The sequence below is a fragment of the Salvelinus namaycush genome, chromosome 13 (genome assembly GCF_016432855.1).
Source record: "Salvelinus namaycush isolate Seneca chromosome 13, SaNama_1.0, whole genome shotgun sequence".
NCBI lineage: Eukaryota > Metazoa > Chordata > Actinopteri > Salmoniformes > Salmonidae > Salvelinus > Salvelinus namaycush.
Window position 1 is genome coordinate 7,340,845 of NC_052319.1, and position 72,089 is coordinate 7,412,933.

A 72,089-nucleotide genomic window follows, 5' to 3' on the forward strand; every position below is an offset into this window, starting at 1 on the left:
AATCATGTCCAATCAATTGAATTTACCACAGATGGACTCCAATCAAGTTGTAGAAATATTTCAAGGATGATCAATGAGAACAGGATGCACCTGAGCTCAATTTCGAAGTCTCATAGCAAAGCGTCAGAACGCTTACGTAAATAAGGTATTTCTGATTTTTATTTGTAATACATTTGCAAACCTCTTCACTTTGTCATTATGCGGTATTGTGTGTAGATTGCTGAAGGCACTGTATATGCACACATCTAAACTCTCTGGATGTTGGTGGGTAAAGGAACAGAAAAGTCTGGGGCCATTACTTTTCAAAATGGATTACGTGAACTTGTCCGACCCTCTCAGCCCTCATCTTGTGGAGGTTATTTTATCAGCGAGCTGCGATTCTGACCTGCAACACCTGCTGTTCGTGAGGCTCTGTTTCCACCTGGAAGCACTCTCCTTGTCAGAAACCAGCTGCAGGCCTCTGTGCCTTACACAGTTGAGCTCGCCCCGCTGGGCCATACAGTGCACTCCACAGATCTGCTTACACACAGATCAATTACAATTTACAGCTGTGCTTTGAGTATTATGCAGTTGTGAATGTGATATTGCCAGTTGCCTGCTTTGTTTGAATAACTCGTATGGCGAGCTTGAACGGAACCTCCTATAGTAGATGTGAGAATGTAAATATGACTTGAGTCATACTTATAATGAAGCTCTCCGTTCTGGTCTGCAGGGCATCTGACCTGTTTGTGATGCCCACGCTGAGGGTAATGGGAAAAGACAGTGTCTGGAAGGAGATCATGAGCCTTGCTCTTCTCGACGGAGACCTGCTGCAGCAATGGCACAGGCTACCAACAGCCTCCTACTGCTGTACATGGCCTACACCCCGCAGCTCTGAAAGTATCATACTACTGATACATAGCATGTACAGTGCCTTCAAAGTATTCATACCCCTAGACTTATTTGTATTTATTATGGATTCCCATTAGTTCCTGCCAAAGCAGCAGCTACTCTTCCTGGGGTCCAGCAAAATTAAGGCATTTTGTATGATTTTTAAAACATTACAATACATTCACAGATTTCACAACAGACATTTTCAAGTCTTGCCACAGATTTTCAAGTCGCTTTTAAGTCAAAACTGTAACTAGGCCACTCAGGAACATTCAACGTCATCTTGTTAAGCAACTCCAGTATAGATTTGACCTTGTGTTTTAGGTTATTGTCCTGCTGAAAGGTGCATTTGTCTCCCAGTGTCTGTTGGAAAGCAGACTATACCAGGTTTTCTTCTAGGATTTTGCCTGTACTTAGCTTTATTCCGTTTTTCTTTTCATCCCCCAAAAACTCCCTAGTCCTTGCCGACGACAAGCATACCATAACATGATGCAGCCACCACCGTGCTTGACAATATGAAGTGGTACTCTGTTTTATTTGCCCCAAACATAACGCTTTGTATTCAGGATCATTTTTTTTGTCATTTTAATTTGCAATCCGGATGCATGTTTTCAAATATTTTTTTATTCTGTGCAGACTTCCTTCTTTTCACTGTAATTCAGGTTAGTAACTAAACTGTTGATCCATCCTCAGTTTCCTCCTATCATAGCCATGTAACTGTCTTTTAAAGTCACCATTTGCCTGATGGTGAAATCCCTGAGCACTTCCCATCCTCTCCAGCAAATAAATGGGGAGGAACGCCTATCTATTTTTTTGTGACTAGGTGATTGATACACCATCCAAAGTGTAATAACTTCACCATGTTCAAAGGGATATTCAATGTCTGCTTTTTTCCCCTCCATTTACCAATACGTACCCTTATTTGTGAGGCATTGGAAAACCTCCCTGGTCTTTGGTTGAATCTTGTGTTTGAAATTCACTGCGGGACCTTACAATTATCTGTGTGTGTGGGGTAGAGATTAGGTAGTTATTCAAAAATCATGTTAAACACTTATCATGTGACTTAGCACATTTTTACTTCTGAAATGATTTAGGCTTGACATAACAAAGGTGTTGAATGACTCAAGATAATTTAATTACATTTGTTAACATTTCTAGAAACATTATTCCACTTTGAGATTGTGTGTGTGTAGGCCAGTGAGACAATCTCAATTTAATACATTTTAAATTCCAGCTGTAACACAACGTGGCGAAAGTCAAGGGGTGTGAATACTTCCTGAAGGCGCACTGTGTGTCACATTGTTGTGGTGCATTAAATGCATCATCATACCTTTACGTGGGATTAATGCTACAGGCAAACAGAACATTACAATACAGTATTATGCATTACAGTAATACTTACATTTTGAACACACTAGCAGATTATCCTATCTAAAGCAGCTTACTGTTTGTAGTACAGCTATACAACTCCATTACTAAATGTTTTTATTTTGCTTTAGTCTCCCTGCTTTGCTTTCCGTGTAACCACAGAGTTAATATCTAATTAGCTAGCTGTGGCTTTTGGCTTTCAATTCGGTGCATTACAAAGATTTTATTTAGAAGTGATTTTGTGTTTCCCCCCCCCCCATAAACGTAATAGCAATGAAAAACCATATACATTAAAAAGTGGAACGATGCAAATTGAAGAGAGGCAAATTCCACTGTTGTTTTTGCTCCCAGTGCAAAACCTAATTAATTCCGCTTTTGTTTCCTCTCCACTGTAGTGATGTTGTGGACTGCCAGGTCACTGCTGGGCTGTGTTTTTGTTTTATTTCTCTATTTCTGTCAGTGATGGAGTGACACATTTCACCCATGGTTCAGTACTGAGATGTAGGAGATGGTGGGTCGTAATCTGGCCTGTGGCAAACTCGTGTGATAGTTTCGTGTGTGTAGGTATATTTGGGGGGGTATCTGTGTGTTTTGTGTATGCACATGGTCCCAATTATTCCTCTTGGGGTTGAGTTCCACGACTGAGAACCCTGAGCTCTCCAGAGAGCCTCTCTCTGACGATTGTCAGATCAATTCAAGTCACTTTGAGAAGGGGGGGAAACTCAAGCAGACATCAAACTAATCTCATGTGTCTTGGCAGATCTGAAACTGAATTTGTTTAGCAACACTAGGGGAAAGGGTCCAAATGCAAGAAGGGTACAATGCTTGTGATTTCCCCCTCCCTTTCTACCCCCCCATCACTGCTGAGGTCCAACAAACTGACTACCAGCCAGAAAAGCCTCTGGATGCTTTTATGTTGTGTTCAAACAAAAAAAATATCCCATGTTTTGGGGCGGGTTTTGTGTCCCCTCACAGATATTTGGCTGCTTAGAATAGAATCCCCAGATGCACCAAACTCCCCAAATCACTCCTGACTATCTACGCCCAAATGCTTGGCAGTGCCATTCAGACTTGGCTTCTTTTGTGGTTCACTTCACCTGGTCTGACATTTTGATGCAAAGGGGTTTCGCTTTGAATCACAATTCCCAGAATCATTAAAGTGATGTCAGATCACGCTTTTAGGGGCTTCTCGCGGACTGGAGATGGCGTACCGGAATTAAGATGACTTCTCTTTTTCCATCGCAAACATTTGTCACCTATTTGTCCTTTGCTTCATTTTCTAACCCTATTGGCTGAGAAGTCGGAGAAAGAAGGCTTCGCACAGAGGGTGACTCCTGAGACACAGTGGTGATGTCCTTTCAACGAGCCAATGCCCCTCTCAAACTGGCTCTCCAGGTGGGCCTAGTCATCCTGCTCCCACTTTGTCATCTCCCAACTTCACTGTGCCACAGCTTTTGAAAGTTCAGAATGATAACTTCACACAATTACAGTAGTCAAGATTTGTTGCTTAAATCGAGGCAATTTTAAATAAAGCATATTTGAGTCTCATTCTTTGTTGCATAATGTAGTCATCACGGTAAAGTAGCTCTAAGTTTTGTCCAATCAGTAGACAAATGCAGAAACCTCCTATTTGTAAGTCAAACATTTGAAAATCTACAGTTGAGGTCTGAAGTTTACATACACCTTAGCCAAATACATTTAAACTCAGTTTTTCACAATTCCTGACATTTAATCCTAGTAAAAAGTCCCTGTTTTAGGTCAGTTAGGATCACCACTTTATTTTAAGAATGTGAAATGTTAGAATAATAGTAGAGTGATTTATTTAATATTTTATTTCTTTCATCACATTCCCAGTGGGTCAGAAGTTTACATACACTCAATTAGTATGTGGTAGCATTGCCTTAAACAATTTAAATGTGGGTCAAACCTTTCGTTTAACCTTCCACAAGCTTCCCACAATAAGTTGGGTGAATTTTGGCCCAATCCTTCTGACAAAGCTGGTGTAACAGAGTCAGGTTTGTAGGCCTCCTTGCTCGCACACGCTTTTTCAGTTCTGCCCACACATTTTCTATAGGATTGAGGTCAGGGCTTTGCGATGGCCATTCCCAATACCTTGACTTTGTTGTCCTTAAGCCATTTTGCCACAACTTTGGAAGTATGCTTGGGGTCATTGTTCATTTGGAAGACCCATTTGCGACCAAGCTTTAACTTCCTGACTGATGTCTTGAGATGTTGCTTGAATATATCCACATAATTTTCCATCCTCATCATGCCATCTATTTTGTGAAGCAGCAGTCCCTCCTGCTGCATAGCACCCCCACAACATGATGCTGCCACCTCCTTTCCTCGCAGTAGCAGACCCCGTGTAATAACACCTGCACAGGATTGGCACATCTGAACATCATACCTGCTGGACAGGTACAGGATGGCAACAACAACTGCCCGAGTTACACCAGGTACGCACAATCCCTCCATCAGTGCTCAGACTGTCCGCAATAGGCTGAGAGAGGCTGGACTGAGGGCTTGTAGTCCTGTTGTTGTCTGGTGAGGACCTGCCTTACAAGGTCGCACAAACCCACCTTTGCTGGACCAGACAGGACTGGCAAAAAGTGCTCTTCACTGACGAGTTGTGGTTTTGTCTCACCAGGGGTGATGGTCGGATTCGCGTTTATCGTCGAAGCAACGGGCGTTACACCGTGTCCTGTACTCTGGAGTGGGATCGATTTTGTAGGTGGAGGGTCCGTCATGGCTGGGGCGGTGTCACAGCATCATTGGACTGAGCTTGTTGTCATTGCAGGCAATCTCAACACTGTGCGTTACATGGAAGACATCCTCCTCCCTCGTGGTACCCTTCCTGCAGGCTCATCCTGACATGACAAAGCCACCACGCACGGTAAGGCAGTATGGCTGATTTCCTGCAAGACAGGAATGTCAGTGTTCTGCCATGGCCAGCGAAGAGTCCAGATCTCAATCCCATTGAGTACGTTTGAGACCAGTTGGATCGGAGGGTGAGGGCTAGGGCCATTCCCCCCAGAAATGTCCAGGAACTTGCAGGTGCCTTGGTGGAAGAGTGGGGTAACATCTCACATCTCACAGCAAGAACTGGCAAATCTGTTGCAGTCCATGAGGAGGAGATGCACTGCAGTACTTAATGCAGCTGGTGGCCACACCAGATACTGTTACTTTTGATTTTGACCCCCCTCCCCTTTGTTCAGGGACACATTATCCCATTTCTGTTAGTCACATGTCTGTGGAACTTGTATAGTTTGTCTGTTGTTGAATCTTGTTATGGTCATACAAATATTTATACATGTTAAGTTTGCTGAAAATAAACGCAGTTGACAGTGAGAGAACGTTTCTTTTTTTTGCTGAGTTTAGATACTTTTGTACCTGTTTCCTCCAGCATCTTCACAAGGTTTTTTGCTGCTGTTCTGGGATTGATGTGCACTTTTGCACCAAAGTACGTTCATCTCTAGGAGACAGAATACGTCTCCTTCCTGAGTGGTATGACGGCTGCGTGGTTCCATGGTGTTTATACTTGCGTACTATTGTTTGTACAGATGAACGTGGTACCTTCAGGCGTTTGAAATTTCTCCCAAGGATGAACCAGACTTGTTGAGGTCTACAATTTTTATTTTGAGGTCTTGGCTGATTTCTTTAGATTTTCCAATGATTTCAAGCAAAGAGGCACTGAGTTTGAAGGCAGGCCTTGAAATGCATCCACAGGTACTCCTCCAATTGACTCAAATGAGGTCAATTAGCCTATCAGAAGCTTCTAAAGCCATGACATTTTCTGGAATTTTCCAAGCTGTTTAAAGGCACAGTCAACTTAGTGTATGTAAACTTCTGACCAACTGGAATTGTGATACAGTGAACTATAAGTGAAGTAATGTCTGTAAACAATATTTGGAAAAATTACTTGTGTCATGCACAAAGTAGATGTCCTAACCGACTTGCCAGAACCATAGTTTGTTAACAAGAAATTTGTGGAGTGGTTGAAACACTTAGTTTTAATGACTCCAACCTAGTTTGTAAACTTCCGACTTCAACTGTATATTTGATAAAGTCGTGATCACTTTTGTTTTGAAGCCAGGTACTTTCCTGTCACTTTCATGTTGTTAGTGGATGGCAAAGTCAAACAAAGACCATGAAAGCACACAGTACAGTTCTGCTAACGTTCCATGACTTTGTGGCAGAGAGGAAGTGACTCTGAGGCTAGTTAGCTACCCAATAAGCTGAGACTCATGGTTTATCTGTGTGATGACGACGATGACGCTGTCACACAAACTAATACGGCCTTTGATTGTTGGTGCCGTAGCAATTACTTGTCTGCCGCCGCCAAACCATCTAATTGTGTCATGTTGGCTGCCTCCTTCAGGTCTCTGCACGTTTGCTAATTGATATCTGTATGTAGCACTTGCTCTCTCGCTCAATATCTAGCTCTCGCTCTATCAATATGTGCGAGAAGGAGTCCTGATTTTCTGTCGACCATTAATGAGTTGATCAGTCACGCGATAACAAATCTGCTTAAGCCATAGCTAATCACTCTAATCTCCCTACAAGATTTGGTTGCTAGTAAACCTCACTCACTCACTCACACTGTATGTATGTGATGTACACACTATCACATATTAGTTTATTAAAGCCAGGGTTTGAGTATTTACGCTGTTTGAACTATATTGTTTACGTGGGGACTAATATATATATATATATATATATACTGCTCAAAAAAATAAAGGGAACACTTAAACAACACAATGTAACTCCAAGTCAATCACACTTCTGTGAAATCAAACTGTCCACTTAGGAAGCAACACTGATTGACAATACATTTCACATGCTGTTGTGCAAATGGAATAGACAACAGGTGGAAATTATAGGCAATTAGCAAGACACCCCCAATAAAGGAGTGGTTCTGCAGGTGGTGACCACAGACCACTTCTCAGTTCCTATGCTTCCTGGCTGATGTTTTGGTCACTTTTGAATGCTGGCGGTGCTTTCACTCTAGTGGTAGCATGAGACGGAGTCTACAACCCACACAAGTGGCTCAGGTAGTGCAGCTCATCCAGGATGGCACATCAATGCGAGCTGTGGCAAGAAGGTTTGCTGTGTCTGTCAGCGTAGTGTCCAGAGCATGGAGGCGCTACCAGGAGACAGGCCAGTACATCAGGAGACGTGGAGGAGGCCGTAGGAGGGCAACAACCCAGCAGCAGGACCGCTACCTCCGCCTTTGTGCAAGGAGGAGCAGGAGGAGCACTGCCAGAGCCCTGCAAAATGACCTCCAGCAGGCCACAAATGTGCATGTGTCTGCTCAAACGGTCAGAAACAGACTCCATGAGGGTGGTATGAGGGCCCGACGTCCACAGGTGGGGGTTGTGCTTACAGCCCAACACCGTGCAGGACGTTTGGCATTTGCCAGAGAACACCAAGATTGGCAAATTCGCCACTGGCGCCCTGTGCTCTTCACAGATGAAAGCAGGTTCACACTGAGCACATGTGACAGACGTGACAGAGTCTGGAGACGCCGTGGAGAACGTTCTGCTGCCTGCAACATCCTCCAGCATGACCGGTTTGGCGGTGGGTCAGTCATGGTGTGGGGTGGCATTTCTTTGGGGGCCGCACAACCCTCCATTTGCTCGCCAGAGGTAGCCTGACTGCCATTAGGTACCGAGATGAGATCCTCAGACCCCTTGTGAGACCATATGCTGGTGCGGTTGGCCCTGGGTTCCTCCTAATGCAAGACAATGCTAGACCTCATGTGGCTGGAGTGTGTCAGCAGTTCCTGCAAGAGGAAGGCATTGATGCTATGGACTGGCCCGCCCGTTCCCCAGACCTGAATCCAATTGAGCACATCTGGGACATCATGTCTCTCTCCATCCATCAACGCCATGTTGCACCACAGACTGTCCAGGAGTTGGCGGATGCTTTAGTCCAGGTCTGGGAGGAGATCCCTCAGGAGACCGCCACCTCATCAGGAGCATGCCCAGGCGTTGTAGGGAGGTCATACAGGCACGTGGAGGCCACGCACACTACTGAGCCTCATTTTGACTTGTTTTAAGGACATTACATCAAAGTTGGATCAGCCTGTAGTGTGGTTTTCCACTTTAATTTTGAGTGTGACTCCAAATCCAGACCTCCATGGGTTGCTAAATTTGATTTCCATTGATAATTTTTGTGTGATTTTGTTGTCAGCACATTCAACTATGTAAAGAAAAAAGTATTTAATAAGAATATTTCATTCATTCAGATCTAGGATGTGTTATTTTAGTGTTCCCTTTATTTTTTGAGCAGTATATATATATATAACCACATATTGCAAAGAAATATGGCAGATTAGGTCTTCACCCACTACATTAACATTTTGTTTTGTTAGCCCAAAAGGATTTATTGCAAATGAAGTTGAATAATTAACTTGGGCCAAAACGTTTGTTGAATAAACATAGCAAGTGTGTCTCAAACTTCTGTTTTCCCATCTTAAATATTCTTTATTGCCCAATATATCGCCTCACTTGTTTTTTTTATTGCAACAGGGTGGTTTCATACATTTTCACTGTCTTTGTTTGTGTTATTACACATTCACTTTCTCATACAATCACTTGACTTGTTAGGTGTGGATAGTTCATAGAATAGGAACGTAAATAGACACTCAACCCGCGTTAATCACTTGATCACTGACCGTTGGAATTAGTTCATTAAAACGGAATCAACTCAATTCACGTCAAGACCCCCCATGCTCAAATAGAATTACAATTTGTCTCCTGAATGGCTTGGAGTGGGGCTGGACCATTAACACATTTCTGCCTTGTTATTGTACAGCACAATGGTCCCTTATATTCTGAAGTCAACCCCGCATAGATATCAACTAGTGAAGAAGACATACACTGAACTGTAATAGGTTCTGATAGCTGTAGAGACCAATGAAAAGGGGATTTCTTTGTCCTCAGACTGAATGAATGAATGGATGTGGATGAATGGCGAAGTGTGTCCTCTCGGCCGCCTTCCTCCTCCAATGCATGGGGAGGAGGTAGACAGCCAGGGGAAGATTTAAGATGGAGGCACATCCAATGGAGAAGAAAGAGGGGGGTGACACCTCAGGAATGGCCGGCCCACCGCATTACACTCGCTTTGAGACTTATCCCGGGAATAATGTCCCTGTGTCTACATGTCTAATTGCGAATACGTGCATACACGCACGCAGATACATCTGTCCTCGGGTATTCCAGTACCATCTTCTCACGATCTCCTCTCTTGGTCACTCATGCTTGCTCGTTTTCTGCCTTGTGCCTTTTTTCTCTCCTCCGACCCTTCTCGTCCTCGTCCCCCATCCACCTCCTTTCATCTAATTGGAGTTAGGTTATGGGAAGGCCGTGCTGCACCACGTTGCCTGGAGATGTTTGAAGGAGGTCTGTTTTTTTAAGGACATTGGGCGTTGGTTATGGGTTTTGGTTTACAAGCAATGCCAGGGTGGGGCCACATGGTACATAAAAAAAAGTAGCGAGTTTTTAAAGCACCAGGCTCCTCTACATACCCTTCACCACATTGGAGTTTCCCTTCTCTTTGCCTGGTCACTGTATGTTCTGAAAGGAAAGGTTCACCCTTTTTGAATGTTGCATTGTTTTTATGCACCTCTGAGTGATGTTCTATCGATTTTTTTCCTGAGTCATTTCATGATTTCATGTGTATCTGAGTTATTGGCGTTCAAGCAGGTAGAACACCTGGGCTGTGTGTGTGTGCAATGGGAGTTGGGGACGTTACATCTGTGAGGGTCATCTTTCCCTGGCTGACACTCTCCCTTGCGGTCTCGCTCGCTTAATCTCTTTCGCTAGTCCTCTCTCCAGCTCCCTCTCTGTTTTTCTCCTCTCTCTTTGGGTCATAGCCGCTTGTGCTGTCGAAGACTCTCTCTCTCTCTCTCTCCCCCGGCCACTTCCACTGCAGCAGCGGCCTCCAATCCCAGCAGGAAGGTGGGACAATTTGAATGCATTACACAAGCACTGTTTTCCTCCGCAGTGGCCTGCTGCGTTCCGACTCCTCTCCCTCTAGCTTTCCCATATCTCCCCCCTCCCTTCTTTTCTAAACCACCCTGTCATAGTTATTCTCCTCTATGATCATTTCTCTTTTGTTCTATGTAATTGTGTTACTATCGTTTGACTGGAATCTAAAGAAACGCGTTTGTGTCGCGAGACCACACGGAGCCTAATCTCTCTGTAATATAGATAATACCACTCTCTGCATCTCTCCCTCGCTCTTTCCCTGTGTATTTCATATCTCTCTCGTTTGTAATTTGAGGGTATATCTCACCTGCTGTCTGTCACAGGTCACGGTGAAGCTGTTATTTTTTCCGTCAGTGTTAATCTGGTTTGAGGGAATCTAAGTCACGACTCCCTCCCTCTCTTGCACCAGAGACGGATGCACCTGCCCGTGCTTGTTAGCCTTGTGATTCACCGCCAAGAAGATGACATGAAACACAACTCTCCAGGAAGAGGGCTTTTCATTGTTGATTTATGGTGATTTGTGGTGCTCTCCTCCCTTCAAGTGTGTGTGTTTGCAGAATGAGATGGCTCAACAACATTATGGTAGAAGACTGACAATTGCGTGTGGATTTTCATAACCGAGTTTGAGCTTCTGAACGTTGTTACCACGGGCCAAATGTCATCATCTTACACAGCCTGTTGCATCAGAATCATGGTTGTCCTCGGTGTCATGAATCAAAGTGAATGATAACGATTCAAGGTTTACATGACAGTATCATCTTATCCTTTCAATGTTATCATCACTTAGATTTTGTGTAATCAGTATCGGTGTCTTTTGATTTGACTCTCGCGCTTATCGTCGTCGTTATGTAAACAGTGACAACTACGTTTGATCATAATCTTATAATTACTGTTATAATTTGCAATCATCATCCTCCTCACCATCCCATGGTTATCTCACTGTAGCCTGACCCTTCCCTTTACGAGAGTGTACTGCTCCCTCTGCCAAGAGGCCTGACCTTTTTATGGCACAGGTGGTAGTGCACGTGCCCCGTAACCACAAGGTGTCTGGTTCAAACCCTGCACTGACTGTTCCCCCTCAGTCGCTACATTAGCCCTGTTGGAACAAATAGATTGGTCCCAGGTTTTAGACCGTAGCTTTGTTTACACCTGGGAGGCCAGGGCAGGAAGACTGAGACGGGGAGAGCGAGAACAACCCTGAGGCCTGAGAGGATGTGGGATAACTGAATCAACCTGTAGTCAGAGGGCATACAGTTTTGGTCATTTTTTTTTGTTTGTTGGTGTGGTTGTGTGTGCGCGCACTCTACCGGTCAAAAGTTTTAGGACACCCCCATTTTCCCAGTTTTTATTGACATTTAAGCAGTTCAAATGGTCAATGGTACAAAGGTAAGCGGTAAACTGCCAGAGGTTAAAAAGTTTTAAGTTACCATATTGTGCAGCCCTAGCGACGCCCGTTCTCTCACCCTTCTTTGCCCTTTTCCTCCTTGGCCTTTTTGACCGTTTCCCAGCACTCATTGAATGAGAAAGAGCCCTGACCTGTGTTGCCCCTGGCTCGTCATTCATAATGAATGATGTTGGGTCTGTTTGCGAGATAGTCTCCCCACGACACCAGTCTCCCATCGCTACCATTACTATCACACACTGTCAGTCAAGCCAATAGGAGCTCTTTGATGTGGGGAGCCAAGCGGTTTCATTGGGTGAGATTGACAGTTTGACTGACAATTTTTACCTTAATTTAACTTGGCAAGTCAGTTAAGAACAAATTCTTATTTACAATGATGGCCTAGGAACAGTGGGTTCAGGGGCAGAACGACAGATTTTTACCTTTTCAGCTCAGGGATTCGATCTAGCAACCTTTCGGTTACCGGCCCAACGCTTTTTCAGTCTTGCGAAATATGAACATTTGACTTTGGTGTGCAAAGTGCTGCTCAACTGGGTTTGAAATGGGTCAGGTACGTTCATGTGGTTCGTTATTGTCCAGCTCTCTGCAGCAATTGAAGCAACTAAATACTAGTGTTTGCGTGTCTCTAGCACTTAGAGCATATTGCTGCTTTGCAGGGCTATAACAGCCTTTTTTTCTTTATACTGCCCATATGAACAGTGGAGGAGTGAGGGCTTTTTGGCTCTAGCAAGAGGTTGCTGCAGTCTGTAGTCGAGTACTGCTGACACTGCTGCTCTACTCTCATTAGACCTGTGATGTTTTAACTGTGTTTCTTGCTTGACGAGGCGACATTCTGCTTATTGCATACAGTAGCTCCTGGCCCAGGGAGATGAAGCCACACGGAGGGAGATAATCAACCTTTTTTTGCATCGTCTAATGTATATTTAATGGGATTCTTTCGAGGCCGGAGGATGAGCAAATTGAGTGGTAATTTCCAGCGTCCTATGCAGTAACCGTGTCGTTGCAAGAAAGCGAGAGAGAATTTTAAGAGTTTTGTCTGAGTCGTAGGGAAATCCGACAATGGGAATCCATCCAGCCTACAATTTTGGCAGACTCAAGGAATGGTGTTAATTACGTCTGTGTCGAAACTGTTCTGATCAGTTTCTGTCACGCTCCACTAACAAACACACTTGGCACTCCAACACCCCTTGTCACTCTTCTGAATCCAAACAGTTCGGGAAAAGTGAAAATCTGATCAGATGCTGTCCAATCTAAGCAGTTTTCCCCTGAACATTTACAGGCCAAACTGTCTGCCTGCAGTTTTCCTCTATCTAGATGGGCGTATTTCACCGTTTGCCTTCCCAAAAATGGACTTGGAGGATTAAGTTAGCAAGAACGCAAAGTCAGTGCTGTAGGCGTAGGGGAAAACGACTCGCTGTTTGAGTGCCTGTTTTTATTGGGTCTGCAGATATGGTTTTCTTAGCGGACGGGTGAAAATGGTGTCAGCACTAACCACAAAACACATGACCTATGCTGCTACTGTGGGTTGAAGTGTTGGATAACTGGGGGGGTCATGGGTTTGGGGGGGGTCACCTTCCTGCTTATGTCTAGTCAAATGCACGGAGATCTTTTTCTGTAAGTGTAATATTTAGTTTTCTTGATGTTCTTCAGAGCATTAATGGAAGGCTGTCCTTTGTTACAGAAAGTCAAATCAGTTGGGATGTTGGCAGCAGTCTCGCCCTCTGACTGCATCAAGGGGTCATTTGAATTTGGTCACAAGATGGCTAGCCTGGTTTTGTTACCTGTCTGCTTCTGGATTTCACAACACCACCTTGTTGCGTTTGCAAAACCATACCAACTTGGCAATCAGAAACAGATTGCCACGGAACTGCTTGCATCACATAGCATCTCCGTTTTGACATTGCTGTGCAGTCTGTGGGAGATTCTTCACTGTCACTAAGTGTTGTTGCCATAGTTGAACTCTGGTGTCAAAAACACCTCACTAGAGTTTCTCCATTCTTTAATCCACACCCCTTTCCCTGTAACATGCCCCTAATCTTCTTTGGGCACTTTTGTCCCCTTGACAATAGCTTGGATACATGCTGAGAAGATGAAGGCTGTAATTGAGACGGTTTGTGGCTGTGTAAGTGGGGACGGTTGTATAGGCCTACCTATACATCATTGTGGTAATGCAGATTATCATTAGGGTTGTGATGCTACCAGTATCACACAATTTTTTTTCCTATGGGCAAAAATGAAAACACAAAGCAGACCTAAGTCTTTGGTCCATTTAAAAAAAAAAAATGCTGTATGTAAAATATTGTGTGCTATAGCTTGGAAAATAAATTAAATGTGACTCAGGACGACAACATAATATTTGTTTCCAACATTAGGGCTGTTTTTCCTAAAGAAGTTAAATCTGCTTTGTTTTGTTTCCTTGCCATGATACTAACAAGTATCGCGATGCTGGTATCATCCCGGCCCTAATTATCCTATCCCTTAGGGAGTTCAGTTCTGGCATTTGTAGTGTGCGCAGTGGGTTTGTGTGAGTGCTTGAGTGGATATTTATGTCACAACAGTGGGATACGATGCCTAATTTAACTTTAGTCACTGTCTTGCATCTGTTTTAGCTTGCGTGACGTGGATGCGTCTGGGGAGTTGCTCAATTTAACTCTAGCTTCACCGGCTGCCTGGCCTCGGTGTTTGACAGGATATGCTGCTCTATTTCTAGACTGTGTTTTAAAGCCAGGATGATGCTGTCCTATGTGTTTGCCAACATCTCTATAGCTTTTGCTCCCCTTTTCCCTCTTATTATGAATGGAGTGACGTAGCACAGGGCTGCACTTACCATGAAATAAAACAAGCCGTCCTATTCCATAACCTTGCAGTGATTTTTATAATATCGCTTGAATGACATTTACGGTTAACGACATGATACCTGTCATACCATGCCGTGTCGGATTGTTGCGATTACCATGAAACTAACGTCGCAACCTTTATTAAGCAAAAATGTCCCCATGACAAACTTTCAAGCTCGTCACGATTTTAGGACCCCTGTGGCCTGATGACGATCCCTGTGGTATCAAATCGAGTTGTCAACATCTGGAGTAGCTTCTGGTGTGCCAGCGTTACACTGAGGACGAGAGTTTGTTCACCGCTAATCTTAAGGCTAGGCGTCCCGCTAGCGGGAAAACGTCCGGTGGAGCTGGAGGGCGCGCAATTCAAATAAATAATCATAAAAGTTACAGATATTAAGCATTTAGGAACATACAAGTGTCTTATGTCGGTTTAAAGCTGAAATTCTTGTTAATATAACTGCACTGTCCGATTTTACAATAGGCTTTGGAAGAAACAAGCCTGAAACCTTGAACAAAGACTGTTGACATGTAGTGGAAGCCATAGAAATTGCAATATGGGTGCTGGATTTGGATATGCCCCTATACTTTCAATTGTAAGAGCACGGGCTCTCAACAACAAAAAAATTACATTCTGGTTAGTTTTTCTTTTGGATTTTCTCCCAACATATCTATTGTGTTATAGTCGCATACATTATTTTAACATTTCTACAAACTTCAAAGTGTTTTCTATCCAATGGTACCAATTATATGCATATCCTGGCTTCAGGGCCTGAGCAACAGGCAGTTTACTTTGGGCACGTCAGTCAGGTGGAAATTGAGCTAGCAGGTAGGATGGTGCGATAAGGCGCGAAGGCGACCCCCTCCTTGTAGGAGAAATCCCCCCCCCCCCTGTCTTGGCTGTGATTATGGGGGCTCAGGGAGAGGAAGAGCACTTTGGTGAGGGAATACTGATGCCCTTCTCCATCTCTTCTGCACACATGGGCCGTGATAAGATGTGATACATGGAGAGTGGCTGCTTCATACCCAGCTTGACCATATGCCACGTGCAGCAGCCGTATGGACTGCACCACTCATTCCACACTAGCCTCTTTTGGTTGGCTGAACAGCTCACTTAAGGGCGGCACGGTGCGCTTTATTTATTTTTTTACTTCAAGCTAAGTGGAAATCGCTTCTTGCCACTTTTTTTTGCCTCTCTTTTTTTTGCCTCTCACCTGTCTCCGGTACGTCTCCTTGATGCTCCTATAATTGGATCACCTAATGCAATTGGTTGGGGGGGCCGTTTGACCCCTCTGCCAGTTTCCTTGAGCCTTACAAATATGGACCACCACACAGTTTGATGTTTGGCAGACACAGTTTGTGATGTCTTTTGACTTTTGATTGTTGGCGGTCATGTGTTTCACACCGCTGGGCTGAGGGTCGGAGCATCTGGGTAAGTGGATACTTCTGCACTTGGCATGGGTGTCTGGGAAATTCGGACACTTCCCATTAGGTTTAGTATTGTTATCTATACTGACCAAAAATATGAACGCAATGTGCAACAATTTTAATGATTTTACTGAGTTACAGTTCATATAAGGAAATCAAATGAGGCCCTAATCTACGGATTTCGCATGACTGTGCAGGGGTGCAGCCATGGGTGGGCCTGGGACGGCGTAGGCCCACCCACTTGGCAGCCAGGCCCACACACTGGGGAGTCAGGCCCAGCCAATCAGAATGAGTTTTTCCCCACAAAAGGGTTTTTATTACAGACCGAAATCAACTTTACATGTAGCGTTTTATAATTTTGTTCAGTGTAGCTTGGCTGACTTCTCTGTTTTACACACAGAACAATATGATTTATAATACTGATATTCTCTCTTTTCAGAGCTCTGACACCTGCTCGTAGGACATTGGAACTTTGGCAAAGAGCTGCATCACTCCGCTGACCGCCCAGAGACACAGTAAGTTGAACAGAGTGTAGTTCACTCCACACACCGTACGTAATTCCAAGTGCGCGGATTAAAACTCTATAATCAGCATTTTAAAAAAGAAACTCCAGCACACTGGTATTCTAGAATACTCCACAAACAATTCAGGCTATTTGGACTGTTCATTGGTCAAGGTCGCTGTCACTACTCTAAGGCTGACCTGTGGAGTCTGACTTCCGACATTGTGGGATTTAGTTTTCTCGGACTCATCAGATTGTTCATCCTTACCCGACTTGTGCCTGGCAGACACGACTTTAAGCTTGTAGATCAATTGGAGCAGCTGCAGTTTATTTGTTTCCAAATAAAGTATGACTAGCTGCTAGGGTTTGTTCAGTATGAGACCTGGGTAGGTGTGGCTCTGTCCGGGCCTTTGAGTGACATGGCTTGACATTGGACACCAAGAGGACGCAATCTTCAACTCGGCAACAAGACCCAGTCCCTTCAAACAGTTACCTCCATGAATATGTAAAAAGGCAGACCATATGATTATCATATCCCTGTGTTGGGTTACCCAATAGCTTTAAGGCTGCCTTATTGAAAGTGACACTACAACCAACCCGGGTTGCGTTTCCGATGCCCGTCACATTAATAATTAAGGTTGCCCATATGACCACCGCAACTATGAGCTCCGTATCATAAAACGGCAGTGTGCGTTACACCAAATGGCTGTAACCTGCGTCATCTGCCACACAGAGACTTCTTTGATGTGTTCTCTCAGGTCTTAGAATATATAACAATTCTACCCAGTTTCTATTTTTGAACAGCCCAAATAGCAAGGGGTCTGGGATTCTTTATTTTTCTCCCCCCTGGTGGAAATCCAAACCCTGTTCGGTTGATCAGGGCTGATTTGTTGTGCACTATGCTGGCTCCTAAAGGGTCCGATTCCCATTTTGGGAATTCCGCTTTTTTACGTTGTGTAAGGCCCCCCAACTTGTCCCTGAGCCGTCTGAACGCTCTCTGGGGGGTGACATGCTGTACGGCGGAGTGGAGCACTGACTGAATGCCCGGTCTGTCAGCAGCACCCCGAGGCTGTGGCACAGGCAGCAGTGCCTGGCGGTGTTGAAGTGACTGCGCTAAGCTGGCAGCATTGACGCGCTGAGACTGTCGTTCTGTTGTGCAGGCAAATTAACTCCCTCAGGAGCTCTGCTGGCTTGGAAACCTGGGCGCTCTCCTCTCTTGCCATTGCCTCTCCTATTCTCTCCCTCTCGATCTGCACGGGCAAATATAGGCCTCCAGTGGAGTCTGATCCACACATATAATTGGCAGTGTACTGGACACACACGCACACACACACACACACACACACACATCAGTGCCAGCACCGGTCATGCTGAATTCCATTAGTGGCGACGCATGGTTTTTAGGGAAATTGCCAGGGAGGGGGGTGTGACGGTTACAATGCTGATGTTCATCCTGGCAGGCAAAGTGCCAGTGGTGTCCTCTGTCTCACCGTCTCCCCCTTTTCACCTCCGTTACAGTACAGATTATTTACTGCAGCGTTGGCAAAATAGTGGCAACACACTGAACTAGTCAACACAGTGAGTCAATGAGTGCCGCCACAGGCAAGCACAGCAGACTGGGTACAGGACACCGGCAAATGCTGACAGAGATACTATTGTGGAGAGCAGTCATAGTAGACAGACAGAGAGCGGCGTATAGGCAGGCAAACTGGACACCTACTCATTCAAGGATTTTTTTCTTTATTTTTACTATTTTCTACATTGTAGAATAATAGTGAAGACATCAGAACTATGAAATATCACATATGGAGTCATGTAGTAACCCAAAAAGTGTTAAACAAGTCTAAATACATTTTAGATTATTCAAAGTAGCCACCCTTTGCATTGATTACAGCTTTGCATACTCTTGGCATTCTCTCAACCAGCTTCATGAGGAATGCTTTTCCAACCGTCTTGAAGGAGTTGGCTGCTTTTGCTTCACTCTGCGGTCCAACACATCTCAATTGGGTTAGGGTTGGGTGATTGTGGAGGCCAGGTCAACCTTGTTAACCTGTCTCTCCTTTCTGGGGAGGTTCCCATTGCTTGGAAGGCAATCCTAACTGTTATAGGCCAATTTCTATTTTGCCCTATTTATCAAAAGTGTTGGATAAACTTGTCAATAATCAACTGACTGGCTTTCTTGATGTCTAAAGTATTCTCTCGTGTATGCAATCTGGTTTCTGCTCAGGTTATGGATGTGTCACTGCAACCTTAAAGATCCTCATGATGTCATCATTGCCTTTGATTCGAAGCAATATTGTGCTGCTATTTTTATTGACTTCGCCAAAGCTTTTGATACGCTAGGCCATTCCATTCTTGTGGGCCAGCTAAGGAGTATTGGTGTCCGAGGGGTCTTTGGCCTGGTTTGCTAACTACCTCTCTCAAAGAGTGCAGTGTATAAAGTCAGAACATGTGCTGTCTCAGCCACTGGCTGTCACCAAGGGAGTACCCCAAGGCTCAATCCTAGGCCCCACGCTCTTCTCAATTTACATCAACAACATAGCTCAGGCAGTAGGAAGCTCTCTCATCCGTTTATATGCAGATGATAGTCTTATACTCAGCTGGCCCCTCCCTAAATTTTGTGTTAAATGCTCTATAGACAAGCTTTCGCTGCCCTTAACCTTGTTCTGAACACCTCCAAAACAAAGGTCATGTGGTTTGCTAAGAATGCCCCTCTCCCCACAGGTGTGATTACTACCTCTGAGGGTTCAGAGCTTGAGGTAGTCACCTCATACAAGTACTTGGGAGTATGGCTAGACGGTGCACTGTCCTTCTCTCAGCACATATGAAAGCTGCATGCTAAAGTTAAATCTAGACTTGGTTTCCTCTTTCGAAATCGCTCCTCTCACCTCAGCTGCCAAACTAACCCTGATTCAGGTGACCATCCTACCGATGCTAGATTACGGAGACATAATTTATAGATCGGCAGGTAAGGGTTCTCTTGAGCGACTAGATGTTCTTTACCATTCGGCCATCAGATTTGCCACCAATGCTCCTTATAGGACACATCACTGCACTCTACTCCCCTGTAAACTGGTCATCTCTGTATACCCGTCGCAAGACCCACTGGTTGATGTTTATTTATAAAACCCTCTTAGGCCTCTCCCCCCTTTCTGAGATGTCTACTGCAGCCCTCATCCTCCACATACAACACCCGTTCTGCCAGTCACATTCTGTTAAAGGTCCCCAAAGCACACACATCCCTGGGTCGCTCCTCTTTTCAGTTTGCAGCAGCTAGCGACTAGAACAAGTTGAAACAAACACTCAAACTAGACAGTTTTATTTCAATCTCTTCATTCAAAGACTCAATCATGGACACTGACTGACAGTTGTGGCTGCTTTGTGTGATGTATTGTTGTCTCTACCTTCTTGACCTTTCTGCTGTTGACTGTGCCCAATAATGTTTACACCATGTTTGGTGCTGCTACCATGTTGTTGTTGTGTTACCATGCTGTGTTGTCATGTGTTGCTGCCTTTTTATTATAAAAAAAATGGATTATCCAAAACATACATACAATACAATACAATACAACATACAATATACTTGCAGTGAAGCCGCTCAACAACTACATCATATCAGTCATCCAGCAGACTCCCATTCAGAGCGACTCACCGAAGCATCCAGGGTCAATGCTCTGCTCAAGCGCACGTTGACAGATTACCCACCAGGCCAAAAAATGTGAACCCGAACCCTTCAAGACCCCCCCCCCCCCCCCAGTAACCCAATAGCTGTCCCTCAACCATCCGATGCCCCCCCCCCCCCCCCCCCCCCCCCCCAAGAAGAAACATTTAAATAAAAAAATACAAATAATTCCAATCCCCACCCCCAAGAACCCCCCCCAATGCAAGAGAATGAACTAAAGAGAAAAAGTAGAAAGACAGAAGAAAACAGCAAACAACAATGCAAAAATAAATAAATAATTAAAAATAAACAAACAAAAATGTATAAAAACAAAGGACAACAAAAATCACAACGGCAATGCCAACTGTATATGTTTGTGTGCATGTCTGGCACTATTATATGTATGTGTGTGTGTTCTTGTATGTGTTTATTTGAATGGGAGTGTGTGTGTGTGTGTGTGTGTGTGTGTGTGTGTACAGACACCTGCACCACATCAGCCTCAGGCAAAATGGCATTAGTTGAAAAAACACTGCCCCTCAGTGTCTTTCAGATGCTTTTTTGTCTCATTGTGATGTGTGTTTTTTCCTATATTTATATTGTATTTTAATCCCAGGACCCCGTCCCTGCAGGAGGCCTTTTGGTAGTCATTGTAAATAAGAATTGGTTCTTAACTTCTTCTGGCTGCAAGCCCGAGGTCGGTACACTTATGACAACAGCCAGCTCAAGTGCAGGGCGCGAAATTCAAAATATATTTTTTAGAAATATATAACTTTCACACATTAACAAGTCCAATACAGCATTTGAAAGATAAACATCTTGTGAATCCAGCCAACATGTCCGATTTTTAAAATGTTTTACAGCGAAAACACCACGTATATTTATGTTAGCTCACCACCAAATACAAAAAAGGACAGACATTTTTCACAGCACAGGTAGCATGCACAAAACCAACCTAACTAACCAAGAACCAACCAAACTAACCAAGAAACAACTTCATCAGATGACAGTCTTATAAAATGTTATTCAATAAATCTATGTTTTGTTCGAAAAATGTGCATATTTGAGCTATAAATCAGTTTTACATTGCAGCTACCATCACAGCTACCGTCAGAAATGGCACCGAAGCAGCCAGAGTAATTACAGACACCAACGTCAAATACCTAAATACTCATCATAAAACATTTCTGAAAAATACATGGTGTACAGCAAATGAAAGACAGGCATCTTGTGATTCCAGCCAATATTTCCGATTTCTTATGTGTTTTACAGCGAAAACACAATATAGCATTATATTAGCTTACCACAATAGCCAGAAACACAAGCCATTCCCCAACAGCAAAGGTTAGCGATCGTAACAAACCAGCAAAAGATATATAATTTTTGACTAACCTTGATAAGCTTCATCAGATGACAGTCCTATAACATCAGGTTATACATACACTTATGTTTTGTTCGAAAATGTGCATATTTAGAGCTGAAATCAGTGGTTATACATTGTGCTAACGTAGCATCTTTTTCCCACAACGTCCGGATATTTTTCTGACACTCACATATTCTGACCAAATAACTATTCATAAACATAACTAAAAAATACATGTTGTATAGGAAATGATAGATACACTAGTTCTTAATGCAATCGCCGTGTTAGAATTCTAAAAATAACTTCATTACGATATGCAGTTTACGTTATAGCGAGAGCGTGCCCAAAACCTGGCCGCAAACTACTAGTTCACATGTACGACAGATATATGAAATAACATCATAAAATGGGTCCTACTTTTGATGATCTTCCATCAGAATGTTGTACAAGGGGTCCTTTGTCCAGAACAATCGTTGTTTGGATTTAGAATGTCCTCTTCTCCAGTCAATTAGCACGGAAAGCTAGCAAAGTGGCGCGAAGCTCTCCTTCCTGAACATACGCAGACAAAGCAACACGCCTAACGTCCCGAAAAAATTTCAATAATCTAATAAAACTATATTGAAAAAACATACTTTACGATGATATTGTCACATGTATCAAATAAAATCAAAGCCGGAGATATTAGTCGTCTATAACGACAGCTGTACAGAAGGAAAAAAACAGGTCCCTTCACGCGCTCTCCAGAAAACAGGAAACTGGTGACACGTCATACAAAGAGCATTTATTCGACCCCAGATCAAGTCTAGTGGAAGACGTATGAAGTGCATGTATACTGATATATATCAAGGACATTTATAGGCAGGCCCTAGAACAGAGCATCGATTTCAGATTTTCCACTTCCTGTCAGGAAGTTTGCTGCAAAATGAGTTCTGTTTTACTCACAGATATAATTCAAACGGTTTTAGAAACTAGAGTGTTTTATCCGGTTTTATTACCTTTTATCCGGCTACTCAATACTGCCCCTGCAGCCCAAATAGGTTAACTGACTTGCCTAGTTAACTTTTTATGGCAGCAGGGGCAGTATTGAGTAGCTCTGATTAAAGGTGCCCATTTCAAACGGCCTCGTACTCAATTCTTGCTCGTACAATATGCATATTATTATTACTATTGGATAGAAAACACTCTCTAGTTTCTAAAACCGTTTGAATTATATCTGTGAGTCAAACAGAACTCATTTGGCACAAACTTCCTGACCAGGAAGTGGAAAGTCTGAAATCGATGCTCTGTTCTACTTCCTGCCTATACATGGGCATGCTACGTAAGAGTCTACGTGCACTTCATAGACCTTCCCCTGGATGTCAAGAGGCTGTGAGAGAAGAAATTTAGTGTTTATCTTGGTCTGAAGTTGAATACAAGCTCTTTGTATGACGTGTCCCTCATTTCCGGTACTCTTGGGAGCGCGAGGTGGACAGTGGGATTGCCTTCTGTTTAGCTGCCGTTATGGACGACCAATATCTCCGGCTTTGATTTTATTTGATACATGTGACCATATCATCGTAAAGTATGTTTTTTCAATATAGTTTAATCAGATTATTGAATTTTTTTCGGGAGTTTTGCCGTGTTCCATTCTCTGACTTTGTTGACGATGGAGAGATCCGTGCCACTTGGCTAGTGCGCGTGCTAATTGAAGAGGGAAAGTTGCCGTTCTAAATCCAAACAACGATTGTTCTGGACAAAGGACCCCTTGTCCAACATTCTGATGAAAGATCAGCAAAAGTAAGAAACATTTTATGATGCTATTTCATATATCTGTCGTGCATGTGAACTAGTCGTCGGCGCCCAACGTTTGGGTACTCTAGCTATACCGAAGTGGATGTCGTAATGAAGTTATTTTTTAGAATTCTAACACTGCGATTTCATTAAGAACTAATGGATCTATCATTTCCTATACAACATGTATTTTTTAGTTATGTTTATGAATAGTCATTTGGTCAGAATATGTGTGTCATAAAAAGTGTCCGAAAAAAATCCGGACGTTGTGGGACAAAATAGCTACGTTAGCAGAATGTATAACCACTGATTTCAGCTCTAAATATGCACATTTTCGAACAAAACATAAGTGTATGTATAACCTGATGTTATAGGACTGTCATCTGATGAAGAATATCAAGGTTAGTCAAAAATTATATATCTTTTGCTTGTTTGTTACGATCGCTAACCTTTTGCTACTGGGAAATGGCATGTCTTTCTGGCTATTGTGGTAAGCTAATATAACGCTATATTGTGTTTTCGCTGTAAAACACTTAATAAATCGGAAATATTGGCTGGAATCACAAGATGCCTGTCTTTCATTTGCTGTACACTATGTATTTTTCAGAAATGTTTTATGATGAGTAATTAGGTATTTGACGTTGGTGTCTGTAATTATTATGGCTGCTTTCGGTGCAATTTCTGATTGTAGCTGCAATGTAAACTATGATTTATACCTGAAATATGCACATTTTTCGAACAAAACATAGATTTATTGAATAACATGTTATAAGACTGTCATCTGATGAAGTTGTTTGTTGGTTAGTTTGGTTGGTTCTTGGTTAGTTAGGTTGGCTTTGTGCATGCTACCTGTGCTGTGAAAAATGTCTGTCCTTTTTTGTATTTGGTGGTGAGCTAACATAAATATACGTGGTGTTTGCGCTGTAAAACATTTTAAAAATCGGACATGTTGGCTGGATTCACAAGATGTGTACCTTTCATATGCTGTATTGGACTTGTTAAATTAAAAAAATGCAGCACTCCATCACTCTCCTTCTTGGTCAAATAGCCCTTACACAGCCTGGAGGTGTGTTTTGGGTTTTTGTCCTATTTAAAAACAAATGATAGTCCCACTAAGTGCAAACCAGATGGGATAGCGCATCGCTGCAGAATGCTGTGGTAGCCATACTGGTTTAGTGTGCCTTGGATTCTAATTAAATCAGACAGTGTCACCAGCAAAGCACCATCACACCACCACCTCCATGCTTCACGGTGGGAACCACACATGCAGAGATCATCCGTTCACCTACTCTGCATCTTACAAAGACATGGCGGTTGGTACAAAAAATATCCAATTTGGAGATCAAAGTACAGATTCCCACTGGTCTAATGTCCATTGCTTGTGTTTCTTGGCCCAACTCTCTTCTTCTTGTTGGTGTCCTTTTAGAAGTGGTTTCTTTGCGTGAAATCAGGCCTTCATGGTCGACATGCTGCAGTCTCCTCTGAACAGTTGATGTTGATGTGTCTGTTACTTGAATACTAAATACTTGAAGCATTTATTCGGGCTGCAATTTCTGAGGCTGGTAACTCTAATGAACTTGTCCTCTGCAGCAGAGGTAACTCTGGGTCTTCCTTTCCTGTGGCGATCCTCATGAGAGCCAGTTTCATCATAGCGCTTGACGGTTTTTGCGACTGCACTTGAAGAAACTTTCAAAGTTCTTGAAATGTTCCATATTGACTGACCTTCATTAAAGTAATGATGGACTGCCGTTTCTCTTTGCCATAATATGGGCTAAACAGCTCAAATAAGCAATCTTCTGTTTACCGCCCCTACCTTTCCCAACACAACTGACTAGCTCAAATGCATTAAGAAAGAAATTCCACAAATTAGCTTTTAACAAGGCACACTTGTTATTTGAAATGCATTCCAGGTGATGACCTCATGAAGCTGGTTGAGAGAATGCCAAGATTGTGCAACACTGTCATCAAGGCAAAGTGTGGCTGCTTTGAAGAATCTGAAATATAAAATATATGTTGATTTGTGTAAAACCTTTTTGGTTACTACATGATTCCATGTGTTATTTCATAGTTTTGATGTCTTCACTATTATTCTACAATGTATAAAAGTAAAGGAAAACCTGTGAATGAGTAGGTGTGTCCAAGCCTTTGACTGGTATGGTAAGTATTCAGACCCTTTTAATGATTACTTTGTTGAAGCACCTTCTGCAGCAATTACAGCTGTCAGTATGACGCTACAATCTTGGCACACCTGTATATGTGGGGAGCTTATCCAATTCTTCTCTAGCGATCTGTCAGGTTGGATGGGGAGCGTCGCGGTACAGCTATTTTCAGGTCTCCAGAGATCTTCTGAGGCCCTGAGCTCTCTGGAGGAGGTTTTCATCAAGAATCTCTGTACTTTGCTCCGTTCATCTTTCCCTCGAACCTGACTAGTCTCCCAGTCCCTGCCGCTGAAAAATATCCTCAGAGCATGATGCTGCCGCCACCATGTTTCACCGTAGGGATGGTGCCAGGTTTCCTCCAGACGTGACGCTTGGCATTCAGGCCAAAGAGTTCAATCTTGGTTTCATTAGACCAGAGAATCTCTTTTCTCATGGTCTGAGTCCTTTTGGTGCCCTTTGATAAACTCCAAGCGGGCTGTCATGTGCCTTTTACTGAGTGGATTTTGTCTGGCCACTCTACCATAAATACCTGATTGGTGTAGTGCTGCAGAGATGGTTGTCCTTCTGGAAGGTTCTCCCATCTCCACAGAGGAGCTCTGTCAGAGTGACCATCGGGTTCTTGGTCACCTCCCTGTCCAAGGCCATTCTCAGATTGCTCAGTTTGGCCGGGCGGGCCAGCTCTAGGAGGAGTCTTGGTGGTTCCAAACCTCTTCCATTTAAGAATGATGGAGGCCACGGTCTTGGCCACGGTCTTGGACTATCTTATAATTTTTTTTCTCCACAATTTTGTGGAATGCAGTTGGTAGTTAGTCTTGTCCCATCGCTGCAACCCCCGTACGGACACGGGAGAGGCGAAGGTCGAGAGCTGTGCGTCCTCCGAAACACAACCCATCCAAGCCGCACTGCTTCTTGACACAATGCCCGCTTAAACCGGAATCCAGCCGAACCAACGTGTCAGAGGAAACACCGTACACCTGGCGACCGTGTCAGCGTGCGTTGCGCCCGGCCCGCTACAGAAGTCACTAGTGCAAAATAAGACAAGAACAGCCTTGCCGGCCAAAACCTCCCCTAACCCGGACGATGCTAAGCCAATTGTGTGCCCCCCCCCCCCCCATGGGTCTCCCAGTCGTGGTCGGCTGCGACAGAGCCTGGACTCGAACCAGGATCTCTAGTGGCACAGCTAGCGCTGCGATGCAGTGCCTTACACCACTGTGCCGCTCGGGAGGCCTTTCTTGGACTTTTAATGCTGCAGACATTTTTTGGTACCCTACCCCAGATCTGTGCCTCAACACAATCCAGTCTCGGAGCTCTACGGACAATTCCTTTGGCTTGGTGTTTGCTCTGACATGCATTGTCTTCTATGGGACCTTTTATATAGACAGGTGTGTGTGTGCCTTTCCATATCATGTCCAATCAATTGAATTTACCACAGGTGGACTCTAACTCGTAGAAACATCTCAAGGATGATCAATGAAAACAGGATGCACCTGAGCTCAATTTCGAGTCTCATAGCAAAGCGTCCAAATACTTTTATGTAAAGAAATATTCATATTTAGGATTTTTTTTATACATTTGCAAAAATGTCTAAACCCCCTTCAGGGAAGGGGTCTGAACACTTTCTGAATGTCCAGTCCAGACAGTTGTTTAGAAGCTTGGCTCGGACCGAATACAGTATAGTGCCAGGTCAGCTTTTTGGGCATTTGGCTAAGAAACTCCCCACAGATATCTGCATCGCTTGCATCATCATGAGATTTCTCTTCAAGAGACTGACGGGGAGAGGGAAGAGCGGAAGAGAAGAACAGTAGAACAGAGTGAGAGATAGTAGGTTAACTTTTTTTATTTTTTATTTCATCAAAGCCTCAGGGCAGATTGATTTGTCGAAAGCAACGCACACATTTGTCAAATATTTATACCAAACAAAAGAACGGCAGAACGTATCGCTATTCATTATCGGCGCACATGCGCTTTCTAGCGTGTAAAGGCTTTGTCATTTGTACCCTTGGAAAGCATTGCAGGGGACAAGGCTGATTATGACATGCGAGCACACACAAACAAACAAGCAAGCATGCGCGTACCCAAAAACACACACAGACGTGCTTTTCAAGAACCTCAGGTGGCTGTCAGTGGTGCTGGCTGACCGGTTTAATGCTCTTTGGCTGATCACAGCCCAGCTTGGACTAGCACAACACCCCATGTGTTAGTAACGTGTGTGTTTGTCTGTGTATGTTCACATACGCGCCTCGTGTCTGTAGGCCTACGGTATACTGCCTTTATGTGTGTTTGTCATGCTGCCTGTGTTCATCTATAGGGGCAAGTGTGTGTGTCTAGCCAGATCTGTGTGAAACAGTTTCTCTTGCCTGGGGGTCTGAGGATACGGCTAGCCAGCCTGCCACTCAGACTGGCAGCTCCAGACCACTTTGTCAACTCCGTCCTGCTCTTTCTCGGCCTCAATCCCCTCTTCCCATCCCCCTCTCTCCTCCTTTATCCCTGCAATCCTCCTTTCTCCTTCCCTCCCAAACCCTTGTTCATTCTCTTCTGCTGCACCTCCTCACTCTTCTTTCCCCACCCTGGTTGTGACTAATCTAAAGGCAGCAGCATGCTACAGTTCGGCTGGCGGCTAGGCGAACCGAACAAGTGTGCTTGCATACTTGAAAAACAATAAAAAGCGGCAATCGCACTGTTTGTCCAATTTGAGACACCTTAGCCAGTAAACACTTCCTCAAAATAGTCAGACTTAATGTAAGGTAACTCGAGAAATCTGTCATTAACGTTGACGTTTTTGCAGAGGACATCTTAGTCGCACAATTGTTATTCTAACTAGGATGTTTGGTGCAATATTTCTCAATTACAAAATGGGCATGAAAACAAGTCATGTCTCGTTGAATGACGACAAATACTTTATTGAGGAATCCAACACCGACAAAAGGGTTTTGACTTTGGCTCCAAACTTCAGCTTGCCTTTAGAAACAAATGTCTGCCCGAACAGCCGAAAAAACCCTCACCTAACTCCAAAACCAACAAAAACATCACAATGTCACCATACTACAATATATGCACAAACTCTTCCGAACCGTTTCGGTTGGGAAGCATGTGGATGCCCTTCATACGCGCGCACACAGACTGAAACGGGCCTGTGGCCGAGTCACCTCAGTACCGGCAAAGCACATCAAATCAAAGTTTATTTGTCACATGCGCTGAATACAACAACCTTACAGTGAAATGCTTACTAACCAACAGTGCAATTTCAAAGAAAAATAAAGGTATTCTATGAACAATAGGTAAGTAAAGAAATAAAAACTACAGTGAAAAATAACAGTAGCGAGGCTATATACAGTAGCCGGTTAGTCGGGCTGATTGAGGTAGTATGTACATGTAGATATGGTTAAAGTGACTATGCATATATGATAAACAGAGTAGCAGTAGCATAAAAGAGGGGGTGGTGGGTGGCGGGACACAATGCAGATAGCCCGGTTAGCCAATGTGCGGGGGCACTGGTTGGTCGGGCTAATTGACGTAGTATGTACATGAACGTATAGTTAAAGTGACTGCATATATAATGAACAGAGTAGCAGCAGTGTAAAAGAGGGGGTGGGGGGGGGGGGCACAATGCAAATAATCCGGGTAGACATTTGATTAGGTGTTCAGGAGTCTTATGGCTTGGTGGTAAAAACTGTTGAGAAGCCTTTTTGTCCTAGACTTGGCACTCCGGTACCGCTTGCCATGCGGTAGTACTGAGAACAGTCTATGACTGGGATGGCTGGGGTCTTTGACAATTTTTAGGGCCTTCCTCTGACACTGCCTGGTGTAGAGGTCCTGGATGGCAGACAGCTTAGCCCCAGTGATGCACTGGGCCGTATGCACTACCCTCTGTAGTGCCTTGCGGTCGAAGGCCGAGCAATTGCCGTACGAGGCAGTGATGCAACCAGTCAGGATCCTCTCGATGTTCCAGCTGTAGAACCCTTTGAGGATCTGTGGACCCATGCCAAATCTTTTTAGTTTCCTGAGGGGTAATAGGCTTTGTCGTGCCCTCTTCATGACTGTCTTGGTGTGTTTGGACCATTCTAGGTTGTGGGATATGTGGACACCAAGGAACTTGAAGCTCTCAACCTGCTCCACTACAGCCCCGTTGATGAGAATGGGGGCGTGCTCAGTCCTCCTCTTCCTGTAGTCCACAATCATCTCCTTTAGTCTTGGTTACGTTGAGGGATAGGTTATTATTCTGGCACCACCCGGCCAGGTCTCTGACCTCCTCCCTATAAGCTGTCTCATCGTTGTCGGTGATGAGGCCTACCACTGTTGTGTCGTCTGCAAACTTAATGATGGTGTTGGAGTCGTGCCTGGCCATGCAGCCGTGGGTGAACAGGGAGTACAGAAGGGGACTGAGCACGCACCCCTGAGGGGCTCCAGTGTTGAGGATCAGCGTGGCTGATGTGTTGCTACATACCCTCACCACCTGGGGGTGGCCTGTCAGGAAGTCCAGGATCCAGTTGAAGAGGAGGGTGTTTAGTCCAACATGTTGGTATTACAGACTCAATCAGGGACATGTTAAAAATGTCAGTGAAAACACCTGCCAGTTGGTCAGCACATGCCCGGCGCACATGTCTTGGTAATCTGTCTGGCCCCGCAGCCTTGTTAATGTTGACCTGTTTAAAGGTCTTACTCACGTCGGCTACGGAGTCCGTGATCACAGTCGTCCGGAACAACTGATGCTTTCATGCATGCCTCAGTGTTGCTCGCCTCGACGCGAGCATAGAAGTGATTTTAGCTCGTCTGGTAGGCTCGTGTCACTGGGCAGCTCGCGGCTGTACTTCCCTTTTGTAGTCTGTAATAGTTTTCAAGCCCTGCCACATAACAGTGTCGGAGCCGGTGTAGTACAATTCAATCTTAGCCCCGTATTGACGCTTTGCCTGTGATGGTTCGTCGGAGGGCATAGCAGGATTTCTTATAAGCTTCCGGGTTGGAGTCCCGCACCTTGAAAACGGCAGCTCTACTCTTTAGCTCAGTGCGAATGTTGCCTGTAATCCATGGCTTCTGGTTGGGGTATGTACGTACAGTAACTGTGGGGTTGACGTCCTCGACGCACTTATTGATACAGACAGTGACTGATGTGGTGTACTCCTCAATGCCATCGGAAGAATCCCGGAACATGTTCCAGACTGTGATAGCAAAACAGTCCTATAGTTTAGCATAGAAATGCTTATGATTTGCCACTTCTTCTTCTTCCTCTATAGCCTGTAGTTGTTCATAATGATTTGATCATAGCCTGTATGTTTAGAAGAGTAGATAGATACCAAGGTCATCAAAAGATATGGTATGACAATTGCTGACTATTCAACCCCAGCTTTCTTTTCCTCACACTTTCTCTCCTCCCCCCCTCTGTCTTTATGCTCTCTGTTTATTGCTGTGAAACCAGGCGTCAATAACGTTGGGGCTGAAGTATATTATCGGAGAGCTGATGCGAATATCAATAGGCACAACAAAATAATTTAGCTCTTTGTGTTAAGCCCTAGAGGACTGTTTGTTTTTTTCCTTTGCTCGTCAAATCCACTTAACTCGTTTACTCATTCCACCGGTTATCCATGGAGGCTCCAGTAAATCGAATGGGAGATTTCTGTGATGTTTTGTTCATGAAATCTCCACAAAGCCCTTTTCATAAGTAGTGATTGCGATTTAGGTTTTTATTTAGCTCAGAATAGATTTGAGTGTTTTGCTAGATCTGTTTATCAATCACGGTCTATCTCCCTGACACACGCACAGGACAGGCTGTTTAACATGCACACAGATGTGGGGGGGGGGACATTGTGATTCAGCATATGTAGGCCTCGTTTCACCTGACACGGTACATTTAACTTTTTATTTTTATTTTCTCACTGGCCCGAACATAATTTTTACTGCCCTGGACATCAGGTAGTTTAAAATGCATTAGGGTAAAGCAAGGCCTAGCTTGACATGCTTGACATGCTTTCTCTATATACAGTGCCTTCGGAACGTATTCAGACCCCTTGACTTTATCCACATTTTGTTATGTTACAGCCTTATTCTAAATTTGAATTAAATCTACACACAATACCCCGTAATAACAAAGCAACAATGTTTTTTAGACATTTTTACTAATTTATTAAAAATAAAACCCTTTACTCAGTACTTTGTTGAAGCACCTTTTGGCAGCGATTACAGCCTTGGGTCTTCTTGGGTATGACGCTACAAGTTTGGCACACCTGTGTTTGGGGAGTTTCTCCCAGTCTTCTCTGCAGATCCTCTCTAGCTCTGTCAGGTTGGATAGGGGGTGTTGCTGCAAAGCTATTTTCTGGTTTCTCCAGTGATTTTCGATCGGGTTCAAGTCCGGGTTCGGGCTGGGGCACTCAAGGACATTGAGACTTGTCCCAAAACCACTCCTGCGTTGTCTTGGCTGTGTGCTTAGGGTCATTGTCCTGAGAGCTCTGGAGCAGGTTTTCTCTGTACTTTGCTCCGGTCATCTTTGCCTCGATCCTGACTAGTCTCCCAGTCCCTGCCGCTGAAAAACATTCCCACAGCATGATGCTGCCACCCATGCTTCACCGTAAGGATGGTGCAAGGTTTTCTCCAAACGTGACGCTTGGCATTCCGGCCAAAGAGTTCAATCTTGGTTTCATCAGACCAGAGAATCATTGTTCTCATGGTCTGAGAGGCTGTAGGTGCCTTTTGGCAAACTCCAAGCGGGCTGTCATGTGCCTTTTACTGGGGAGTGGCTTCCGTCTGGGCACTCTATCATAAAGGCCTAGTTGGTGGTTCTTCAGAGATGGTTGTCCTTCTGGAAGGTTCTCCCATCCACAGAGGAACTCTAGAGCTCTGTCAGTGACCATTGGGTTCTTGGTCACCTCCCTGACCAAGACCCTTCTCCCCCGATTGCTCAGTTTGGCCAGGCTGTCAGTTCTAGGAAGAGTCTTGGTGGTTCCAAACTTCTTCCATTTAAGAGTGATGGAAGACACTTTGTTCTTGGGGACCTCAATGCTACAGAAATGTTTTTGTACCCTTCCCCAGATCTGTGCCTCGACAGAATCCAGTCTTGGAGTGCTACGGACAATTCCTTCGACCTCATGGCTTGGTTTTTGCTCTGACGTGCACTGTCAACTGTTGGACCTTATATAGACAGGTGCTTCCCTTTCCATATTTCCAATCATTTGAATTTACCACAGATGAACTTCAATGAAGTTGTAGAAACATCTCAAGGATGACCAATGGAAACAGGATGCGCCTGAACTCAATTTCTAGTCTCATAGCTAAGGGTCTATACTTAGGTACATAAGGTTGTTTTTCCCCTATTGTAAATGTCTTTCAAATTATTTTAAATTAAAACCGGCTGTTTCTTGTTTTTAATACATTTGCGAATGTTTCTTAACCTGTTTTCACTTTGTAATTAAGGGGTATTTTGTGTAAATTGCTGATATTTTTTGAATATTTTAGAATAAGGCTGTAAGGGTCTGAACACTTTCCGAAGGCACTGTATATTCAGCAAGTAATATGCCACATTTTGTTATGGTGTGTGTGTGTATATAGAAAAAAGATGTAATTTAAAAATATATATAATTTAGCAATTTAAGATATGGTTATTTAAAAGGACCTCTATACCTGGCGTGTCAGAAAAAGGCCCTAAATATTGTCAGACTCCAGCCACCCAAGTCAAATACTGTTCTCTCTGCTAATGCATGGCAAGTGGTACCGATACACAAAGTCTGGAACCGACAGGACCCTGAACAGCTTCTACCTCCAAGCCATAAGACTGCTAAATACTTAGTTAACCAATAGTTACCCAGACTATCTGCTTTTACCCTTTTTTCTCTAACTCTTTTGACTCATCACATACGCTGCTGTTACTGTTTATCTATTCTGTTTCCTATCCCTACCTATATGTACATGCACTATATATGCGGCCACCCCTTCAAATTAGTGGATTTGTGTATTTCAGCCACACCTGTTGCTGACAGGCGTATAAAATGGAGCACATACCCATGCAATCTCCACAGTAGAATGGCCTTACTGAATAGCGCAGTGACTTTCAATGTGGCAACTTCATAGGATGGCACCTTTCCAACAAGTCAGTTTGTCAAATTTCTACCCTGCTAGAGCTGCCCTGGCCCACTGTAAGTGCTGTTACTCTAAAGTGGAAACATCTAGGAGCAACAATGGCTCAGCTGCAAAGTGGTAGGCCACACAAGCTCACAGAACGGGACCGCCGAGTGCTGAAGTGCCTCTGGTGCAACGTCAGCACAATAATTGTTCGTCGGGAGCTAAATGAAATGTGTTAACATGGCCGAGCAGCCGCACAAAAGCCTAAGATCATGTGCAATGCCAAGTTCGGCTGGAGTGGTGTAAAGCTGGCTGTCATTGGACTCTGGAGCAGTGGAAATGCATTCTCTGGAGGGATGAATCACGCTTCACCATCTGGCAGTCGACGGACCAATCTGGGTTTGGCTGATGCCAGGAGAAAACTACCTGCCCGAATGCATAGTGCCAACTGTAAATTTTGGTGGATGGGGAATAATGGTCTGGGGCTGTTTTTCATGGTACTGACTAGGCGCCTTAGTTCCAGTGAATGGTAATCTAAATGCTACAGCTTACAAAGACATTCTGTGCTTCCAACTGTGGCAGAAGTTTGCTTGTTGAGATCGGTGTGGAAGAACTTGACTGGCCTACACGGAGTCCTGACCTCAACACCATCGAACACCTTTGGGATGAATTGGAACGGCGACTGCAAGCCAGGCCTAATCGCCCAACATCCGTGCCTGACCTCACTAATGCTCTTGTGGCTGAATGGAAGAAAGTCGCCGCAGCAATGTTCCAACATCTAGTGGAAAGGCTTCCCAGGAGAATGGAGGCTGTTATAGCAGCAAAGCGGGGACCAACAATTTTGGAATGAGATGTTCCTCGAACACGTGTCCACATACCTTTGGTCATATAGTGTATCTGCCTCAATTACCTCGTACCCCTGCATATCGACTCGGCACTGGTACCTCGTGTGTGTGTCCAAGTTATCCTGTATTTATTCCTAGTTATTATTTGTCAGTCTTTTATTTTTCCATTGTTGTAAACATTTCACTGTTAGTTTACGAAGCATCAATTTGGATGAAACCAGTTCAAAGTCGGGTGACCCAAGTATGAAAAATGACTAGCTGGTACATTGATAAGTTTGCTCATAAAGTTACTGGTCTCATCCCCCTGTGTCAGACACATGAATTCAGGAGGCAGGCATTACCAAGGATTTACCTCTGGCTTTATGCAACATCACTTGAAGTAGGACTTTTTATGCACCAATGGTTGCTTCTAACGAAAGCTAATTTAAATATGTACCACCTTTCAAACCGGCATCACATGTGCGCCTACTCCTTGCTTTGGCTTTGTTTACAAACCGTAAGCCAGCTACTAGTAGATACTGGTGTCCTTTCGTCTGTAGTGTGAATGTTCGTTGGCAAGCTACTTACCAGCATGCTGGAAAAAGAGCACTGTGTTGTGACTGGATGCCATAGTGTAAAATTAACCTCTACACTATTTCCCGAAGAATGAAGACATCCGACAGCAGTGGCTGCTTTGTTATTTATTATTGTCCGCGTCCCTTACCCATTCCCTAAACTACAGTACCTTGAGTCAGTATGTGTGATCTCTGACAGCAGTGCGGTATGAGTCGCTGCATGTCCAGCACCCATACCCTTTCCCAACCACTGCGTAGTGAGTGTCCGTACTATGCGTTTGTGCTATGTGTAGTCAACTAGTATAATTAGTGTTTGAAGTATGATATATATTATTAAGGTTCTGGTCTTCTGAGATAAACGGTTATACAACAAATAACTGTACAATTAAGCACAATTTATTTTCAATAAAATGAAAGTGAATAATACAAAAAAGAAGTCATCGCATTTGTCATACAGTATGTTTGGTTGCTTCGAGACTAATGAGTAATGTACACAATATTGTTTACAAGTAGTGTTGTAGTGTTTCCCATTTCCCCCCCCCCATCTGTTTGCAGTTTCATTATTATAGGTCATCTTTTCCATTAAATACATTTTATTTCACTCTAGAAGTCCACTCTTCTATGGTAGGAATGTTCTTATTTAGCCAGTGCGCTGTCATACATTTCTTTGCTGCAGACAAAAGTATATTTAATAAATAGGCATTTTAAAACTGCTCAGGGATTACTCAGAATACAGCACTCTTTGGGTTCTTTGCCAGGGAGCATTTAAATATATTGTTTAAAACATCATTCCAGAATTTCATTATTCTAGACAAGACCAGAAAATATGTAGGTCATTTGCGAATAGTTCTCTATGTTTTCTCCAGCCTTAACTAGTTGTTTCTGGTCTTCACCATTTTGTCTGGAGTTAGAAATGACCTACTGGTGATTTTCCATTGATGTTCTTCCCATATATTTGTGTGTAATGGAATGAGCATTTCTACAGATTGCCTCTCAAGTTTAATTTGCAATATTCTCCCCAAATTCAGATTCCCACCTGCACTTAGTTTGCAGAGTATTGCTCTGTGTCATGATAGAAATAGATTGGTATAGTTGTGTTATTTGCTTACTACTAGTTGTCATTTTATGTGTATTAATTCAAGATTTCTCTATGGGAGAGGGCTCACCTTTCATTTTTATCCAGTTGGGGTGTTTCAGTAAATAGTTTCTTAGTTGTAAAGACATCTGACTTTGGCAAATGAAAGTCTGAACTTAGTTCACTGACTGATTTTTTTTTTTTCTTGGTTGTTCTTCATGACTTGGTGTACATATTGCAAAATAAGTAATAACCACCTGTGGAAACCTGAATTTAGTGACAATGGGAAGAAATCTGTAAGATACGCAATACCTGTTAGGGATGATATGCACATAGACAGCTGGAGACGGTTTTACTCTCCTCCAAATCTGGAGCGTATGATTGGACCACGAGTTTTTACGGTCACCGTTTGGCATCTGTCCCAGGGAAAGTCTTACTTTTGAGATGAACCTTTTATCCAAGGAATCATTGGTGGTAGTTGGGTGGCCCAGTAGTACCACCTAAAGTTTTGTAACCCTAGACCGCCTGATTCTTTTGGCAGTTGGAGTGTTTTGAAATATGGAGTCTGGAACCAGAACCGGTAGTGTCTGAAAAGAATATTCATCTTAATTGTTTCTACCTTTCCCGATAAAGTGAGAGGTAGAATCGTCCATCTTCTAAAATCTGTGGTTATCACGTCAATGAATTTGATATAGTTCAAGAGCGGTAGGAATAGTAATGCTTAGATATTTTATTCCCTTGTCAGGCCACCTGAAAATTGACACTACCTGATATGGGGTAGCGTAGGCTTCAGTCTTACTTACAGTGGGGCAAAAAAGTATTTAGTTAGCCACCAATTGTGCAAGTTCTCCCACTTAAAAAGATGAGAGAGGCCTGTAATTTTCATCATAGGTACACTTCAACTATGACAGACAAAATGAGAGAAAAAATCTAGAAAATCACATTGTAGGATTTTTAATGAATTTATTTGCAAATTATGGTGGAAAATAAGTATTTGGTCAATAACAAAAGTTTATCTCAATAGTTTGTTATATACCCTTTGTTGGCAATGACAGAGGTCAAACGTTTTCTAAAAGTCTTCACAAGGTTTTCACACACTGTTGCTGGTATTTTGGCCCATTCCTCCATGCAGATCTCCTCTAGAGCAGTGATGTTTTGGGGCTGTTGCTGGGCAACACGGACTTTCAACTCCCTCCAAAGATTTTCTATGGGGTTGAGATCTGGAGACTGGCTAGGCCACTCCAGGACCTTGAAATGCTTCTTACGAAGCCACTCCTTCGTTGCCCAGGCGGTGTGTTTGGGATCATTGTCATGCTGAAAGACCCAGCCACGTTTCATCTTCAATGCCCTTGCTGATGGAAGGAGGTTTTCACTCAAAATCTCACGATACATGGCCCCATTCATTCTGATGGTAGGCTTTGTTACTTTGGTCCCAGCTCTCTGCAGGTCATTCACTAGGTCCCCCCGTGTGGTTCTGGGATTTTTGCTCACCGTTCTTGTGATCATTTTGACCCCACGGGGTGAGATCTTGCGTGGAGCCCCAGATCGAGGGAGATTATCAGTGGTCTTGTATGTCTTCCATTTCCTAATAATTGCTCCCACAGTTGATTTCTTCAAACCAAGCTGCTTACCTATTTCAGATTCAGTCTTCCCAGCCTGGTGCAGGTCTACAATTTTGTTTCTGGTGTCCTTTGATAGCTCTTTGGTCTTGGCCATAGTGGAGTTTGGAGTGTGACTGTTTGAGGTTGTGGACAGATGTCTTTTATACTGATAACAAGTTCAAACAGGTGCCCTTAATACAGGTAACGAGTGGAGGACAGAGGAGCCTCTTAAAGAAGTTGTTACAGGTCTGTGAGAGCCAGATCTTGCTTGTTTGTAGGTGACCAAATACTTATTTTCCACCATAATTTGCAAATAAATTCATTAAAAATCCTACAATGTGATTTTCTGGATTTTTTCCCCCCTCATTTTGTCTGTCATAGTTGAAGTGTACCTATGATGAAAATTACAGGCCTCTCTCATCTTTTTAAGTGGGAGAACTTGCACAATTGCTGGCTGACTAAATACTTTTTTGCCCCACTGTACATTCAGTTTATATCCTGAGTAAATCCCATATGTTATTTTACATTAATCAAGCATGGCACATAATTGCATGCATTAGACAAACAGCAATATATCAGCAGCATACGTGCTCTTCCTCGCCAATTTCTATGCATTTGATATTCAGACTGGATCTTATCATCTGGGCTAGATGTTCAATACTAATGGAAAAAAGGAGCGTGCTTAGTTGGCATCCTTGCTGGACCCCTCTTTTTAATAATAAAAGGTGCAGATTAATGGTCATTGACTTGGACTTTTGACCCGTCTAATGAACTTGGGGCCAAATTCATGCTGCCCTTGAAACGGATAAGACCATGATACCTGATCAAAAGCCTTCTGTGCATCCAAGGCCAGTGCCATATTTTCCTCACCCTGGCATGATATAACATTTAGGCATCTTCTTATATTTTCCGACAGTTGACGACCAGCAATGAACCCCGTTTGATCACGGTGTTTAATATCTGTGTTAGCTCTTCCTAGTCGCTTTGCCAAAATGGATATAAGCAGTTAGTAATAATTTTGGGGCAAAGCGATAGGTCTATATGAATTAGTCAGTAGCATTTTTCCATTGTTTATGTTTAACACTGATCAGATATTATCTCCAAGTGTAAGGAAGCTCTCTGGTTCCTAATACATTTGAAAACACTTCCACTAATATTGGAGTAACGTGTTCCGGGAAGGTTTTATATAATTCATTAATGTACCATCAGTGTACCACCAGAACCGGAATATTTTATTATTTTTGAGTACATTTATTTCATAGCCATTCTGATATCTACTTCTGGTATAGGTCTATCTAGTTCTGTCACTGCTGAGCTCGTCAAATGAGGGAGTTCAATGCCTCGGAGGAAACCTTGTAGTTTATCAGGCTCAGGGTATTTTTCTAAGTCTGAATATAAATTCTCATAAAACTCTGCAACGGTTGCTGATGAATCCTGGGGTCTTGTAACAAAGGGTGTATTGACATCATTTGATTGAACATTTTGAATGATAGTAGGTGCCTGTGGTTTCCTTAACCAGAAAGAAAGTAAACGACTTGCTCTGTTCCCGTTCTTATAATAGGGTTGCTTTTGAAATCTCAGAAAGGACATTACGGGCCTCCTTTTAATCGTATGAGGATTGTTGTTTATGCATGGTTTCCAATCTCTCGACGTCATCGTCACATTTCCTGCGTAATTTCACTTTTTTCCCTCGCTGATGCATAGGAAATAGTACACCCTCTCACTATCGCCTTCCCATAGAACGGCAGGTGAAACATCAGGTATTTGGTTCAACTCTAAGCACTGATCAAATTCTGTATAAATAAACTGCCTAAATTCAGCTTCATCAAGTTGTGAGGTGTTCATCCTCCACAATGTGGGGTGTGAATTTCTCTCCAGGTCCCATACAGCTGACACTGGCCCATGATCAGAGAGTAATGTTCAAGATCCTGCATTCTACATTTCTATATGCATCTGTTTTTGGCATGAAGAAGTGGTCAATACAAGAATAACATTTATGGAGGTGGGAGTAAAATGCAAAATCTCTTCTTTTTAGGGTTCAAATGTCTCCACACACTCTACTAGACCCAGTTCCATGAAGCCATTTCTTAAAGCACGGGACAATCTGGATATGGGTGCTCTAGAGGTGTGAGCCTTATCAGTACCGGATAAAATGTAGTTATACTCTCCTATCAAAAACAACCCCTTTTACATTATCAGAAATCAAATCAAGAATAGTTTTCATGAACCTGAGTTGATCTTCATTAAGAGCATTGATCATTGAGACTTTCACTCCTGCAATGGAACCGTTCAATAATATTGATCTCCCTGATCTTTTACTCAATGTAAAACAAATTTGGTAGGTCTGTGTGTTAGAATAGATGCTCCCCTTCTCCTCCCAGAATTATGTGATGAGGAAAAACACCTGATTAGCCCAGGTTTTATTGAGCTTGAGGTGCCCACTATCTGGCAGGTGCGTCTCTTGTGCAATAGCTTTTTATTTCATATTTAAACTTTTTAATTGGCCCATGGATGTCTTTCACATTGTAGGAGATGACCTTCAGACCCATGCTTCTGCCTTAATGGTTACAACTATCATCTCCATTTGTGTTTTATACCTAACATAGCGGCTCCTTGTCTTATGTCTCATTGCAACAATTATAAAATAGAAAAAATAACATTTAACAGATAATGAACACACAAGGTTTCTTTGATTCCTAGTTACCTTCCAAACACCGTTTTTTATGTTTTGCTTCCAAACATATTGACCCAGATTCTTGCAGGCCTCCCTCTATTAAACCCAACAGCAATCACTAATATGGTTATGAATATAATTGTGTACTCCATAGTTGACTGTTGGGGGTTAGGTGTAGCCAAGACATCCTTAAGAGTCTGTGCCTGGAACTGCATAAAATTGACTGCAGCTTGAGATGGTGCGATGACTTATGCCACGTTAATATGATAGCTGAGTGAGAATGAGGCCCCTGGAGGTCAAGGTGTGTGCCCGGTCGGTATTCGGCAATGATTACTGCAAGTTTCGATAGCTGGATAGACTAACTACCAATCAAAAAAATGTTAGCTGACATGGCTAACTGAGTGAATGTCAGTGACTGACATTGCGAGAGACAAAAATGTGATGCACAAACCGATTTCAAAATTGCACCTTGTGTATTCTACTGTTCCTACTCTTTATAGTACTGTGGCTTAAGTTGACACCCTGACTGTGTTCCAAAAAACCCCCAAATGGTTTGGTCATGTGCCCCTTGGCTGCCCCGGGCAAGAAGCTTATGCCTGTTTGTTACGACACCTTGCTTGTTTCACAAAGGAGCAACAAAGTTATATCACAGTAAGAGTCCATGTTACCGCAGAAACAGACTCAACAGCATGAATTCCCGGCCGTCCCATTTTCAGTCAGCGGTTCGTTCTCCAAAAATAAAAAACAAAAGCGAGCGCACTTACCTTCCGCCGGTGCCGTGCTTAATCAATCCGATCGCAGCACTGTTTGTTTGCTTGTGTCTAATCGGAATGTGCTCCGTAGAGAATGCATACCAATTCGTTTTACACCCAACACCCCTCCTCTCCTGAACCAGGGGAATGCGGTGTGATTTTATCATTCTTCACAATCAGATTACATGTTGGAGGTGGTATAATTTCAGCTTTAGCTGATTAATGGGCAAGCTATACTTAGGATGGGATACGGCGAGAGAAGGAGCGACTGGACGAGTGTGTTGTGAGAGTATGCCTATATATGTATAAGAGCAGGTGTGTGTGTGTTTGCTCCTCTGCAGTGTAATATTGCGTGGTGTAAAGCTCGCCGCCATTGGACTCTGGAGCAGTGGAAACGTGTTCTCTGGAGTGATGAATCACGCTTCACAAATCTGCGTTTGGCGGATGCCAGGAGAACACTACCTGCCCAAATGCATAGGGCCAGCTGTAAAGTTCGGTGGAGAAGGAATAATGGTCTGGGGCTGTTTTTCATGGTTTGAGCTAGGCTGCATAGTTCCACTGAAGGGTAATTTTAACGTTACAGCATACAATGACATTCTAGATTCTGTGCTTCCATCTTAGTGGCAACAGTTAGGGGGAAGGTCCTTTCCTGTTTCAGCATGACAATACCTCATGCACAAAGCAAGGACCATACAGAAATGGTTTGTCAAGATCGGTGTGAAAGAACTCAACTGGCCTGCAACAGAGCCTTGATCTCAACCCAATCGAACACCTTTGGGATGAATTGGAACGCAGACTGCGAGCCAGGCCTAATCGCCCAACATCAGTGTCCAACCTCACTAATTCTCTTGTGGCTGAATGGAAGCAAGTCCACGCAGCAATGTTCCAACATCTAGTGGAGGCTGTTATAGCAGCAAAGGGGGGGGACCAACTCCATATTAATGCCCATGATTTTGGAATGAGATGTTCTCCGAGCAGGTGTCCACGTACTTTAGGTAATGTATTGTATCTAGCCGACAAACATTTAAGTTGTTAATTCCATACTGTAATTAGAACACCTGGCGCATGCTGCACAATAGTGTCACACAAGTTTCCGGTCTCGTCTTTGTGTGCTTCTAAACAAACACCACATGACTTGGGACTACCGATAAGCTTCATAATGAAAAATTGTGACAGGAGATAAAGATTGTGTTCTGCATTTCACCTAATGTATTGCACATGTTGACTGCAGGTATTTACTTAAAATAACTACAAATATTCAAATGTATAAAAAAAAACTTAAACGAAATAGTTGACGGTATTGTGAAAACCATCCAGTGGCTTTTTCCAAATACCCTGGTATACCGCCCAAGCCTAGTGTATGCTTGTGTAGATGTGTGCATGTGAATGTTGGGAGTGTACTGTGTGTGTGTGTGTGTGTGTGTGCGTGCAGTGAAAACCGTTTGGGTGTTCACACATTCACCATTCACCACCAGTGGTGTAGAAATCTCCTTGGTTGTGACACAACTCATCATTCCATTAGTGCTGCATGCAAAAATGGAAATAAAACGGTACATGGGCAGAATGTAACGAGTGTAAGCTTAACTGTGAAATGCTTAATTACGAGCCCTTCCCAACGATGCAGAATTGAAACATAATAGTAAAAAGCAAAATAGTAACACAAATATAAAATACACCATTTAGCTATATACAGGGATTACTAGCACCAGATCAATGTGCAGGTGGATGAGGTATTTGTGGTAGATATGTACACGAAGGCAGGGTAAAATGACTAGGCATCAGGATAGATAAAATAAAGAACATTGGTAGCAGCAGCAGCAGAATAAGTGTGTGTTGGGTCGGTGTATGCAGTGAATGTGGGTTTTGTTTGAGAGTGTAAGTGTAGTGTGTGTGTTTATATATATATATATATATATATATATATATATATATATATATATATATATATATATATATATATATATATATATATATATACATACACACTACCGTTCAAAAGTTTGGGGTCACTTATAAATGTCCTTATAGGAGGAAATTGGCTCCAATTAAGCGTCGTCCACAGGGTAAGGCAGGGCGTTGCAAAATGGAGTTCTAGCCTTCCTCCTTCAAGATCCCTTGTATCCCACCATAGCAGCACCCACCTGTAGCACGCGCTCCAGCAGGTATATCTCTCTGGTCACCCCCAAAACCAATTCTTCCTTTGGCCGCCTCTCCGTCCAGTTCTCTGCTGCCAACGACTGGAACGAACTACAAAAATCTCTGAAACTGGAAACACTTATCTCCCTCACTAGCTTTAAGCACCAGCTTTCAGAGCAGCTCACAGATTACTGCACCTGTACATAGCCCATTTATAATTTAGCCAAAATTTAGCCATCTGTAAATAGCACACCCAACTACTTCATCCCCATATTGGTATTTATTTATTTTTGCTCTTTTGCACCCCAGTGTCTCTACTTGCATATCATCTTCTGCACATCTATCACTCCAGTGTTTAATTGCTAAATTGTAATTATTTCACCTCTATGGCCTATTTATTGCCTTACCTCCCTAATCTTACTACATTTGCACACACTGTACATAGATTTTTGTATTGTTTTATTGACCTTACGTTTGCTTATCCCATGTGTAACTCTGTTGTTTTTGTTGCACTGATTTGCTTTATCTTGGCCAGGTCACAGTTGTATATAAACTTGTTCTCAACTGGCCTACCTTGTTAAATATAGGTGAAATAAAAAATAAAAATCACTCGGAACAGTCTCTCATTTAAAGTTTAATATGCGGTCTTAACGGCACATTCGTTGAATTTGGAGCTGTTAAAATAACACCATCATGGTCTGTTGGAATACAGGCTTCTGTGTTTTCCAATGAGGCAGTGTTATGTATGCACTGAATGTACAATGGTGTTATACAAGGCTTGCTCATCCTAACTGGCACTGTTTCCCCTCTCTCACTCTCTCCTCCCCTCTCTCGCTCTCTTTCTCTCAGTAAAAGCAGAGTGAACTACAGAGAAGTAGCTTCCAGCTCTCACCCCTTTCGAACGGTAGGTCCACTTTTTAATAATTTTCCCCTACCACTGATTAGGGTAGGCAGTGTTTACCCCACTCTGCTTAAGAGTTGGCTTGCCTAGAAGTATCTTTATCTCCCCTTTCTCCTTTATTTACAGAGTGTGGTGTCATCGAGATAATGTCTCCTTTGCAAAACACAGACTTTTGTATTCCTATCACAGCGCCCAGATAATGTTAAGTGCTTTGGATGTCATGTTGTGCCTGCTGTTTATTGGGACAGAACTAGTAACAACTTTGCAAAACATCCTCTGCCCCCCCCCCCCCCCCCCCCCCCCCCCCCCCCCCCTCCTAAATTTCCTTAGGGGTTTGTGACTGGGACATGTTTTCCCCACTGTGCCCTGTGATAGTTTCCACTGCCGATGCACCATCACACCCTTACTCGATCGATCATGGCTGACCACGGTGGTGTGTGTGTGTGTGTGTGTTTGGTACATCCCTGGCTCTCGGCGTTTGTGACATGCACTCAATTGCTCCATTGCGTCAAGTGCAATCGAGCTATCTCTCACCCTGTGTGTACCAGAACAGATCGTGTAATGATAACATGCCATTCTTGGGTTACTCTCCCTTTTTGTATATATGTGTGTGTGTGTGTTCTTATCTGTGTGTGTTTACGCTCACGTGTGGATATGCACCTGAGTGTGACTCGTAGGCCTTTAAAGCTCAGTGTGTTTTTCTATGTCTCAGGCCCTCCGGTGTGAGAGACTAGAAGTCTGGAGTGTGTCCTGTCCTACGGCAGAAACGACACACATCACTTGTCTGGCTACCCAGACTCCTTGCTCCAGCCAACCGCCCCAGTCATGAACGTTAGTTTCTAATCCGCAATGAGTCTGGATCTTATCCGTAATGACCCTTCACCGAATTCGTACCCACTCGGCACTGTCTGATTGGACCAGAAGCCGATGGGTTGGGCCTAAACACATTTGGGTAAAGTGGCGGTTTGAAAATACCACCACCTTTGTGCCCCTCGTCACCACAAATTACTTAAATGATGTCAGTCTGACTAAAGTATGTAGCGACAGAGCAGCGGAAGAATTGAATGTGAGTTGTCAGGCTAACGCATCACACGGAGCCTGTATTTGACCTTGGAGAGAGAGAGAGGGGGCATCGGGGGAAGAAGGAAAATAGAGAGGGGGATGAAAGGACACTATCAAGAGTAAGAAGAGGGGAGACCGAGAGGGAGAGAGTGGATGGAAGGTAGAGATGGAAATAATTTCCTCATCTGATGCCCTACATCTCTACACGGGGTGTGTGCTCTCCTAATAATGTTTGACCTTGGATATCACTGGCTTTAAAGAAACACTACTCTGAGTAAATTAGCTGTGCTGGTGAGTAGACTTGGGTGCTATACTGTATACCGGGGTATTTTGAATTACCCATAGTATGTTTTTGCTCCGTGATGCGACTCTTGCGCTGCACAACAATGAATAGAGGTGATCAAGTTACACTTGAAATTCACTAATGTTTAGCAGCTAAATATCTTAGAACCATTTTAGTTGTGCCAAATAAATTCTCTCCAGCTCAGGGCTACAGCTATGCATTTGGTTTGCTAACTTGCTAGTTAAGTGTCTAGCTTGCAAGATAACGCTTCTTGGTTACGGCAGAGACAATTCATCGCTTCCTGGATCCTGTGAGTACGCTTTTGAGATATTTGTAAAACTTTATGAACTGGTTGTCTGTCCTTGCAATTGGTTTGTTCGCTTGTGCTTGTTAGCATTTAGCTAAAATCCGCTATGGGAATTCCCTAGTACGTCATTTTAGTATTTTATACATTTGGATAAAAACAGCGAGTCTTTGCATGCACTGCCGGTAATACCGTATACCCTGGTATGGTACAGGAATGGTATGAAGGTATAAACATCTAGACATCGCCCAACCTTACTGGTGAGGGCATTTATGTGCGTGTGTATAGCCTGCAAGCATGTGTGGCTGTATAGCAGGACTGTTTAATTAATTCCAGTCCTTGGTGTCCAGAATAGAGGTCGACCGATTTATGATTTTTCAACGCGGACCAAAAAAAGCAAAAAAAAAATTACAACAATACTGAATGAACACTTTTATTTTAACTTAATATAATACATCAATAAAATCAATTTAGTCTCAAATAAATAATGAAACATGTTCAATTTGGTTTAAATAATGCAAAAACAACGTGTTGGAGAAGAAAGTAAAAGTGCAATATTTGCCATGTAAAAAAGCTAACGTTTAAGTTAGTAAGTAAGAAGTTTTAGGTTGTAGTTATTATAGGACTATAGGACTTTCTCTCTATACCATTTGTATTTCATATACCTTTGACTATTGGATGTTCTTATAGGCACTTAATATTGCCAGCCTAATCTCGGGAGTTGATAGGCTTGAAGTCCTAAACAGCGCAATGCTTGAAGCACTGCTGGCCAACGCAGGAAAGTGCTGTTTGAATGAATGCTTACGAGCCTGCTGCTGCCTTCCACCGCTCAGTCAGACTGCTCTATCAAATATCAAATCATAGACTTAATTATAATAACACACAAAAATACGATCCATAGTTCATTAATATGGTCAAATCCGGAAACTATAATTTGGAAAACAAAACGTTTATTCTTTCAGTGAAATACGGAACCGTTCCGTGGCATCCCTAAGTCTAAATATTGCTGTTACATTGCACAACCTTCAATGTTATGTCATAATTATGTACAATTATGGCAAATTAATTACGCTCTCTGTTAGTAAGAAATAGTCTTCACACAGTTCGCAACGAGCCAGGCAGCCCAAACTGCTGCATATACCCTGACTCTGCTTGCACAGAACGCAAGAGAAGTGACAATTTCCCTAGTTGAAAGACATTCATGTTAGCAGGCAATATTAACTAAATATGCAGGTTTAAAAATCAACTTGTGTATTGATTTTAATAAAGGCATTGATGTTTAGGTACACATTGGTGCAACGACAGTGCTTTTTTTCGCGAATGTGCTTGTTTAATCATCACGCGTTTTTTTCGAAGTAGGCAGTGATTCGATGATAAATGAACAGGCATCGATTATATGCAACGCAGGACAAGCTAGATAAACTAGTAATATCATCAACCATGTGTAGTTAACTAGTGATTATGTTAAGATTGTTTTAGGTGTAATGTTAGGTGTTAGGTGTAATGCTAGCAAGCAACTTACCTTGGCTCCTTGCTGCCATCGCATAACAGGTAGTCAGCCTGCCACGCAGTCTCCTCATGGAGTGCAATGTAATCGGCCACAATCGGTGTCCAAAAATGCCGATTACAGATTGTTATGAAAACTTGAAATCGGCCATTCCAAGTAATTGGTCGACTTCTAGTCCAGAACACTCCTTATTGCAATTAACTACGAGGTAGAAACCAAAAAAGACTGCTCAAGCCCTTCCGGACTGGAATTTGCTCTGATGTACAGTAGATAGTGACTTCGGAAAGTATTCAGACCCCTTGACTTTTTCCACATTTTGTTACGTTACGGCCTTATTCTAAAATGTATTAATTAAAAAATCATCGGCAATCTAAACACAATACCCCTAATGACAAAGCAAAAAATGTTTTTAGAGATTTTGCAGATTTATTACAAAAAAACATACCTTACTTACATAAATATGCTATGAGACTCTTAATTGAGCTCAGGTGCGTCCTGTTTCCATTGATCATCCTTGATGTTTCTACAACTTGATTGGAGTCCACCTGTGGTAAATTCAATTGATTGGACATGATTTGGAAAGGCACACACCAGTAGTATAAGGTCCCACAGTTCACAGTGCATGTCAGAGCAAAAACCAAGCCATGAGGTCGAAGGAATTGCCCGTAGCGCTCCGAGACAGGACTGTGTCGAGGCACAGATCTGGGGAAGGGTATCAAAAGATGTCTACAGCATTGTGGCCTCCATCATTCTTAAATGGAAGAAGTTTGGAACCACCAAGACTCTTCCTAGAGCTGGCCACCCGACCAAACTGAGCAATCGGAGGTGACCAAGAACCCGATGGTCACTCTGACAGAGCGCTAAAGTTCCTCTGTGGAGATGGGAGAACCTTCCAGAAGGACAACCATCTCTGCAGCATTCCACCAATTAGGCTTTTATGGTTGAGTGGCCAGACGGAAGCCACTCCTCAGTAAAAGGCACATGACAGCCCACTTGGAGTTTGCCAAAAGGCACCTACAGCCTCTCAGACCATGAGAAACAAGATTCTCTGGTCTGATGAAACCAAGATTGAACACTTTTGCCTGAATGTCTGGAGGAAGCCTGGCACCATCCCTATGGTGAAGCATGGTGGTGGCAGCATCATGCTGTGGGGATGTTTTTCAGTGGCAGGGACTGGGAGACGTGTCAGGATCGAGGGGAAGATGAACAGAGAGATCCTTGATGAAAACCTACTCCAGAGCGCTCAAGACCTCAGACTGGGGCGGAGGTTCAACCATCCAACAGGACAATGACCCTAAGCACACAGCCAAGGCAACGCAGGTGTGGTTTTGGGACATGTCTCTGAATGTCCTTGAGTAGCCCAGCCAGATCCCGGAATTGAACTCGATCGAACATCTCTGAAGAGACCTGAAAATAGTTGTGCAGCAACTCCCCATCCAACCTGACAGAGCTCGAGAGGATCTGCAGAGAAGACTGGAAGAAACTCCCCAAATACAGGTGTACCAAGCTTTGTAGCATCATACCCAAGAAGACTTGGGGCTATAATCACTGCCGAAGGTGCTTCAACAAAGTACTGAGTAAATAGTCTGTGCAAATTTAAAAACAGAAAATCACATTTGCATAAGTATTCAAACTTCTAAACCTGTTTCTGCTTTGTTATTATGGATTGAGTAAAAAAACGATAATACATTTTAGAAAGTCTGTAAGCTAACAATGTGGAAAAAGTCCAGGGGCCTGAATACTTTCCGAAGGCAGTGTACATAAACAATGTCTTTAAGCTTGAAGTGTCCTCTCCCACTCCAGATATATCTCCCCTGTAGCAGTGGTTTCCAACCTGTCCTTGAGCTTTTGGTGGTCCCCAGAACAGAAAAGGTTGGGAACCGCTGCCCTAGAGAGCTTTTTAGCCCACTCCCTAAACCCTACCACCCCCTCGTCTCCACATCCAGTCACCACGTCCAGTCACTACATCACCAGTCACCAGAAAGGGCAGCCAAGGACGTGCTCACCGCTAGCCAGGCTAGCAGAATGTCAAGCACAGCAGGGATAGCCCAATGCAATCTGTCCCTGCCGGAACCCATGTCAGGCCAATACAAATCACAGCCAGCTCTCTCTCAACCTGGTGTTCAAGTCTCACAATGATCCCAAACCTGTCATATGTTGGCAGTGGCACAACAAAGTACACATCGTGTAGGACAGGGTTGTTGTGGCATTAATTTAGTTTTTGCCATTTTTGATACTAACCCCTGGTTTTGATTAGTATGTCAAATAATTATTTTTATCATTACATCCATGGGTTTTTGTTATGAGTGAGAAATTGGTAGTGTTATTTGGAAGAAAATAGTTTTTGTGAAATAATGTGTGTTTTAGACCCAGACATTGAGGGGGAAAAGAAAGGGAGAAGACAAAAAGAGGGTGAGAGGGGATGAAAAAGGTGAGTTCAGACAAAAGATTGCCATGCACTGGGAGAGATGGCGACAGCATGACTTGGGGCCAGACAGTGTGGTCATACACCCAGCTGTGTGTGTGTATGAGAATTAACAATATGTTAGTGTTGCAAAATATTTTTCAAGGAAAGTAGCTTTTTGTTTCTCCATTCGTCGCTAGATGACGTCATGACATAATAATTTAGTCATAACGTTAATGTATACTTTTTTATGCTAATGTTGTCCCTCACGCTCATGTAATGAGCAATTCTCCAAAACTTAACAATGTTTGAAGGAGGAACCGATAGTAAATAATTAAGCAGCATAGAAAAAACGTATAATGTTTTAGAAAATGTTTATTTATTTATGTATTGTTATTTATTTAATGGAGAGCTTTGGTGTCATTTAACAAGGAACCAATGTAATAACTTCACTCGCTGCAGCATTGGGGAGAGGACCTAGAGGGGCTGGGGAGGGAGCGGAGAGGCAGGGAAGGGGCGCAAATGACGGGTGCACACAGGCAGCAGCCGGCGGAAGCTGAGCCGTGGAGAGGGAGCAGACTGCAGAGCAGAACAGCTGAGCTCAGCCGAGCGGTCACGCAAACAGGGAAGTTGCTAAATCAACCAAAAGTAGCAGAGGCAGCCTTAAAAAGTAGCTACGTTTGTTGCTATACTCTTTTACCAATACAAGTCGCTGGAGGGGTCTGAGACCGTGCAAAATGTAGCGACAAGGTCTCTACGTTGACAACACAATGTTGTGCTGGTTTGATAGTACTAACCTCAAACTAGAAAGGGATTGCAGCTTTTAACAGGTGATTTAACGTGTAACGGGATCAAAATGAAACAGTGCAACAGATTGTTCCCTACAGGAGATGATTACACATGGACAAATGCATGCACGCACGGGCCAGTGTTTCCGTTTAGAAAATTTGGCGCTGGACAACGTGAGCAGGCAAGATTTTAATTTACCGGACATTTGACAAATTTATCCGACATCCGTATGCATTAGATGCGTAATGCATTATGGTGTCCACCCAAAGTGCTCAAAATCTATTTTAGATTATTGTAATGCATTTTACCAGAATATAAATTAGCCTGTGAAGTTGTAATAAAATAAAGTTGAATGATCTTATACCAACGTGACCGGTTTTATTGAGAAGCAAAACATTACCGTTTACGGTGTCATCCCAGCTATAAATATATATTTTTAAACATTTAGCCTAGAAGAACAGCCGCCTATACGTAAAACACAACTTTAAAATATTATATTTGTATAATATAATTTGCTAAAGAGCTATTTGTATGAACATTTTAATAAATAACAAAACACAGCTGTTTTCAAACACAATCTAGGCCTCTCTAATTGAAATTTAGCCTAGGCATGAACATTTTAATTAGGCTGTCTAACACCAGGACTGGCCGATCATGGCTAGAAGGGATCCAGCTTTTGTAAAATTAATGTCAGATTTGACTTTGTAGCAGGTTAGGAGAACTTATGCAGCAGGTTATATTATACATGACACGGGGCGGCATATGTTGATCTTCCCTAGGGCGGCAGCAAAACAGACCAGGCCTGACAAACACAATTATTTCCCTCTAATTTCAAATAAAATCTAACTTTATTTGTCACATGCGCCGAATACAACGTGTAGACCGTACCGTGAAATGCTGACTTACAAGCCCTTAACCAACAGTGCAGTTCAAGAAAGAGTTAAGAAAATATTTACCAAATAAACACAAATAAAAAAGAATTCATTAAAAAGTAACACAATAACGAGGCTATATACAGGGGGTACCGGTACCGAGTCAATATGTTCGAGGAGGACCTTGGCCTGCTCAAAGTGAGCCGCTGATGTTGGGTAGTTAAAACTGTCCAAGTCCTTGGAGCAGCTTGCAATGCGCATCAGCCTTGTTACTTTTCCTCAAGAAACGGAAGATGTCTTGAGGCTGTCTACTCTATTTTGGAGAAAGAATCACCTCTCGGCAGGCACACTGGAAATGGAGATAGTCAACACAATCTTCCCAGTTTTGAGTACACTTAGCTGAAGTCTCTTATGAGGACCTTACGTCTATTGTGCGAGTTAACATAGAAACGCACACACCCGACACTAATTTCCAAGCAACTTGAGCATTTATTAGCCTGCGAAGTATACAGTGCCTTCGGAAAGTATTCACTTGACTTTATCCACATTTTGTTAGGTTACAGCCTTATTCAAAAAAAAATATCTTATTTTTTTATACATTTGCTAAAAAAAAAAAATGATCGTTTTGTCATTATGGGGTGTTGTGTGTAGATTGGAGGACATTTTTTAAAATCGATTTTAGAATAAGGCTGTAACGTAACAAAGTGGAGAAAGTCAAGGGGTGTGTATTAGTGATGTCCTATATTTTCCTTGCCCCAAAAACACGATACTGATATTATAAAATGTTGCGGCCTTTTAAGCATTCTATTACAGTTAAATAGTTAACACACACACATGGACGCAGCGGTCTAAGGCACTGCATCTCAGTGCAAAAGGCGTCACTACAGTCCCTGGTTCGAATCCGGGCTGTATCACATCCGGTCGTGATTGGGAGTCCCATAGGGCGGTGCACAATTGGCCCAGCATTTTCCGGGCCGTCATTGTAAATAAGAATTTGTTCTTAACTGACTTGCTTAGTTAAATAAAGGTTACACACACACCACACTGACCAAAAAGTTATTTTGTTGGCATTTACGTATGTCCCCATTACCAGTAAAACATAATCAAAACCTATTTCTTTCACTTACTTGCTGTGCTGTTTCGTTCATTTGTTAAGTGGTTTCATTCTCAACCAGGATTTCTATGGAACGCCATTTGGGTCTTTGCGTGTCAAAAAAGATACACATCAAATAAGCTTGTTGACCTATCAGGACCTGAATATGAATTTTTTACGTAGTTATTACACATTCATTACACTGTCACTCATATTTCATATGTCACAACGATTCATCGATACGTATGCTATGATGCTGGTTAAGTTGTCTCGTGCACCCACAGTGCTGGTCATAAAAAAAAGCTAGCTTGCTCATGGATGCAAACAATGTAATTCTTCCCCAAAAACATGGCAAAATGACAATCTGTTTCAGTAGCTATACTTAGCTAGCTGTCATCTAAAATAACCCTAATTTATAAAATAGTTCTTATTTGATTAATGGTGGTCGGACCATTCAGCTAGCCACAGTAAGGATTAGCCACAATAGTGGACTTTGCGGTTAGCCTTCAAAATAAAAGTATGGCATAATTCTACTTTTTGTCATTTGCATCATTGTCAATGACATACTTTTATTTTGAAGGCAAACCGCAAATTCCACTATTGTGGCTAATCCTTATTGTGGCTAGCTTCACAACATAACCCGGTCCGGTCGAGCGTTACTAGCCAGCTAGCTGGCTGCTTATAACGTTAGCTTTGGCAACATGGTTAAGTAGCTGGCTAGCTATTTATTTTCATGAACTGAAGTTCAATTTCAATAGGCAAACAAGTTGCTACCTAGCTAATATTTACTCACAAGGATTCCTAAATCATTGCTAAGAATAATGAAAATTACTGCAGTTTCTACAGGTCATTGTTTTCAGGCTGGTTCTATTGGTGCTAGCTAGGTACCAAGCTAAAGCTAGCTACCCCAGAAGTTGCGGTCAAACAAATTATTTTTTTTATTACCAACGCGGTATTGTAAACACAATGTTCGTGGCCGGTGTTTGCAGACTTTTTTGTACAGCTTTGACAGTGCTACTGTATCTATTTTGACACGGAAAGACCAAAACGGCGTTCCGTAGTATGTATGTCATGAAGGTAATAGCAGTTACTCTATTACTGTGTAACTCCGGTAAGGGCAACATCTGAAAAATAGCGCACTTGGTAGTGTACCGGTGTTTGACCAGTCGGTGAAATCTTGGCTTTAATGGATTTTGCCTTTTGAGTTGTCTCGCTGAAATGTTCTTACTCTTTCAAAAGACTGCTCGACTTGTTGACTGCTCGATCCACACAGCAGACATTGTGGGCTAGGTTAGGAATGCTGTGTTGTACGTGTAGCGCAAAATTTTACATCCTGTACCTATGTTATATAGATATGCACGGTAGCTTTGACACCGGTTTTTAACATAGGTGTTAAACTAGACATAGGGCCGATACCGATGTTGGCATTTTTAGCTAATATTGGCCGATTCCGATATGTCCACTGATATATTGTGGATACTTTCCGAAGGCACTTTATTTGCCTTTGAAGTTGGAGCACATTGACTGGTATTTCCATTAATTAATAAAACACATTATTTTGCAATGAAGTTCTATATTTTTTTTGTGGGACAACAATTTTATTTATTGGCAAAGAAAAGAAAAGGAAGGGGTTCCAAAAGCTGAAGTTTACCGGCTAACGGAAACCCTTGTGTGGGCACACACACGTCCACCCACATCTCCTGGCTATCAAACACAGTCGAACACATACCACCTTCTCCACAGGTTCTTATTTGGTCCAGCAACAACAATATGAACTGAGAGGTTGGATTGCTGCAATCAAAATGCAGTGTGGTTCGACAAGAACACTGAACTTTTTCCCTAAGGTAGCGTTGACTTGTCGAGAGTAACCCACGGACAGCGTCAATTCATGGATCAATTCAGGCTACAAGTGTAGGCATAATGACAATCGCCATTACATTTTTGGTGTTTAAACACATGTATTTCCATTAATCAATCCCCTCTATCGTGTTCCTCCTATTTCTCTCTCCCCAGAGGCTTCAGAAAGTATTCATACCCGTTGACTTTTTACACATGTTAAAGCCTGAATTTAAAATTGATTAAATTGAGATTTTGTGTCACTGGCCTACACACAATACCCCACAATGTCAAAGTGAAATGATGTTTCTCAACACAAAAAAACAATGCTGAAATGTCTTGAGTCAAGTATTCAATCCCTTTTGTTATAGAAAGCCAACAGTGCCTTCAGAAAGTATTCATACCCCTTGACTTGTTACAGCCTGAATTCAAATTTGGTTCAAAATAAAAATAATCTACACCCAATATCCCATAATGCCAAAGTGAAAACATGTTTTTAGACATTTTTGCACATTTATTGAAACTGAAATCTCTCCGTTACATATTTTTCACCCTCCCTTAGTCAATACATGTTATAATCACATTTGGCAGCGATTACAGCTGTGACTCTTTCTGGGTACGTCTCTAAAAGCTCTGCACACCTGGATTGTACAATATTTACACATTATTCTTTTTAAAATTCTTCAAGCTCTGTTAAGTTGGTTGTTGATCATTGCTAGACAGACATATTCCATTTTTGCCATTACATTTTCAAGCTGATTAAAGTCCAAACTGTAACTAAGCCACTCAGGTTATCTTGGTAAGCAATTCCAGTGTATATTTGGCCTTGTGTTTAGGTTATTGTCCTGCTGAAAGGTGAATTTGTCTCCCAATGTCTGTTGGAAAGCAGACTGAACCAGGTTTTCCTGTAGCATTCTGTGTGCTTAGCTCTATTCCATTTCTTTCTATCCTAAAACAACTTCCTAGTCCTTGCCGATGACCAGCCTACCCATAGAATGATCCAGTCACCACCATGCTTGAAAATATGAAGTGGTACTCGGTGATGTTATGTAAAAAAATATCTGTATAAATTTGAAAAAATGTCTATACATTTTGCACTTTGTCCTTATGTGGTATTGTTTGTAGATGGGTGAGAAAAAATATATATGCAATACAGCCTGAATTTAAAATGGAACACAACAAAGTTTGTTTCTCCATTTTTCATTTTCCAAAAATTGTCCTCTGTCCATAGTTTTGATTGCTCGATGTTCTTATAGCTTTTATTTTATGTTTATAAAAACATTTTTTTTACTCAAACTGCCCTCGGGCCATCTGACAACCCTGCCATAGACTATCCAGGAGCAATACATGAAGAGAGGGGAGGTTGAAAGCGAGAGAGCGTGCCCCAGGTGATGTACCACACGGCCCGGAGCTTCCGCTAAGCACATTAGCCGCTAACCCAAGCCCTGTTCCCAGTGGATGGCCAACCGGCATAGCTGCCCGCTAGGCTAAAAAAAGGCACTGGTGACTAATAATTAAAAAAAGAGCCCCAGCAACATGACCTCATTTTCTGTTCACGTCAAAGCAGTGCCTCCGCAATCAAGCTATTGTTGTTTCCGTCACCACCGCCTATTCAGCGGTTTGTTTCTTTCTCATTTTCTCATCTCGCACTCTGTTCTCTCTCTCTCTCTCATTCTATCACTCTATGCATCTCCCTAGCTCTGTTGCGGTAGGGGGAAATGCTTGGAATAGTTAACTGCAGTGGGTGAAGTCACTTCTGACTGACCACACAGCCTCAGGGAAGCGAACAGTGCCCTTTAGCATCTGCAAGCCTGCCTCTGCTCTATTAGGCAGTACAGTTCACTCTGCTGACTCCTGTAAGAGGAGTTCACTGTATTGGAAAGAGCATTCTTCATACATTATCCATGAGATATGAGTGTATGAAGTTTGTATTGATAATGAAGTGGGAGTATATAGGCTCTTGTTGAAGTGAGCACAGGGATAATGTAAGCCACCTTTCAGGGCTACTCATGTTGATGTATCTAGCTTTGTGTGGTTGTGCTGCAACACGCATGAATACAAGCACACACATACACACTCATGCATGCACTTAGTCTGTGAATGTGAAAACATGTACCATGATATTAGATCACTCATTGATATATGGGATGGCTCAGGATGCACATCTCATAGGCTGTTGGCCCTGCACTGGTGGATTGTGAGCAGTGGGGACCACACTACAACTATGCACTGCTTTGGTATAAATGCCAGGCTCTTTGGCCGTGTGTGTGTGCATACTTGCACGTTGCTGACAGACACCTGCCAAGCTTTCACACCTCTGTGTTTTTATTCCTGTGTGTGTGCGCTTGTTCAGAGAAGGATGACGTTTCCCTGATGTAAGGTCAGTATTGCATGTTGGGAGTGAATGCCTTAGGTGGATGGTAAACTGATGCTAGATCATCAGGGTAACTTCTACCAGGAGCACGAGTGATTTCAAGGCATGAAAACGTTCAACGTATTCAGATCCCTTGACTTTTCCCACATTTTTGTTATGTTATAGCCTTATTCTAAAATGGATTAATGTACTTTTGTTTCCATTGATACACATGTTTCCATTGATCATCCTTAAGATGTTTCTACAACTTGGAGTCCACCTGTGGTAAATTCAATGGATTTGGAAAGGCAAACCCCTGTCTATATAAAGTCCCACAGTTCGCAGTGCATGTGCAAAAACCAAGCCATAAACCAAGCCATAAGGTTGAAGAAATTGTCCGTAGATCTCCGAGACAGGATTGTGTCGAGTCACAGATCTGGGGAAGGGTACCAAAAAATGTATACAGCATTGAAGGTCCCCAAGAACACAGTGCTCGCCATCCTTCTTAAAAGAAGTTTGAAACCACAAAGACTTTTCCTAGAGCTGGCTGCCCGGCCAAACTGAGCAATCTGGGGAGAAGGGCCTTGGTCAGGGAGGTGACCAAGAACCCAATGGTCACTCTGACAGAGCTCTAGAGTTCCTCTGTGGAGATGGGAGAACCTTCCAGAAGGACAACCATCTCTGCAGCACTCCACCAAGCAAGCAGGCCTTTATGCCACTTGGAGTTTGCCAAAATGCACCTAAAGGATTCTCATACCACGAGAAACGAAATTATCTGGTCTGATGAAACCAAGATTGAACTCTTTGGCCTGAATGCCAAGCGTCACGTCTGGAGGAAACTTTGCACCATTCCTACAGTGAAGTGTGGTGGCAGCATCATGCTGTGGGGATGTTTTTCAGCAATAAATCAAATGTATTTATATAGCCCTTCTTACATCAGCTGATATCTCAAAGTGCTGTACAGAAACCCAGCCTAAAACCCCAAACAGCAAGCAATGCAGGTGTAGAAGCACGGTGTCTAGGAAAAACTCCCTAGAAAGGCCAAAACCTAGGAAGAAACCTAGAGAGGAACCATCCCTACGGTGAAGCATGGTGGTGGCAGCATCATGCTGGTGGGGATGTTTTTCAGTGGTGGGACTGGGAGACAAGTCCGGATCGAGGGAAAGCTGAATGGAGCAAGGTACAGATATCCTTGATGAAAACCTGCTCCAGAGCACTCAGGACCTCAGACTGGGGTGAAGGTTCACCTTCCAACAGGACAATGACCCGAAGCACAGAACCAAGAAAACGCAGGAGTGGCTTCGGGACAAGTCTCTGAATGTCCGGGCTCTGGCTGGGCCACTCAAGGACTTGAACCCTATCGAACATCTCTGGAGAGACCTGAAAATAGCTGTGCAGCGACACTCCCTTTCCAACCTGACAGTGCTTGAGAGGATCTACAGAGAAGAATGGGAGAAATTCCACAAATACAGGTGTGCCAAGCATGTAGTGTCATACCCAAGAAGACTCGAGGCTGTAATCCCTGCCAAAGGTGCTTCAACAAAGTACTGAGTAAAGGGTCTGAATACTTATGTAAAAGTATTTAGTTTTTTTATTTTGTGTAAGACTTGTTTTTTTTCTTTTTCATTATGGAGCATTGTGTAGATTGAGGGGGGAGGTAAAAACAATTTAATTCATTTTAGAAAAAGGCTGTAACGTAACAAAATGTGGGAAAAGTCAAGGGGTCTGCATACTTTCCGAAGGCACTGTATCATTGAACTAGCGATGTTAAGTGTTGTTTCTTATCCCTTGCATGTCTGCCTTTCTCAAAGGGATCACACAAACAGTGTCAAATGTGGATGTTTCTGATGTGAGTGTGTCCGTGTGTATTTCAGGGTTTATGTTGGCTTTTGACTTATAAAAATGAAATAAAAAGATAAATACAATTGTTGCCAAAATGACTGGGAGAAAGAAAATCGCAGTGCGCAGTTTTTTTTTTTAATTGATGGAAATACCAGTCTATGTAAATACATTTGACCGTCATGCTTATTGGTCTATAGGTAAATTAGCTTAATTTAGTGGAATGAAATTGGCCTGTGTGTATTTTCTTTAGTCATGTATCTTATTTACAACTATCACATGCATATAGAGCCTATTTTTGAGCGGGATTTCTCTTGCAGCTCGTCAGCTGGTTGCTGCTGGAGTATAAACCAATTCATTGCGCAACAATTCTAAGCGCAATCGTGTGTTTTGGTGCAACTGGTAATTGAAGCATGCCTCCAGTTCAACATTCAAGTGCAGGCGACAGGCTATTAGTGCGCCATCCACCACCTTAGAATGTGTGCTGGAGGCAGTATACATTTTGAAAACATACTTAATTGTTTGAAACCTGAATGTTTTATTTCATATTACGAGGCTTACCTTGCTTCAATCTAGCCTAGAGGCAAAATCCGACCCTGGAAACGTGGAGGCAATTACTTTAAAGACTTCGTAGGGGTCGCGTGAGTGTCAAGTTTGGGGATCCTTACAATTTATTCTACCGTTCTGCGTGTCAGTTATGATTTTCATATCCGCATTTTTATGAACGTTTCATTTCAATAACGTTTTCTTTTATCAAAGTCATTGTCATGTGGTTAATCATTCATTTTAATTCAGATTTTATCGAAACGTTAAGTCAACTAATGCAAGATCGATCACCAGCCTCTGCCATATGGACACATTGATTGACATTGGCGGCTAAAGAAATGAGCGCACTGGCCGATGCAGGGGGAGATTGTTGGAAAGATCTTTCAAATAGCTTACTGTGAGAAACTATAGTTTTAATATATTATTTGCAATAGATGTAGGAAAGTGTTTTATTTTTTTACATTTCCACGCAGCAGGCCAGGTACTTAAATGCATGCACAGGTAGTAATATTTATCGTGTATATTTATTAACCCTAATTTTACCAGGTAAATTGACTGCGAACACGCTCATTTACATCAACGACATGGGGAATAGTGACACGGGAGAGGGGGGATGAATGAGCCAATTGGAAGCTGGGGGTGATTACGTGCCCATGATGTTATGAGGGGCAGATTGGGAATTTAGCCAGGACCCTGGGGTTAACACCCCAAATCTTACGGTAAGTGCCATGAGCTCTTTAGTGACCACAGAGTCAGGACACCCGTTCAACGTCCTATCGGAAAGACGACACCCTACACAGGGCAATGTACCCAATCATTGCACCACTTCCAGCAGCATCTGGTCTCCCACCTAGGGATCAACCAGGACCAACTCTGCTTAGCTTCAGAATCAAGCCAGCAGTGGGAAGCAGGGTGGTATGCTGCCGACTGAAATATACAGTATATGATATTACATCACATGCAACTTGTAATAACACTAAGAAATTAGCCTACTTTTATTTGACTCCATAAACATTATTTAGCAATGTGCAAGAACACCGTAGTTGAGTGACAGTAATAGGCCATGAAGAAATGTCTGAGAATGGAGTTGTAAATGTGTTTTTCATTACTTTGTAAAACGAATAGATTCTCATACAAGGCATAAAGCTTAAGTTCCAAGGCAATACTGACATTTTAATCAAGTATTATTCTAAGCATGATCACAGAGCGAAAGAGATCATACCTGAAAGGCCATGTCCCAGAAGCCCATGGGGTGGAGAGCGAATGAGATTCTCACCACGGCAGTTCTGGAACAAAAAAAGAGAAAGAACAAGGAGTCTAAGATCCTTTTATAAGCAGAGTTCACAACGTTAACACTCCGAGACTGAAAACTGTAAATAATACATGTATTAATGGAACCAAATGACTGGGACGATACATTTACTACTGGTAACATATGTAATGGGGATTGTTAAAAATACAAATTCAAAGGGAAAACCATTCACACAATGAATGCGCAAGAATTGGGGGAAGCCATTCTGGAGAAACTCTCCTATATCTTCGCCACACACCCCTTCCCTATCTCAACATTTAAAATTATACTCAAGACACATTATCTTCACACATATTTTAGATGCTTTTCACTGACAGCCACAACTCAATAATCAGCCAGGTCTATCACCGCCATTTCTCTCCTGTTCTATTGGTTTTCATATCAACTTTCTTTCGTTGTCCGAAAGCCAAATGCACAATCCTAGTCAAATTAGCAACCCATCCTAATTGTTGCGTCTTTTAGATTCATTCTAACAAGAGATGTTCATATCAGGTACACTGTATAGAATGGTGTTTTCCCACTTATTGCATTTTGGGTCATGTTTGAAAATTACGTTTTATTGTCTGCTTCATTACATCAGTTGCATGTTCTGTTAAAGCTGCAATATTTAGCTTTTTGGGCGACCCGACCAAATTCACATGGAATTGTATGTTATAGATCTGTCATTGAAAGCAAGTCTAAGAAGCAATACATATGTTCTATGTGCGCTATTTCTGATTCCCGTTATTAAGTTTGTTTTTTGCGTCTTACTTTCGGTTTTGTACACCAGCTGGAAATACATCTTCCATACCCAAAAATATTGTATTTCACAGCGGTTTAGATGGTACAATGATTCTCTACACTATACTTTTAAATTAGGCAAACTATTATAATTTTAGCAACCAGGAAATGGAGTGATTTCTGCATATTGCATCTTTAAGAAGCATTACCATAATCTAAATTTGATTTCTGTCATTCTGCACACCTTGGGTGGATGCCCTAATGGGTTATGCACCCAATGCATTAAAATCTTCCCGGTCACATTGTCCAGCGCTACATTTTCCTAATGAAAACCCTGGTTTGTGTAGATACAGGGAACTGCCAAAAATAATAAACACCAGAGTAAATGAATACAAAGTATATTGAAAGCAAGTGTTTTCTACACGTGTGATGCCTGAGGTAATTAAGCAATTAACATCCCGCCATGCTTAGGGTCATTATTTTGGCCATGCTGAGATAGGATGACAATGCCCCCATCCACGGAGTACGCATGGTCACTGAATGGTTTGATCAGCATGAAAACGATGTAAACCACATGCCATGGCTGCCGTCTGTCACCAGATCTCAACAATCCTAGAGCATTGCATGAGACCATCAACAAAACACCAAATTATGGAACTTCTCGTGGAAGAATAGTGTCACATCCCTTCACTAGCGTTCCTGACACGTGTAGAATCTATGCCAAGGTGCGTTGAAGCTGTTCTGGCTCGTGGCCCAACGCCCTATTAAGACACTATGTTGGTATTTCTTTTATTTAGTCAGTTACCTGTGTATAGTGTGTGTGGGAGGAAGCTTCAAAACCACCGTAGGGTGACGGGAAATCCTGATTTGATCTGAAAGGCTCTGTAGTGAGGGCTATGGATTTGCGCAGTTCTTTGACGTGGCGCTGCTTGGCTTTTTAATCACTGCAACCATCGTGTCTGGTTTCAGACGGAACGTCAAGCACTTCATGTTGACCTCCCCAATGAAGAAATGTGTGTATATATACAGTACTTAGTCATAAGTCATTTCTAGCCTTACTCATCTGAGTGGCCCGGAAAGATGTTCTTTGTTCACTGAAGTGCGAATGGAAACGGTGGTGTGTGTGTGTTTTTGTTTTACTATACTTGTGAGGACCAGAAGTCTTCACAAGAAAAGTACACCAAGGAGAATTTGGCCAGTCCTTAAAAGGAAAAATACTATTTTAAGCTTAGTGGTTAGGTGTAAGGTTAGAATTAGGGTTAGATGTTAGGTTTAGGAGTTATGGTTAGGTTTAGGGTTTTTGAAAATAGGATTTTTAATGGAAATCAATTGTTGGTCCCCAAAAAGTCCTCACAAGTATAATAATACACAACTGTGTGTCAGGGGCATATCCGTGCAGAACAGGACCAGATGTGAGGAGGTAATTTGGAGCCCTTGGAGACAACCTCTGATCTTGCACAAGCCAAGGCATTGTGGGTAGATTATTTGCCGCTGTCGGTTTTAGTGGCCTTCAATGACGGTGAGTCTCTCTCACATGCACACGTGCACACCCCAGACAGCCTGCAGAGGTTCCACATGGATTGATTAAACCTTCTTAGGCGAACTGATGAGATGCTTAAAGGGAAATGATAGAGAACGTCTCTCTAATTGATCGTGCTGCCAATCCATTGGTAATGACTCGCATGTTAATCTTGCATATCTGAGAACACACAGAGAGATAGTGGGTGCTGTCATTTGGACAATAATGGCCAGACACTCTTAAAGGTAAAACATAATTTGGAGGGGAAGCAATGGTCGAGGTTTCTTTTAGACACACAGATTTAGGGTCAGTTTACCCTCCACAAATCCTAGCCAAACGGACCTTAGAATAGTCTCTAGAGAGAACCTTATCCTACTTGAAAGAAAGAAAGAATAAACCTGTTCTACATCAGCTGTAATTTGATTTGATTTTTTCAGACAATATCTCTCGTTCTCTGCCTCTCTCTTGAATGACCTTTTGTGACGATGCACTACATGGCTTTACACCACTCCAACCGACGCTTGGAATTGCGCATTGGCATCCTATGACGGTGCCACGTTGAAAGTCACTGAGCACTTCAGTAAGGCCATTCTACTGCCAGTGTTTGTCTATTGAGAATGCGTGGCTGTGTGCTCGAGTTTATACACCTGTCAGCAACGGATGTGTATGAAATAGCCGAATCCACTAATTTCAAGGATGTCCACATTCTTTTGGCCATGTAGTGTAGGTTGACATCAAAATATTCTGAGTCAAAATATTCTGAGTCAATGTGTCCCTGCCACTGTGAATTAATGGGCCCTGCTCTCATTTTCCTCGGAGACGCATACAGTTGAAGTCGGAAGTTTACATACACTTAGGTTGGAGTCATTTAAAACTCGTTTTTCAACCACTCCAATTTCTTGTTAACAAACTATAGTTTTGGCAAGTCGGTGAGGACTTTGTGCATGACACAAGTAATTTTACAGACAGATTGTTTCACTTATAATTCACTGTATCACAATTCCAGTGGGTCAGAAGTTTACATACACTAAGTTGACTGTGCCTTTAAACAGCTTGGAAAATTCCAGAAAATTATGTCATGGCTTTAGAAGCTTCTGATAGGCTAATTGACATCATTTGAATCAATTGTAGGTGTACCTGTCGATGTATTTCAAGGCCTATCTCCAAACTCAGTGCCCCTTTGCTTGACATCATGGGAAAATCAAAAGAAATCAGCCAAGACCTCAGTAAAAAAATGTGTAGTCCTTCACAAGTTTGGTTCATCCTTGGGAGCAATTACCAAACGCCTGAAGGTACCACGTTCATCTGTACAAACAATAGTACGCAAGTATAAGTACTATGGGACCACGCAGCCGTCATACCGCTCAGGAAGGAGACACGTTCTTTCTCCTAGAGATGAATTTACTTTGGTGCGAAAAGTGCAAATCAGTCCCAGAACAACAGCAAAGAACCTTGTGAAGATGCCGGAGGAAACCGGTACAAAAGTATCTATATCCACAGTAAAACGAGTCCTATATCGACATAACCTGAAAGTCCGCTCAGCAAGGGAGAAGCCACTGCTCCAAAACCGCAATAAAAAAACAGACTACGGTTTGCAACTGCATATGGGGACGAAGATCGTACTTTTTGGAGAAATGTCCTCCGGTCTGATGAAACAAAAATAGAACTGTTTGGCCATAATGACCATCGTTATGTTTGGAGGAAATAGGGGGAGGCTTGCAAGCCGAAGAACACCATCCCAACCGTGAAGCATGGGGGTGGCAGCATCATGTTGTGGGGGTGCTTTGCTGCAGGAGGGACTGGTGCACTTCACAAAATAGATGGCATCATGAGGCAGGAAAATTATGTGGATATATTGAAGCAACATCTCAAGACATCAGTCAGGAAGTTAAAGCTTGGTCGCAAATGGTTCTTCCAAATGGACAATGACCCCAAAGATACTGCCAAAGTTGTGGCAAAATGGCTTAAAGGACAACATAGTCAAGGTATTGGAGTGGCCATCACAAAGCGCTGACCTCAATCCTATAGGAAATTGGTGGGCAGAACTGAAAAAGCATGTGCGAGCAAGGAGGCTTACAAACCTGACTCAGTTACACAAGCTCTGTCAGGAGGAATGGGCCAAAATTCACCCAACTTATTGTGGGAAGCTTGTGGAAGGCTACCCGAAACGTTCCACCCAAGTTAAACAATTTAAAGGCAAGGTGAACCTTCGCCTCTGTCTGAGGTCCTGAGCTATCTGGAGGAGGTTTTCATCAAGGATCTCTGTACTTCACTCTGTTCATCTCCCAGTCTCTGCCGCTGAAAAACATTCCCACAGCATGATGCTGCCACCCCCATGTTTCACCGTAGGGATGGTGCCAGGTTTCCTCCAGGTGTGACGCTTGGCATTCAGGCCAAGGAGTTCAATCTTGGTTAAATCAGACCTGATAATCTTGTTTCTCATGGTCTGAAAGTTTTTAGGTGCCTTTTGGCAAACTCCAAACGGGTTGTTAATAAGTCCCGTTTACTGAGGAGTGGCTTCTGTCTGGCCACTCTACCATAAAGGCCTGATTGGTGGAGTGCTGCAGAGATGGTTGTCCTTCTGGAAGGTTCTCCCATCTCCACAGAGGTACTTTATCTGTTATCATCGTGTTCTTGGTCACCTCCCTGACCAAGGACCTTCTCCACCGATTGCTCAGTTTGGCCTGGCGGCAAGCTCTAGAAAGAGTCTTGGTGGTTCCAATCTATATCCATTTAAGAATGATGGAGGCCACTGTTCCCCAGATCTGTGCCTCGACACAATCTTGTCTCGGAGCTCTATGGACAATTCCTTTGACATCATGGCTTGGTTTTTGCTCTGACATGCACTGTCAACTGTTGGACCTTATACTACTGGTGTGTGCCTTTCCAAATCATGTCCAATCAATTGAATTAACCACAGTTAGAAACATCTTAAGGATGATCAATGGAAACAGGATGCACCTGAGCTCAATTTCGAGTCTCGTAGTAAGGGGTCTGAATACTTTTAGTAGGTATTTATTTTTTATAAATTTGCAATTTATGTGTGTTGATTGATGAAGAAAAAATAATAAGGCTGTAACATAACAAAATGTTGAGATTTTGTGTCACTGGACTACACACAATACCACATACTGTCAAAGGAGAATTATTTGTTTTGAAATTTGTACAAATGAATAAAAAATGAAAAGCTGAAATGCCTTTAGTCAATAAGTATTTAAAAATGTCCTTAAGTTGCATGGACTCACTCTGTGTGCCGTAATAGTGTTTAACATTATTTTTGAATGACTACCTCATCTGTACCCCACACATACAATTATCTGTAAGGTCCCTCAGTCGAGCATTGAATTTCAATCACAGATTCAACCACAAAGACCAGGGAGGTTTTTCCAATGCCTCTCAAAGAAAGGCACCTATTGGTAAAAGGGTAAAAGAAAAGCAGACATTGAATATCCCTTTTAGAGTGGTGACGTTATTAATTACACTGGATGGTGGATCAATAAAACCAGTCACTACAAAGATACAGTTGTCCTTCCTAACACAGTTGCCTGAGAGGAAGGAAACCGCTCAGGTATTTCACCATGAGGCCAAATGTGGCTTTAAAAGAGTTATAGTTTAATGGTTGTGATCTGAGAACTGAGGATGGATCAACATTGTATACTAAATACAAATTTAAATGCAACATGTAACGTTTGTTTGGGGTCAAATTAAAGATCCCCCACATTTTCCAGATGCACAAAAAGCGTATTTCTCTCAAAATTTATGCACAAATTTCTTTACATCTGTGTTTGTGAGCATTTGTCCTTAGCCACTAAAATAAATTGCAAAAAATGTGGTGAAGAAATTAACTTTGTCATGAATACAACGTGTTATATTTGGAGCAAACTTCTCACTGAGTACCACTCTTCATATTTTCAAGAATGGTGATGGCTGCGTCATTTTATGGATATGCTTGTCATTGGCAAGGATTAGGGAGTTTTTTGGATAAAAAGAAACGGAATAGAGCTAAGCACAGGCAAAATCCTTGAGAGAACCTGGTTCAGTCTGCTTTCCAACAGACACTGGGAGAGGAATTCACCTTTCAGCAGGACAAGAACCTAAAACAGAAGGCCAAATATACACTGGAGTAACTTACCAAGATGACATTGAATGTTTCTGAGTGGCCTAGTTACAGTTTTGACTTAAATCGGCTTGAAGATCTATTACAAGACTTAAATGGCTGTCTAGCAATGATCACCAACCAACTTGAGAGCTTGAATAATTTAAAAAAGAATAATGTGCAAATATTGTACAATCCAGATATTGTACAATCAAGGTGTGCAAAGCTCTTAGAGATTTACCCCGAAAGGCTCACAGCTGTAATCGCTGCCAAGTATTGACACGGGTGTGACACGGGTTATTTCAATACATTTTCTACATTTTCTAAAAACCATGTTTTCACTTTGTCATTATGGGGTATTGTGTGTAGATGGGTGAGGGGGGAAAACATATATTTAATCCATTTTGAATTCTGCCTGTAACACAACAAAATGTGGAATAAGTCAAGAGTATTAATACTTTCTGAAGGCACTGTATAACTGGTTGTTATATAACTGTTTCCTTGCAGAATAGAATAGGACCCGGCTTCGCCGAGCAGACCCAAGCCATTTGATAGATTTAGCACAAAACAAATATTACAAGAGAAAATACATTTTCTTGCCTCTGCGGCACAGCAGCTGTAAATATTTTAGGAGAGTGAGAAAGAGAGATTGAAAAAGTGAAAACTATCACGGCGAGTGCATTGAGATAAGTGAGATGGGGCGGCCGGTAGCCTCGAGGTTAGAGCGTTGGGCCAGTAACCGAAAGATTGCTGGTTCGAATCCCGACGCTGACCAGGTAAGGCACTTCACCCCAATTGCTCCAGGGGTGCTGGACAATTGTGACCCCGGCTGTGACCCCACTCCCTGCAGGTGTCTCAGCGAGTTGGGATATGCAAGAAAAACATTGTGTGAATGAATGTGAACAGCAGAGCATTCTTAAGAAGTGAGTGAGAGAGAAGTAGAGGAATGGAGACAGACGAGATTCACAACCTCTCCGTCATTCCACCACCGTACCCTTTTTACTCCAGCACCAATCACTCACACACACTGCCAAGTGGAAACACTGTGTTTTGGCTTGGCACTGTGCGGGTAGACAGAGAGCAGGAGAGAGGGGAAAAAGAGAGAAATGGGAGGCATGGCAGAACGGAAAGCTTTATGCCTAAACCCTCATTGCTACGGTTTCTGGACGTATGATGTGTTACTTTAGAGGCCGCTCAAAATGTAGCCTATGTCGTATGAATGACAAGCTTCGATTTCCTTACCCTTTGATCACTCCGGTCTTGCAGCCACTCTTACCCAAATAAGTGTGTTTGTGTGCGGGCGTATGCATGTTTGTGTTTGTATTTGAAAGGATTTGACCGTGCTCTAACTTCAAGCTTGACTGAGTCAGTGTTCAGTCACAGATGACTTTCACCTGCCTAGGTGTAAACCAATTCAATCTCTCCTTTTTTCCCCAGTCACTCACACACTGGTGGACTACTTTTAAAACACAGTTGGTGTAACATTAGTTCTAGCTTTTGAATAGAGCCAGTGATGTTTGATCTGGTTCAAGTCTGGTCTCAGGCTTGGCTACTCAAGGACGTTCAGAGACTTGTCCCGGAGCCACTCCTGTTTTCTCTTGGCTATGTGCTTAGGGTCGTTGTCCTGTTGGAAAGTGAACCTTCGCCCCAGTCTGAGGTCCTGAGCACTCTGGAGGAGGTTTTCATCAAGGATCTCTCTGTACTTTGCTCCGTTCATCTTTGCCTCGATCCTGACTAGTCTCCCTGCCACTGAAAAACAACCCCACAGCATGATGCTGTCACCACCATGCTTCACTGTAGGGATGGTGCCAGGTTTCATCCAGATGTGAATTTAATCTTGGTTTCATAAGACCAGAGAATCTTGTTTCTCATGGTCTGAGAGTCTTTAGATGCCTTTTGGCAAACTCCAAGCAGGCTGTCATGTGCCTTTTGCTGAAGAGTGGCTTCCGTCTGGTCACTCTACCGTAAAGGCCTGATTGGTGGAGTGCTGCAGAAATGGTTGTCCTATCTCCAAAGCAGAACTCTAGAGCTCTGTCAGTGACCATCTGGTTCTAGGTCACCTCCCTGACCAATACCCTCCCCCCCGATTGCTCAGTTTGTCCAGGCGACCAGCTCTAGGAAGGGTCTTGGTGGTTCCAAACTTCTTCCATTTAAGAATGATGGATGCCACTGTGTTCTTTGGGACCTTCAATACTGCAGACATTATTTGGTACCCTTCCCCAGATCTGTGCCTCGACACAATCCTGTCTTGTAGCTCTACGGACAATTCCTCATGGCTTGGTTTTTGCTCTGACATGCACTGTCAACTGTGGGACCTTATATAGACAGGTGTCCAATCAATTCAATTTACCACAGGTGGACTACAATCAAGTTGTGTAACACTAACCCAGCTTTAGTGTTCACAGTAAACGCATGCTGGAAGTTACACAGAATTTTCACAACGTTCAAGTTTGCGCTCAGCAGATCTGAAATTTGCTCATTGGCAAAAAACTTTGAGGGAACATTGGTGGGAACAGTGGGTTATGAATCAACCCGCGCATCACTTTCGTACACACATACAGTAAACACACAGCCCTCATCACTCTAATCAGGTGGCTGTACCCGGTGCCTGCTCTGGGTGATGGCAGCTGGTGGCTCCAATGGTGTTTGTGCGGGGTAGGGGGTCGGCACTGCAGCTGTAATGCCCAGCTACCCACCGCGCCTCCTTGGCCTGGCATCTCCCCTGACGCCTGACCCAAATATATCCAGCATTGCCAGAGGAGAGGGGGACGCCACCACAGCAGGTGTGCCTAAGCAAATAAGGATTTCGGGTTTCGGGGAGAAATACAAATCTCCCTCTGTGCCGCTTTCCAGCTGGGTGCTAATCATAGTTGGTTGGGGTCAATTTCAATTCAAGAAGGAAAATGAAATTCCAATTCCAACACCAGTTTTTTTCGTCTGAATTGGTAAGGAATTGATCCCAACCCTGGTGCTAATACTAGGCCGTGTCAGAGGTGCACAGCTTCAATTCTCAGTCAGTGTTTAGCAATTTGTTTACCCCCTTGACTTTCAATCAGACACTCCAGAGGTGGTCACCACCTGGGTGACCAGGGGTGTGTTCAGCAAAGCGAAACTCCGCAGATAGAGCAGTATAATGACTAAGTTTCTGTCTCACTTCCATATAGGCAATCTCTTCCTGTGCGCCCCATTCATTAAGACAAGACCGGGAGAGCTCTTAATGAGGACACCGGTGGAAGGGAATATTACAAAGCTTGTGAGAACATTGTTAAAGTGAGGAAGTGCTGACTTAGTTCTACTATGGGCTATTTTATTTCTCCTACTCTGCACTCTGCTCCTCTGTGCTGAAGAGGTTTTAAAGAATGTAAATCCTGTATATCAAAGCTGGTCTAGTGCTATTATCTCTGATTTATTGAACAAGCCACATCAACCTACTCCCTCCCTCCTTTGCTCGTCCAGATTTGACCTTCTGACACCTCTTCACCAGTGGATGTAGCCCCAGAGGCGCCTGATGTATTTGGGCCTCCTTCCCTCCCTTCCTTATTGGTGTGTCTGCCAGAGCCCCCCCAGGCGTGTGTGTTGTGGTGCGTGTGGGCTGCCAAAGGGCAGACCGAGGTGGCTATTGTTCTGTTGTGTTGCCCTGGAGCGGCGGATACAACGGCCGCAGCCTCAAAGGCCCTGGTAGCAAAGCAGAACAACACCAGGCTGGCTCGCATATGGGCCTGCCTGCTTAGAGGTCGGGCTGAGCGCAAGGACAAAGCAATGAGTCATATCAACAGAAGAAAGCGCTGACCACAGGAGAATGAGCTACAATCATTCATAGACATACATATTCATACACACAACCTTGAATATTCAATTAAGTGTGTATATAGTACATAATTGGTATCACTCTGCGGTACGCACCCATTAGTTTACATATGGTAGTAGAATAGAACTGTTATGCTAGCCAATGACAGATGGGGAATGCAAATGGAAATGTGCTATTTAGCTACATTTGGTGCGATGTATAGATTGTGCATGGTCCCTGGCAGATAAACAAATAGTAGGAGTCCACATCCTTCCATTCATTGTCTACATGGAATTAAGACTGCTGTCCTCTGACTTTAGTTCTAAGATGCTGATGGAAGCTATTGCTGTGTATTTGCTGAATCTTTCCAGGATTTGAAAGGAGTTCAAATGAGGTGTGTCGTGGAAATTACCACCAGGGACACCTGAAGTCAATATTAAATGAATCATTCTTTATTATCAGCAAGCTGGAGAGGTTCCAACACACTTAATGCACAATAGTACATGTTGGTCGGGGCGCTCTGCCGGGGCAGTCCCGTTAGTTTTCTTATATACTGCTTACACAGACAAGTTATATTTGCACGATTTACATTATTATGTGACCGACCAATAACTCACAAGGCTTCTTCTCTCCAAGCTGAGGCCATGAAACTGAGATACCCCTTTCAGATCTCAAAGCAATGTTCTGGGCATACTGCCAAATTCCTTATACTGATGTGAGGATTCTTCCCAGGCACGATCAATCAGTCACTTGCATGAACCCAGTCAAATTGGTTATTAGAAAAGGCACAAACGACATTTTCCTTCACAGGTGTATACTATACGCCTGCATGCTTGCGTGGTATGTGCGTACATGCACTTGCGTGTACATGTGTGTGTTTGCACTGAGTACCCCCGCCATAAATCAGACTTGTTATGTAGAAAGACTAAGAAGGGAAATACGCCTCCTGCCTGTACTTCCCAAAGAAACAACTTAATGTCATCTTTTTCCCCCCAACACTTTCCCTGGTTACCACTACTCTTGCTCGACAAAACATGTAATCCGTCTCGTCGCATTCTTTTTAAAGTCACTCCTCAAAATGTATTATAAGGTAGGGTGGTGTTTTACCCCAACTTACCTTAAAATTGACCCGTGTTAAATTCAGCCCCTCTCTCACCTATGCATTCACTGCGAATTGCGGAGCGGTAACTCCAGGTTACAAAAGGTGCAGTTCGTGCATATTTAGGAATGAGTAAATTAGGAATGGAAAAGCCTTTTTATAACAAGGGCCAATAAGATGGCTGTTTGCCCCACTATTGCATTATAAATTGTTGTGCATTGACAGGTTGTCAGAAAGCATGTTTCCCTCCATTTGGCACTCGAAACTTGAATGCACCTTGAGAGGAATATTTATGTTGCATAGAACACACAACAACAACGGACTAGGCAAATAGATCAACCATTCTACTATGGGGTGGCTGGTTGTGCTATTCATTACTCATTTTGTTTGCATAGGAAAAGTAAATGTGGACTGTTCTAGCATCTTTAAAGTGCGTCTTGGCAGAAATACTTTTTCATGTTCCATATATTTTGGGCGTGGCGGCTATGATTTTGCATCAGCACAGCTAAATGAGTGTACTTATTTCCCCTCACCTCTCTGCAGTGCTAAATATTTAAAGGTCTGCCTTCACACTGCATTGGGCAGCACTAGTGCTGAACTGGCCCGTGAGTACGGGGATCTAACGCTACAGAGGAAATTAGAGAAGGTCCTCCGGTGAGTCTCCTCTGACTGGATTTCAGTAGTAATGAGATGGAAAAAGATGTACACAGGAATATGTATACAGGAATATGTGCACACA